This window comes from Mytilus trossulus, unplaced genomic scaffold, assembly GCF_036588685.1.
Source record: "Mytilus trossulus isolate FHL-02 unplaced genomic scaffold, PNRI_Mtr1.1.1.hap1 h1tg000244l__unscaffolded, whole genome shotgun sequence".
NCBI lineage: Eukaryota > Metazoa > Mollusca > Bivalvia > Mytilida > Mytilidae > Mytilus > Mytilus trossulus.
The window spans coordinates 3224347-3288464 of NW_026963317.1; the positions used below are offsets into that span (position 1 = coordinate 3224347).

The window sequence follows — 64118 nt, forward strand, 5'->3', positions numbered from 1 at the left end:
TTTCAATAAACCACATATTGATCTCTGATTTCGTTAAACTACATTTTGATCTTTGATTTCGTTATACTACATATTGATCTCTGATTTCGTTATACTACATTTTGATCTCCGATTTCGTTATATTACATTTTTATCTCCGATTTCGTTATAATACATTTTGATCTCTGAGGTTGTTATACTACATATTGATCTCTGATTTCGTTATATACTACATTTTGATCTCTTTGATCTCTGATTTCGTTATACTACATATTTTAATATCTTTCACGGATCTCTGATTTTAGTATACTACATATTAATCTCTGATTTCGTTATACTACATTTTGATCTCTGAGTTCTTTATACTACATTTTGATCTCTGATTTTGTTACATCACATATTGATCTCTGATTTCGTTATACTACATATTGATCTCTGATTTCGTTATTCTTCATATTGATCTCTGATTTCAACTGGTTCCCATAGGAATGCATAATGTTTGTACATTAATTTTTTTTTATCAAGCATCTTGATATTGCCCGGGCAGTTTCAGTGGCACTGTGTTGTTTTTTTGAATCAGACCTCGTTTTCTGTTTTCTTACAAAATTATATGATTAATTGTCCGCCTTTAAACAAGATCATTTATATAGTAGTCTCAGTTTATATATATTTCTAGTTTAAGTTCATTTAAGGATGTCAAGCGTGGCGGAATACTAGTAGTTAACTATACCTGAAATCTTTTGTCCATGACGAAACAAAGATTTGATAAACGGAATCTTAATTCCCGGAAATTCATGTTTAGTTGGTTTCATCTAATTCAGTTTATCCTGCTATAATTATTAGGGTCCCATGGAAACATGTGGCTCACTACCATTTATATCATAAATAAGATCAATATTATTATTTGAGGTCCGTCGTGTGCCGAATTTTGTCTGTCCTTGCATCGGTATTATACTTTTTGGTAGAGATGTTCCGAATAAATTTGGCGCGTTTTCCCGATGGGACAATTTTCAAAAATGTCAAACAAGAAACTGCGAAGAGCTGGGTTATCAAAGGATATAACAGAAAGATTAGCTGTCAACAACGTGTTCACGTGCAAGGTTTTAAAATCATATAGTTCAACTATCTAGAATTGCTGAAACTGTTCTAGTCCCCCTTTTACTGTTTTACCACTGGCACTTATTTCTATCCATTGGAATAGAACAAAAATATACGTTGATAGTGGGTCTTCCAATGGATAGAAACAAGTGCCTTTGTGTTTTACGTATGATTTGCTGTATTTTTCCTTGTTCCTCATCTTTTAGTCCAATATAATTACTTTGGTGTCCAACGGCTGCTTCTGAAGCAGACTCATGCCACGGCCTTAGAACCATAGAAATCGGGCCTCTATTTATTCATTTATGTCAATGTGAGTTTCATGTACTCGCAATTAATGTACATTTAGGCCTACTACCCTTTATTTTCACCAGAGGCAGAGACATATATAATACAATTACAATTTGTATTATATGTCTCTGTTTTCACACTTCACATGCCAATCAATAGTTTCAAGGGGTCTCACTAATTAGCGACAACAAGCGTCAAGAAGCGACAACAAGCGTCAACAAGCGACAACAAGAATTATTTTAGCGACAACAAGCGACAAGAAGACTATTTAGCGACAAGAAAACATTTTTTTTATTGCATATAAAGAAATTTGTATGTAATTTTTTTTTAAATTTACGAGCAGATATGTCTAATTAAAATGTTTTATTATATAGATAGACGAAGAAATGAAACATTTGTGAGGAAGAAAGAGATTGTGAAGTTAATATTAGTATATTGGTAGATGAAGAAATTAAACATTTGTGAAGAAGAAAGAGGTTGAGCTTCTTTTTATTTTTAAATATGAAGAATATGTATAAGATAATGTATGTATCTGTTTTCATCAAAGTCAAAGTATGAATAAACGAATGGAGATATATATGGAGTGGGCATAATGGAATATACCATTTTGAATCATTTGCTTTATACTATGCTCTAAGTGTACTCTTGTTATGTCAATTCGATGCTCTATTTGTAATTAAGCGTAATACTGACTGTTATACATTATAGATGATAAAATGAATATGTGTATAATTTTCATTTTTTTCTATCAATTTTAACTTTCTTGCGCTAAAATTATTTCTTTTGCATATTCTTTTAATATTTATTGCAATTATAAATTTAAATTAAAACAAATATGTTTTCTTGTCGCTAAATAGTTTCTTGTCGCTTGTTGTCGCTAAAATAATTCTTGTTGTCGCTTCTTGTCGCTTGTTGACGCTTGTTGTCTCTAAAATTCTTGTTGTCGCTAATAAGTGAGACCGGTTTCAAGTAATAATACCATGGTCAAATTAGTTTAATAAACATATTATCTGAACATACCTGTCAACCTCTGAAAATGAAAAGTCAGGTCATGACCTGCATTGAGAAAAAAAATCTCAGGTCATAACGCGTACGACATTTTGCGGGCTCAATTTAAGAACAAAAATATGTTTACATATAATTTATATAGTCAATATGTATATAAAACAGTTAGAACATGTATACAAGTTTATTTCAGACTGTTGTTATATTCCATAGTAGCAGACTTGGCATTCTTTAAAAGAACTGCACTTGGTTTCAGTTCATAGCAATGCAAATGTGTATTCATTTTACAAGAAAGAAGAGCACACAGTGTATCCTTATTAAGATCAGCCCTAAACTCTGTAGCTATTTTCTTTACTAAAGAAAATACCCTCTCACTGTCTGCATTGCTGTTTGGCAAAACCAGTAATGTTTTAGCAAGTTTTGACAAAACAAAAAATCTTGGCTTGTTAAGAAAAATGTCATGAAACTTGGACATTTCTCCCCAAAATGTACCAATGTCAGTTTCAGGGGAAGTGCAAAGTGGAAGTTCATCTAATGGGGTCAACTGATAGTCACTGAACTCATCTTTTAGCTTGTTGAAAATATCGTTACGTAGCTCAGGTAAACAAGTCCTACATTTTGACTTTTGGTTACATTGAAAAAGACCGATAAAACCGAAGGTCGTATTACTTCTAAATACCGGAAACAATTCCGGTCGGAAATCCGGGTGAAACGGGTAATGTTAGAAATTCCCGGGACCCGCCGGGTAAAGAAAAACTCCCGGGTGAGAGGTGAAAATAACGGGTGTCACCCGCAAAAAACGGGTGAGTTGACAGGTATGTCTGAACCTTTTCATACTTATTTTTGTAAAAAACAATGAAATCATTTCTACTCTACTTTGATTTGTGCGCTTGACATTAAACTCTGATATGTTGTAAACGGTATGTATTTGTGTGAAAGATAATATGTAAAACAATTCAAATGAGAAAACAATCCGCCTGATTTCCTGACTTCAAATAGGCACCCACGGAATTTGCAGGGGCATGTTTGCTGCAAACTCTTTTCCTAACTTTAGACAGTGGTGTAATATATAGACAATAACTGTTTAATGTCATTAAATATCAGCTGTATTTGTATAAGGCTAAGAAACAGGTGTAATGTGAGCTTTAGCAGGTTATTACTCCTCTTTCCAGCCGAGTACAAATACAGCTGATATTTAAAGACACTAAACAGTTATTGTCTTATCCTGCAATAAATTCTGTATATTGTTTGTGTTTTGAGAGACAAAAAAATTTGAAACCCCTTGAGGCACATGTAGTAATATCTTAATCACACAGTCAACTGAAGGCGAGTATACAGATACAGCATAGCTATATATGTAGGGTTGTATCTGTATAGTAGGACACCCAATTGCAGGATAAATAGAACTACATGCAGTGATATTGTTTGCCTCAAATTACAGCCTAAATTCTGCCTTTTCCCCTAGAGAAAATTCCCAATTACTAAAAAAATGGCTTAAAATTCCTCCCAAAAAGTTTTACATTTTCCCCAAACAGTGATGGCATTGGTATTAATGTTTGTAAATATCGTATTCATGTTATTATTTTGATATTAGAAAGCACTTTTGAGATCTGGTTTTCTGTTCAGAATCATCATGGTGTTTGTAGTTTTCAATGCATTAAGTACCATCATTGCTTCTGTTTCTTTCCCCTCTCCGAAAAGTATCTTTCAGGTTGAAAATGTCTGACAACCAAAATATACATTAAAAAACAGTGCAAAAAGACAGCAAAGGTCAGCTAAAAATCAGAGATGTGTTTAGAATAAAATATACAAATTTCCCAATTTCAATAAAAAATATGCATTTTTCCCAATAAAAAATATGCATTTTTCCCAATAAAAAACGGTAGAGGTAGTTTTGAAAAAAGACAACGTTATCACTGACATGTAAAAGCTATAAAAATCAGTCGAAAAGGGTGCAACTCATCAGATCAACACGAAGCACAAATACAAATATATAGAAAAGATATATGAGAGTAATCACAGTTACTAAAAGCTAATTCAATGGCAATAATAACTTATTAAAAGATTGTGTATCAAACATGTATAAAGTTAAAGTTTGACATGAATATACGACAGGTTTTCCCTGACTGGGACCTCACTCTATTATGCTAAACACATAACATATAAAAGAGTTTATACAAAAAAACCCGGCAGTACTAAATGTTCATTTGATTTCAGGATTTCTTGTCAAAAAACAATTTGGAACTTCTGAAACTACTAGGATTAGGATATTACAGTTTACAAAAGGTGGTGAAGACTTGTTGTAAAGCTTGTGTGCCTGAATCAATCACTGTAAGTATATCATGTATCATGTAAATGAGGATTGGATAGTCAGAGATCCTAGAATCTCCTGTTTAGACAATCCAATCATTATTATTTTCATGGTTTAAAGTTTATGATATACATCGTACATGTATGTGTATTGAAATTTTGACAGTATTTTTTTCAAAATTTTGTATGAAGGCTAAAATATTTATTTGTTTAGGATATTGTCTGACTAACTCTGATCACAAGATCTCATTCTTACCTTTCAGTGAGTTGTGCTTGTCATAATATTTTAACTACTGTGGATTCATTTATTTTCATGGGTACCAATTTTCGTGGATTGAGGAAAACTCACATGTTCGTGGATATTTAATTTCCTGGTTCTATCAAAAAGTCAACATACAAGCCTACGGAAAGTTTGTCATTCAAGGCACATTTAATTTTGTGGTTAACCTGTACCAAAGAAATCCACGAAAATTGGTATCCAACGAATAATAATGAATCTACAGTAAGTTATCAGATATTGTAATTTTTACTAATCTATCATAATACATGTACTTTAAACCAACTTATATTTGTGGATACTTTATTTTGCATTTTACCCTTTTCTAGACCACTTTATGGCTATTTAATGTTGTGATTTTCTGACTTATTTAATGAGGTTTAATTAAGAATTGAATGCTTCTTTTTGTAACTTTATTGGGGTGTAAAAGCGTTGACCAAAGTACATTTTGTATGAAGCGCAGAAACCCTTCATTCTTAAAATGTGCGCATGGTAAACGCTTTTACAACCCTATGAAGTTACAAAAAGGAGCATTCAATACTTATAACTACATTTTTTAGCTAGGATAATGAAAACACGATTTACATCAAGTGTTTATTATAATGAAACACATCTCATGTAATTATTAAGGAATGAACCGCAAGTTTTACATATTCAAGACGATTTATATTCTTGTTATTTTTCTACTCACCAAAGTTGCGAAACATAAATAACTCATGAAAATAAGTTGGTTTACAGTATATAAAACAATTGACCAAACACCATTTAAGGTGGTATGGGAGTATAAAATAAAAATGATAGAATTTGTTCATACTTTGCCAAAACGTAGTATCTATTGATATATGTTGAAAAATGTAATAAAAATGATAGGTCACCGCACATTTTCTCAAGTTACAGGCCGTGACAAAATAACACATTTTGTATGGATTATATAGGAAAAACACAGTTTTCAGATTAAAAACTAAACAAAATGATAGAATTGTTAAACACTTAAGGAAAAGATAGCTTTCAGACAATGCTTTGAGAATATCAAAATAAAAGATAGGGTCACCGTACGTTTTTACCGGCTAAAATACAAAATAGGAATATTCCATGTAGAATCCTTCAGAAAATACACTGTTTTAGAGTTACCTCCCCTTAAAATGCCATTTTAACTTTTTTTTAAAAACAACCAAAAATAATCATCATTTGCAAAAATGTCAATATTTATGAGTTCTATTCTTATAAATTGGTTCTTTTAAATGAAAATTCACATGAAATATCTGTATTCCTGCATCAAATTTTGCTAACTTGATAGAAAATCTGGACCTTTGGTTCTCTGTGTTTTACAATCCAAGATGGAGGAAGACACCCATACCACCGTAATACATTGAAACTTTATACTAATTAATAGATCTTATTGCAAATGACAAATTTCTTGTATACTTAAAGATTTGTATGACATTGGCAACAATTTGGTAAAGATATGACCTTTTCTAGCTTGTTTTAAATTTTCTTACACATTTACAGGCATTAGAGCTTCTAGAGAGAAGAAAGTCAAAGAATTTCTTTGAGACAACTTTACCAGACCTGGACAAAGTTTTACATGGAGGTATTCCTATGGGTACAGTGACTGAGGTTTGTGAACTGTAAATTCAGAAAATCTACATAATAGAAAAACAAGGATATGGAGTATCCATTCATAGCGAAAAAACAGTTAAAGCACACCAACAAAAAAAACCAAAAAAAACCACACACACAAAAAGCAAAGGAACAGTGTTTTTATTGCTGTTCTTCATCAACATACAGTCATGTGAAATTAATCATTGCACTTTAAATTTAAGCTTTTGTCCAGGCACTCCGGCTTCCTCTGCCTATAAAAACTGGCTGCCATGAAATAGCCTAAATGCGGTGCTTAAAAGTGGCGTTAAAAAAACAAAAATCAAAATCAAATTTAATTGTGCTATCAAAATTAAAAATGTGAGTTATTTTTTGTAAAAAGGATATGGACCATAATTTGCTATTGGGCTCGTTTCCTATAACTATAGAAAAGTGATAAAAATGTGTATTACTGTAAGAAAAGTCTTAACTACATCTAAAGAAGCTTTAATTTTTATCAACATACAAGTGTATGCTACTCTTCCCTAGAAAAAAAATTGAAATTAACAAATTTCAAAGATTATACAATCGTATTTTTGTGTCGTTTCTCTCGTTACTTTCCGCTTCCGAAGTGCATAACGCTGACTGATTTATAGATAATCGTCACCGGCAGATTCGTAACTTTTGCTTTCAAATAATAAAGAACATCGACCAATAAGAATAGTCTGAAGAAAATGCCGAGAATTATAAGTATTTCTGTAGCAGGTGTAAGAACAGTTGCGTTACTTTGGAGTCCGATTTCGTAACTCAAATTTTAGATGATGTAATCTGCTTTGTTGTAATAGAATTCTTTATAACAATATGCAAATATGAACTCTTGCGAGATGTTCAAACAGGTAAATCAGAGAGGATTTACATTCTAGTTCTGTTCTTCGTAATAATTAAGTTAGAAAATAACGTTATTGTTATGCGTTACATTTCACACGAAACAGAAGTTCAGTTATTTCCTTTTTTTTAATAAAAATTGTTTGTCTATTCATTTCCGGTCATACGTGAAACATGTGACTAACATGTGATCACGCCATTACGGCCGGATGTACGAAATACATTGTACTAGGTCTAAATATTGTTTTTGTTTCCAACGGGATGTTAGCAAACATGATCTGTAGACTTGTTTCGTCTTGTTTAAAAGAGGAAAATACAATTGTCAAAGAGATTGCGCCGGTGGTCTGTTATTTTTCCTATGTGCATAATGTTACATACGATCCTGTGTGAAAATAAATGCCCAATGACTTGACAAAATCGATTTCAGATTTGACAGACGTTAGAACACACTTCGTTTCCCGATAATGATGTGAAGAGTCCTTGGAAAAATCAATCGAAATTACGTCTCTTATCATTGTACCAATGCTCGTTGGATTGATTTAACTTCAGCAGTAAATATAACTGGATATTTTAGGTGAATAAATATAATTTAATAAAAAATACATGTTAATATACCGTTACACTTGGAATGTACAAAGTTGGCATCTTTGTCACAATTTTTAATTATTATTTTTTATTCATGTTCTGCAAACACTTATCAGAAACGCAATAAACTTGTCAAAGGAGAAGTAAACTTTTACCATGCATGACTTGAAAGGAAGTACTTTATTGATTTTAGCCCACTAAAGTAGGTTAAAATGTGGAAACCATGTATATGGTGTACAGGTCACAAGTATCACATTGTGCCTATTTTAAAGATTTTAATTCCAAGTTAAAAAAGTTTTTTCTTTACTGGATTTAAAGAATGTTACGTATATACATTGCCAATGATTTGGAATAAATTGTATATAACTAGAATTTCAAAACCAAATATAAATACATTTTTTTGGCTTAAACATCAAGATACAACGATTATGGTATCCTGTATCAATGAAGAAAAAATGGAAATTTCTGAATAAATTGTACTAATTGTTTTCAAAACAAGCACATATTTAGGAGTTTTATAATACTGTTACATTAAAGATAGATTTTAAGAAAAAGTATACTGTTCAGATTATTTTAAGCAGATTTTGCAATAAAATAAAACTTAAAAAATGCTTTCGGTTTCTTATGGTTTCCTGTCGTGTTTAAAAAAAACCTTTAATTTAACATTGAAAATAGATTTTAAATATTAACATGAAGCAATAGTGCGGTGACTGAAGATAGATTTTTTTGAATTTAATCTCCCCACCGAACACACACCTATATAATATATCATTGGAAAGAGGAAATCGATTTCTATAATAATATGCCTGTCGTCAGGACTTGGTATGGTCACAATTTTTTTAAATTGAGGTCAAAGGTCATATGTGAAAATCTTTGAAAATTTGGGAGAGTTTCAATTTTGACATTTTTTTCTATTTCTAAACTCTACATAAATACATACGATACTAATTTGGCTTTATTAATGTTTGTTATTATACATAAACCTTAATCATTAAGATTTATTGTATCAAAAAAATCCTTAAACGGCGTTTTATAAACAAAACTTCAAAAATTAAGTTTTCAACCTATAAAATGTTTAGAGCACCTTAACCTTTTGAAAAATTTCAATTTCAGGTAAAAATCAAGTGTCATGCAGGACAATACTTTAAAATTATTTTTTAAACTATCATATTGTGTGAGGTATCAAATCAAAGCAATAGAACACTACAGTGAAATATGACCTCAAATTGAATTGCGGATACTTCAGGTTTTATTATAGACTATTCGTTGCTTTTGGTTTTTTTTCACTATTATTACTGCTTCCATATAGTTTTATCTGTTGTTGCGTATTTTACTCTGGTTAATATCTATTACATTATAAGTTTTGTACCTATATCCCCCCTTTTTTTCCTTGCAACGTACCACAAACTTCAAAAGTATTCCATATAAAAAAAGAAGATGTGACATGATTGCAAATGAGGCATAAATTACCAATACGTCCAGTACGGGCTTCAACAATGAGTAATTTATACTGCATAGTCTTCAATTCACGAAATGAATATTGTAAAAAAAACGAAAAATCTCTCGACCTGATTGATGTACAAAATGAATAGGAAACAAAAAAATATAGTATATAGAAACATACGACAAACACTGCATTACCGTCTCGTGACTTGAAACAGACACAAACAGAATGTGGCGGGGTTTGACTTTTTTAAGGGCATGCCAACACTTCCAAAACCCGGGGGCTGGGACTGTGTGTTTCAGTTCAACAAGCTCTGTACCTAATCAACCGTTATCTCCATCATCTTCATTTTCACCAACCGTCACAAGACATGTTTTTAATATTTCTATACATTTCACTCATGGCCACAGGTATGCACATGAAAGGTTCTGCTCAAAGCAAACACGTTATTTTGAGTTTTTCTTTACAAGTACAGACAAGGTATTGTAGGAAGTCCGAAGACATTTGTTCCCAAAGAAATACCAGCTTCAAACCATCCCTTTCAATTCATCCAACTTTGAAGATTTAACAGAGATCTAAAATGGGGTTAAGATGACATCCATATGCTTGTCTGCAAAGATGATGGGGAAACATTATGCATGAGACATACACACTATCTTGATTTCGCTAAATTTCATGGTTGGCAACACATTAGATGTAGCGTCGCACTCTACTTTAAGAAGCATAAAATCCATTGGCATTCAACATACCTGTCAACCTCTGAAAATGAAAAGTCAGGTCATGACCTGCATTGAGAAAAAAAATCTCAGGTCATAACCCGTACGACATTTTGCGGGCTCAATTGAAGAACAAAAATATGTTTACATATAATTTATATAGTCAATATGTATATGAAACAGTTAGAACATGTATACAAGTTTATTTCAGACTATTGTTATATTCCATAGGCATAGTAGCAGACTTGGCATTCTTTAAAAGAACTGCACTTGGTTTCAGTTCATAGCAATGCAAATGTGTATTCATTTTACAAGAAAGAAGAGCACACAGTGTATCCTTATTAAGATCAGCCCTAAACTCTGTAGCTATTTTCTTTACTAAAGAAAATGCCCTCTCACTGTCTGCATTGCTGTTTGGCAAAACCAGTAATGTTTTAGCAATTTTTGACAAAACAAAAAATCTTGGCTTGTTAAGAAAAAATGTCATGCAACTTGGACATTTCTCCCCAAAATGTACCAATGTCAGTTTCAGGGGAAGTGCAAAGTGGAAGTTCATCTAATGGGGTCAACTGATAGTCACTGAACTCATCTTGTAGCTTGTTGAAAATATCGTTACGTAGCTCAGGTAAACAGTCCTACATTTTGACTATTGGTTACATTGAAAAAGACCGATAAAACCGAAGGTCGTATTACTTCTAAATACCGGAAACAATTCCGGTCAGAAATCAGGGTGAAACGGGTAATGTTAGAAATTCCCGGGACCCGCCGGGTAAAGAAAAACTCCCGGGTGAGAGGTGAAAATAACGGGTGTCACCCGCAAAAAACGGGTGAGTTGACAGGTATGATTCAATATTTCAACAAGGTGTTTCGAACCAAAATCATGGTACAATTGTAAAGCCAATCCTAAATGAAAAGGAGTAAAAAAAAATGGTCACACAAACGGTTGACCCAACAATTGCTTAATCAATTACGCAATTTCTGTGATGCCATTTCCTGAGAATAGTCTTGGCTATGCAGTTTCATCGAGTTACCATAAAATGAATAAAGACGAAGGCATTGATTGAATTGAAGAAGAAAGAGACAATTCATCCGAAGTTGGGTATACTTCTGTAGAGTTTGTAGAGCTGTCTTTTCTATTGTATACTTGCAGTGGAATGACATATCTGTCCGTTATTTGTGTTTATTATACTTCACGTTAAAATGCCATATTTTGATTGGCTAAGACGAGGGTGTCAATTTACTCTATCACATGGCTGAGCGGGTGACAATTTTTTTTAATGTTACCCTCTCGTCTAGACCAATCAGAAATCGATTATTCAAAGAACAATGAAGTTTTTTTTTCTAATACCCGTAACGTTGTTATGAACGTGACGTCATAGAAAATACTTTTAAAATAAAATTAATCTGTAAAAGCCAAAAATTATAGGACATTCAGTATAATAAATTAAATAACACATAGCTGAGAGGGTGATAGAGCAGATTGGAACCCCTTGAAAAGGCATTGTCAACCTTGGCTTCGCCGCGGTTGACAATGTTTTCTCGGGGTACCAATCTGCTCTATCACCCTCTCAGCTATGTGTTATTTATATACTATTACATTTGACATAAAAAAATTCGAGTTCAGTTTTCAATCGACTAACATCTTAAATAGTTATTTTGCTACAAAATATTGTTATATTTGCCTTGAACTTGTTGAAGTTGTTTGACAACTGAATTTCTATAGAAATCAATGAGTTAAGACTGCATTTCGCATGAAACAGTTTGATGTTCACCTCATCTAATCTAATCTTTTATTCAATACAGATACAAAAATCGACTTTCCTATACTGGGAAATTGACTCAAAATTTCAGTCCATTTTTTCTTTTCTTTGCAAATTAAGCACTGCATAAAATTTAACAACTTTTGTCTTTTCTTTCGACTTAATGGAGCAAGTTGAAACATACTTGACATATCACGGAATATTTACTGAAACTATCCGTCAATTATTTTGATTTTACAATTAGACTTTTCTGACAAAGTATATTTAATGTTTTATAACAAAAAAACAGAGATTATAAACACATACAAACAAAGAATGTAGCTTATATCAGTGCAAATATGTGTATATACTAGCGAAGAGGTAGTAAAATCATATATCAGTTGAGAGCAAATTATTGATTAATATACAAAATGTGACGGAAGGCAAGTGATTAAGTTCCGTGTTGAAATTGAAGTTTTTTATTCCATTCTTTTTCCATTGATTTCTTAAGGTTTTTTCATATTTTGGTTCCGAAATTTTTATCACTGATTAGTTTTATGAAATACTATATGCTAAAAATATTATGGAATATTTTTTATTGCTACTATAAAGAAGAAACTAAAGTTTGTGTCTGAATTTGCAATTAAAAATACCTCAATTTTTAACAGTCTTAACTACGCAAATTTTATAGAGTATAAGAAAATGAAATACTAAATAGAATATTTCGATATATGAAAATAGCTTCAGGAAAAACTAATTCAGTTAAATGTAAGTGAACATACACAATTTTTCATTTTGAAAAAGGGGGGTTGAAACTCTCCAATATACTACTAGTCATTAAAACGACTTTTTAGAAAAATGTGACCGTACGAAATTCTGACGACAGGGCAAAAACTTAAGAAGACATATTTGTCTTTAAGTTAAGACCATTTTAAGCCGTGTGTTATTTGGGGAGATTAAACTCGCGATCTAGACGACTTTTTACACTTCTGTCACCGCACTACAAGTAACACCAGTAATGGTGTTCATTAATGTCTTATGCAATATATTGTGCAAAATAAAGAAAATAAAGATTGGTTTCCTGTTTGGTTTCCTGTCACGTAAACGGTAAATCAAAATGTATTAATTTTTTCTGGAAAAACTCAATTGTTCCATTCATACTATTCTAACACCAACACAACCCACAAAATAAAAGTTAAAATTTTAGAACTTATAAAAAAGGATACAAAAAGAAACCAAAGGCCGAATACCAAATTATGGTCCATATTCCAAATGTGCAAAACAAGAGGTTTAAAACAATCTGTAAAATATGAATGATTCGATAGTCCAGGCTTAACACCGGATTTTTTTAAATGTCCAGCTATTTTGTTACAGTTATGACATAAAAATTTGTATGACATTGGCAATTATTATGGTGAAGATATGACCTTTTCTAGCTTGTTTTAAATTTTCTTACACATTTATAGGCATTAGAGCTTCTAGAGAGAAGAAAGTCAAAGAATTTCTTTGAGACAACTTTACCAGACCTGGACAAAGTTTTACATGGCGGTATTCCTATGGGTACAGTGACTGAGGTTTGTAAACTTTAAATTCAGAATATCTACATAATAGAAAAACAAAGGATAAGGAGTATCCATTCATAGCGAAAAAACAGTTAAAGCACACCAACAAAAAAAACCCAAAAAAAACACACACACAAAAAGCAAAGGAACAGTGTTTTTATTGCTGTTCTTCATCAAAGTAGTCATGTGAAATTAATCATTGCACTTTAATTAATGCTTTTTCTCCAGACACCCTGGCCTCCTCAACCTATAAAAACTGGCTCCCATGAAATAGCCTGAATGTGGTGCTTTAAAGTCATGTAAAACAAAAAATAATCAACATCAAATTTAGTTAATGCTAACAAAATTTAAAATGTGAGTTATTTTTGGTAAAAAGTATATAGACTAGTAGATATATAGGGTGAAACTATAAACAGACAAAAAGTATCAGCCATACAAATATCAATTATTTTTTTTTAATAATTAATCAAATTCTTGTCTTACTCTACACTGCACAATAGTTGTTAAAGATGCTTCTAGTTAAATTTTATTGAATAATAATGATTTCTTTGTAGATTGCAGGTCCTTCAGGATGTGGTAAAACCCAGTTCTGTGTGATGTTAAGTGTCGTAGCAACACTGCCTGCTAACATGGGAGGTCTAGATGGCTGTGTTATGTACATAGATACTGAATCAGCATTCTCAGCCGAAAGGTAAACGTTTAGTGCATCTACTTTTTCTGCAGAGAAGTTAAAATAATTAGTGATTGCTAGAGTGTGATGATTTTGACAGATGAAAAACAGCTGCTTTTTTAGCTCGCCTGGCCTGAAGTAAGCTCTTACCGCTTGGTTTCCGTTGTCATTGACATTCTTGTCGGTCGTCGTCTGTTAACTTTTTAAAAAAAAGTTTTCCTCGGAAACTACTGGGCCAAATTTAACCATACTTGGCCACAATCATTATTTGAGTTTCTGGCTTTAAAAAAGTGTCTGATTACCCTGCCCACCAACCAAGATGGCAGACATTGCTAAAAACAGAATATATGGATTAAACACAGTTTTGGGATTATAACTCTGAAACCAAAGCATTTAGAGCAATTCTGACATGTTGGGTTGCTGCATCTGAATTTGTAATTTAAAGAAAACTTTGCAGCTTTTGGATATTATTTTGAATTTTATTATAGATAGAGATAAACTGTAAACAGCAATAATGGTCCGAGTACACAGTTATCGTCCTTTGATTTTCGTTGTCCACAAATATAGTCCTTAATGTGGACAGTGTGTTACTTGCCAATTTTTGTTATACCCCTTCCAAATTTAATTCTCCATGTTTTATGCCTCATATAGCAAGTTGGGGGGTGAAATGACACTAAAAAAATTTGGGTCATAAATATTTAGGTAAAGTAGTGATTAGGTCCAGCTGAAAAAGGTCAAAAATTAGCACTTCGGAAGCTGTCAAAAGATTTCAAGACCCCCTTAACACAAAATTGTCGATATTTTGAGTTAGAGCTGATGAAGTTTTCTATAAATTTTATATAATTTGTCCCAAAAGTAGTACAACATACTGTAAAAATGTTATTGAGAAAGCGCAGGTGGGATTTTTTTTATTTACATTTATTGTCTAAAAGAAATGCACTACGAAATAACTGTGTACTCGGACCTAATGTTCAGCCAAATAAGATCTTAAAATAAGTGAATGGAGTTATTGCCCTTTAAACATTTTTTTTAAAATTTTTACAAAATATTTTCCACTGTAACTACTGGGCCAAGTTCATTATAGATTGAGATAATTGTAAGCAGCAAGAATGTTCAGTAAAGTAATATCTACAAACACATCACCATCACCAAAACACAATTTTGTCAAAAAAACATTTGTGTCCTTAGTTTAATATGCCCATAGACCAAGTTGAGCTACACATGCTCATTAGAGCCTCTAGTTTTTTATGCCCCACCTACAATAGTAGAGGGGTATTATGTTTTCTGGTCTGTGAGTTTGTTCGTCTGTCTGTCCATCTGTCCCGCTTTTTTAGGTTAAAGTTTCTGGTCAAGGTAGTTTTTGATGAAGTTGAAGTCCAATCAACTTCCAGAAACTTCGTACACATGTTCCATATGATCTTTCTGTTTAAATATGTATTTCACTTTCAGACTGGTTCAGGTAGCACAGTGTAAATACCCAGAATACTTCAGACAGGAAGACAGCCTACTACAGCTTACAAGGAGTATATTTGTTGATGTTCAACAGACATGTTCATCCCTTATTAAAAGGTACAAAGATATTGATACAATAGTTTACTATGAATATGAAGCTGTTGTCACATCAACTTGAATATAAGTTCACAAGTTCATTATTGTGTGAACTTTTTGAAATGTATGCTAAATAAGGTTAAGGCCCAATTGTGGGGTTTGTTGCTTTTTGTCATGTCTAAAGACAATATAAACGCTTCATTGATAGCAAAATAAAATTAAATATCTTTTTATGGTGGATTTATATAATTTCATTCTCAACCAATTTTTGTGGATTAAGAAAAACTGTATATCTGATTTCATGGTTTTGCTGAAGACACATACAATCCTATAGATAATTGGTACACCTTCCAGATAAAACCTTTTATTCAAAGAAAAGATCAATTGTAAAATGAAGCTTTTTACTTGGATAAAATTTGAATTTCATAATTGTAAAAATAGAATAACACATTTTATCTTGATATGGAATAAAACAAACGAATACACTGTGCTTGTTCAGTGCAGTAGATTTTCTAGAAAAACAGCTAACACATGTAAGTAACTTAGTTGGTGTTTACATTTTAAATTTGTTTTATATTTAATTTTTGTATTAGACTGACATCATTAGAAGAAGAGATAATATCTAGGAAGATAAAATTGATAGTGGTAGATTCTATTGCATCATTGGTTAGGAAGGAATACAGTGGGAGTGGTGGGAAAAGTTTGATTGACAGAACCAACTTCTTGTCACAGCAGGCAGCCATCTTGAAATATCTGGCAGAAGTATTTTGTATTCCTGTAAGTAGAAGAACAATATATTTGCATTAACTCAAACTTCTTATTGTAGAAAACAAAACAAATCCAAAAAATCTAAACCGAGTTTTAACAATCCTGTGTCTTTAAGATAGGGAGGAACTTAGTATCATACATCATAATATATAAAGTAAAGACACAAAGATAATAAGCTTTATATGATTCCAAATTAATAAAACAATAAAACTCAAGCTTATTGAGCTTTTGTTTGAAAATATAAAAAAATTAACCTAACTAAAAACAGAGGCACATGTGAACAACATATTTTAACTTCCTAAATTGCTTGAGCTTTAATCAGCTTAAGAATAATTTGGCATTAGATGCAAAAATAATAATATTAAGCAACTGCAACACATATGCGTAACTGAAAAATTCAAATATAAGGGGAGATAATATTGCGTAAAAAAATTTCTTTACAGGTTGTGGTGACCAATCAGATTACAACAAGATTTGGACAGAATCCGACACCTTCTGATCTTGAGGAGGGAGGTAACAATATTGGAATTATGATATTAAATCAAGTTGTGATATTTTGCAAATGTGGAAAATATTGCTTATTAAAGGGTTCATAGCAGTATATTGGAAATCATCACAACAATAATATGAGGGTTGTTATATCATAGCTAACTAATGAAAAGTATGTTTCAAAGATTGGTGCAGATATTTAACTGTTTGTCATAGTCTTAATCCAATTCTTTGCTTGTTCCATTCTTTTTACTTGATTTGATAGACCTTATTAGTGCAACTCAGAAATCTGTGTCGGTTGACAAGAGAATCTGCACCAATTGAACTTTTGTTGTCATACAATAATCACTATTCCCTTGTGGCGTCATAACTTGTATTCAAAATTTAAGGGGAACCTTTGTGATGACATTTAGGCAGACAAATAGCAATAAGGTGTATAATTACCAATTGTTTGGAATTGCTTTCATGTATAAGGCTTGTTTTTATTTATGATGTCCCATGAAATTCCTTGTATTTAATGGTGACATATCATTTTGAAATTCTTAAAAGGTTTGTGAAAATCTAGGGAAAATTGCACTCATATCAATGTATACTTTGAATGCACAAGTTTTTATTATTTTCTTGACAGGAGAAATTGTACCAGAATCAGACACTGGGTATGTGACTGCAGCCTTGGGGAATACATGGAGTCATAATGTTAACACAAGGTTAATTCTACAATACCTTGAAGGACAAAAAAGACAGGTAGAGCAGTAATATTTACTTTCCAGAACCAGTTTGCTCTATTATGTACCCTACTCTTGTTATCCTAGCATTTATTTAGTAAATAACTAAAATGTCTACCTACTAGAGTCATATTTTCAATTGAAGATTTATCAGTTCTATAAGGTCACAGATTTATAAATGAAATGTATAAAATTTGGAAAGAATAGGAAAATGATAATCATGAATAATAATAATAGTTTGTTTGCTGAAAAATGAGTTAAGAACTATCCTTCTTAGACTGCAAAAAATATCTCTGTTTGTCTATATACAGTTGTCTCCCTTTCCCCAATACATTATTTATTCTCAAACTTGGAAGACAATAAACTTTTAACAGATGATTTTAAGAATACAACTTTTATAATAATGTACATCAAGGTTTATTATCTTTCACCTTACAATTAAATGCAGTAACTTAAGTTCATTTAAAGTATTGTGTTTGAGAATCTGGTACACAGACTAAAAGTGTACAATTAACAGATACGTATATATGGTGTCAAAATCCAATATTTTCTTTGACATAATTTCTTTTCTCCCAGGTTTTGGTAGCTAAATCACCAGTGGCACCGTTTACATCATTTACGTACACAATACAAGATACAGGTATTGTACAAGAAGGTGAGCAAATGTAAAAGTAAGTAGTTGCACCTTTCACATTGTGAGACAGTGATCTAGATTCTGACAACATTTAAGTTCAGTCTGTAGGTTAAGTTTTTTGAGACATCAATAACTTTGTCAAACACAAATTGAGAATGAAATGGGGAAAAGAGACAACAGCCTGACCAAATAGCAGAAAACAGCTGAAGGTCACCAATGAGTCTCCAACACCAAGAAAAAATCCTGCACCCGGAGATGGGCTTTAGCTTGCCTGTAAAAAAAAATTTGTAAGGGTTCCGCGGAACCCAGTGTCTCGCCTACTTTTGCTGAAATTCACAGGCTTAACAAAATGAGGAAAAAAATCAATAAAAATATCCCTCTTGATACTATCTTTTGATTGTAAGAAGCTTCTGTCCAAGTTTAGTAAAAATCCAGGATAGTTTATGAATCTAATAAATGTTTTAAAACTTTAACTGCAGACTGTATGTAATGTTAACTGGAAGAAAACTTAGTCCATTTATAAGTAAAATCTATACACAGGTACAAAATATTATCAAAATTTCCTTCTAAATACTAGCTCATGATCTCAAACAAGCTTCTGTCTAAGTTTAGTACAAATTAAAAGTAGCAAAAGAATTTTTTTTTTTTTTTTTAAATTTAACCACAGAGTGAACATGTTATTTCCTGGCAGAAAATCTAAGTCCATTTAAAAGTAAAATACGGAAAAAATGGATTTACTTTTTTTTACAAAATTTCCTTATGCATATTATCTTTTGATCATAAACTAGCTTCTGTCTAAGTTTGGTACAAACCCAGGATAGTTTAAGAAAGTTATTAGAATTTTAAAAACTTGAACCACAGAGTGAATGTAATGTTTCCCCGCAGAAAAACTAAGTCCATTTATAAGTAAAATATGGAAAAAATGGAATTTTATTTTTACGAAATTAACATTTGGATACTATTTTATGATGATAAACAAGCTTCTGTCCACGTTTGGAAGTAATCCAGTATAGTTTGAGAAAGTTATTAAAATTTCAAAAACTTTAACCACAGAGTGAATATAATGTTTCCCTGCAGAAAAACTAAGTCCATTTAAGTAAAATACAGAAAAAATGGAATTTTTATTTTTACAAAATTTACTTCTGGATACTATCTTATGATCATAAACAAGCTTCTGTCCATGTTTGGAAGTAATCCAGTATAGTTTAAGAAAGTTATTAAAATTTCAAAAACTTTAACCACAGAGTGAATATTTGTGGACGCAGACGCCGACGACGGAATGTAGGATCGCTTAGTCTCGCTTTTTCGACAAAAGTCGAAGGCTCGACAAAAATGTGTACTAGTTTAGTGAATATGGACATCATACCTAACTGCAAAACACACAAATGAGCTTCTTTGAAAACAGCTGAAGTTTTATCACCAGTATTACAATGTATAATCATTGGCAGATCCAGGGGTTGGACCCCCCTGTGTTTTGGTCGATCAATGCATTTGAATGGGGACATATAGTTGGAACCCCCCCTTTGTCCTGGGTTGAGACCCCCACCCCACCCCACCCTTTTTAAAATGACTGGATCCGCCCCTGATGATATATATATCTTAGCATAGAAAAGTGCCTTTACTGTGGATTCATTTACTAGTGCTTTCTTTGATACCAATTATTGTGGTTTGATGAAAAATTATAATTTGGTTTTATACCCCAGCTTTAAAAAAAAGGGGGGGGGGGTATACTGTTTTACCTCTGTCTGTCAGTCCGTCAGTCAGTCCGTCCGTCCCATGAATATTTTCGTCGCATTTTTCTCAGGAACTACAATTCAAGGATTTCTGAAATTTGGTTTCAGGGTTTATCCAAGTCAGCTATACCGTGTGATGCGTTTTCAGATTGATCACTTGACAACTTCTTGTTTAACAAACACTTGTATGATTTTACACATGATAGCCAAGTTGAAAATTTTCTTCACATTTTTCTCAGGAACTACAATATAAGGATTTCTGAAATTTGGTTTCAGGATTTATATAAGTCAGCTATACCATGTGATGCGTTTTCAGATTCATCACTCGACAACTTCCTGTTTACCGAACACTTGCATATGTTTACACTATTTATATTATCCACTTGCGGCAGGGGTATCATCAGTGAGCAGTAGCTCACAGTTTCACTTGTTTTTCCAAAGGAATATTTAAATTCATAGATAACCTTTACCCGCAAAACCAATGAAAATTAATGTATGGGTCCATGTCTGGTTATACAATATCATATGCTTTAGTAAATTCATTATTTAGATAATTGTAAAAGAATATTATAATTCAACAGTTGATGGAGCTGGTCATTACCATGGAACAGATCCAGGGATACAGAATATCCGTGTCAGATCATCTTTACCTCTAGAGTACGCCACCAAGAAATGATACATACTGTGAGTACATCTTACAACACCATAATAAATACTGTTGATTCATTTATATTTGTGGATATTAATTTTTTGTACATTCTGGAAAATATATATTTTTTTGTTGACATTTGGTTTTGTGGGTTTGACCAAGTCTGCATACAACCCTTTTAGAATACATTTGTGGTTTACCTATGTCCACAAAATCCAGGAAAATAAGAATGATAATGAGTCCACAGTGTTTCATTCTGTATTTAAACACTTGTTATAGCAGTATATTTTATTCAGCACTATTATTTCAGCTGGAGTAAGGTGTTTTGAGTAATATTTTTTCACACAGTTTTTATGAATGCTGAGAACTTTTACCCATTTTAGAAACTTAAGAAAAGATAGGGCTTGCTTAAGTTTTCTACTGTTTCACAGCAAGTATTGCTTGCAAAAGTCCTGAACATGATTTAGTTTACAGTATACATTCCTCTGTAGCTCATCTGGTGTGCCAGTTTGAGCTGATGTCATCACTTGGTTTTGGTTTTTTGTTATTTTTTTCAAATCAAAATTCTGAAACTCCATAGCCAAAATTGACCAAATTTGGCCAGAATCATCATTAGGGTATCTAGTTATAAGACAAACGAGTAAAGTCGGATATAAAGTATGTTTGCTCACATGACCATCTGCAAGAATACCCATTATCCTGTGCACATGCCAGCATGTCTGAAATCTTACTCCTTTTAACTGCATTTTTGGCATAAAAGCAGCAAATACAAATATTGAAAAATAAGTTTGGCAATCAGGATTGAATTTATAACCTCAAGCACTTCTTGAAAGCAAACTGCTTCAAGATCAACATGTAGGGATGTTTCATATACCAGTATCAATTAATCCAAAAATAAATAGCGTAGAAAAAAAATATCATAAGTCTCATTAATTGAAAAAGTTTTAAAAAAAAAATGTCTTTAAAATGTTGTTATTTATTGAAACTTTTGACATCTTAATGTTATTGTTATAAACGCCTTAGGACATCCATAAAATATATGTTTTTGTACAATTATGCATCTGTATGTTTTGGTAACTTTATATGACATGCAAAATTATTACATAATTTCAAAAAGTATAGTGTGTTTTTTTTAATTTTCTACATCATTTGCATTTAAATTAAAAACTGATTAAAATCGAATAAGAATCCGAGCATGATGTACAATTTCACTGATTAATAGATAATTGTCCAGACGATTCCCACACTACCTATAAGGCAGTTGTTTACTGTAATAGGAACGGCAGAATATTAAACCTAAAAATAAAAAATAAAGATGTATTACCGGGTAATAAACCATCTCTTAGATATCAGATAAAGATTTAATTTAGTACATTTTATATTCTGGGCTGTTCTAACTGAAAATATCTCGTTGTATTATGTACATGTACAAGAATATAAGAAAAACAACATATATGTACATCATTTTATAAGTAAAATTTGTGATATGATTCAAATAGAATATGATACAATACTAGAACGGAAAAGACATCGACGCTGTCTATAGCCATTTGTTTTGCAGAAATATTGGTTTTCCAATAATATTAGATTTCGTCTAACTTGTATTATTAGAAACACCTTAAAATTATTTTAAGATCTAAATGACTTTGTCAAACTTTCCTTGAAGGTTAAGAAATTTGGGACAGAGACTTCTTCATAATCAAGAAATAACATCTAAAAAGATATATGAATATAGAAAAGAAGATGTGGTATGATTGCCAATGAGACAGCTGTCCACATCAGATCAAAATGACACATACATTAACAACTATAGGTCACCGTATGACCTTCAACGATGAGCAAAGCCCAAACCGCATAGTCAGCTATAAAAGGTCCTGATAAAAAAATGTAACAATTCAAAAGAGATAACAAACGGCCTCATTTTAAAAAAAAAAATGAATCTCCTTTCAAATTTTCACTGCTTGGCTTCTGGTCTGTTAAGTTACTAAAGATGGTAAATTGATCCTATAAAATCCAGAAAAAGCCATGTTTACCTAAAATAGAACCTGATAGATTTGCAAAAATACCATTTAATACATGTATGTTACATATAAGAATCTTCTTTTGATTGGCTGGCAACTTATGCAAGGGGTTCCAAAATCAAATTAAATTTCTAATAAAAAGCAATACTATAGACCAACAAACTTTCATGACTTTTGAGAATAGAAAATAACGTGAATATGTTAAAAAAAATAATCTTTCCTTATATCTATAATACTAAAATTAAGAGGTCCAATTTGTCAGCCGTCATCACGTAAAAACGACGAATCAAAGAATTCAACTTTATATATAACTAATATAGAACAAAGGTGTAGAAGTTCCGTGTCGAGTCCTATACCAATACCAATAATATATTCACCTGTTACCTATTACCTTATCTTTACGTTCCGCATCTGACAGGCGCACCACCAAACGGTGTATTCAGGACTATGCTATTTACAAGGGTTATAATCACAGGGTTGACACTACTAAATTCCATCAACGATTGTCAAATTGTTACCTATTGTAGTATGTTTAATTTGATCAATAACACTTTCTAAGATAACAATACCAATACTAATCACAGTTCCAGTTCGACGGGTTCAAACAGACAGATTTGAAAGCAGAGAAAACTGTGTATCTTATTATCAGCATGACTTTATCATATGACAATAATAATACTGAAATAAGGCTTGCGCATAGTTATTTACTTTTATTCAGTCACGGACATGCGATATCACGGGTGTGTTCTAGTATAACTAAATTAAACAATTTGAAAATTGCGAAATTAAATTGCCCCGAAAAGTAATTGCTAAATGTGAAATTAAGTATTCGTGAAAATAAGTTGGTTACATTATACATAAATTCATGTGCTGTACAACAATGGTTTTACTCTCTTTATATTTGGGGCCCTTTATAGCTTGCTGTTAGTTGTGAGCCAAGGCTCCGTGTTGAAGACCATACTTAGACTTATAATGGTTTACTTTTACAAATTGTGACTTGGATGGAGAGTTTTCTCATTGGAACTCATCCTACATCTTCTTATATCTTTATAGAGAATCAAAAGAAAAGTTTAATACAACTTATAATTTCATTGTTGTAGCATATAAATGTTATAATAAGAATTGAATGCTCCATTTTCTTGCTGTTGTGAATTTTATAAGTGGTAATTTTGCACACATGTTCAGTATGAAGTGCTACCATGATTCATTAAAATGTACTTTGGTCAATTACCAAAAGAAGCTTTAAATTCTTTTAAATGAAAATGAAGGACTTTGAAATTTCACATTGCAGCTGTAACTATTCCAGAGTTGTCTTTCTTTGAACACTGGTTAGAATATCAACAAATATCCACTATATACAATGTTATGCAAAGTTTTGCTTTTACAGGTTTCACTGTATATGAGTACTTGAACTAATTGTGTAAGGTGAAACCTGATTACAATAATGTCATTAATTACACAAAGATATAATGTTTCAAAGCATAGTTTATTCATATACCTACTTTGAAAGGTTAACTTGGGAAAAAAAATGTTGCTGAAGGTTTTGTATTTCCTAAGGTAATTCCTGTTTCCTCCATCAATTAATTGACCGCTATGAACTTTGAGATATGTACTGAAAATTACATTTATCGCCATTAGAAATTACATGTTAATTCAGATAAAAAATTATGCTTAATTTATAGGATCATTATCAGTTCCGTTGCAACTTTTATTTGTATCGGGATAATATTTATACACCACAAAACAAAGTTCCATAGGTTATGATGTTTTCGCCCCCGGGACAGTGTTAAGGCCTGTTTTTGTAATCACAACTCCTCTGAAACCACACTTAGTATTTCATGAAACTTTGTAGATAATTAACACATACTTTATATGTAGATGTACATATCGACAGGAAATTATTATTCTCCTTTTTTGTCATAGAGTTATTCCCTTTGAAATTAGAGTTTGACCTAAATTTACTACTGCAACAGTTTGTCATTGCAACTTCTTTGAATCCACACAACAGAAATTCATAAAACTTGAAGGACATGATATATGTTGATGTATATATCAAAAGAAATATTTATCAGGTGACTATTTTTAGGAGTTTTATAATAAGTCTTTGAAGAAAGGAATCTGGTGAGACATTTTTGTACAGTGACAATGTGGGGCATGGGGGAAGTCAGCATACTCACAAAGGTTCTTAAATTATACCCTGAAATAATAAAAGTTAATAACAAATAATCCAACAAGAATTTTAGAACAATTATTTTACTAAAGTTTCCAAATTTACCAACAATTGACAGGTAAACTTTTGACTTTTAAAATGTTCCTGGTTCTTATTGCCTCTTCTCCTTAGCTCAGTGTATTTAGGTGTAAAGTTGATAACCAGAAAATATTAAATGAAGTCTTTGACACAAATAATAGATATGAGATAAACATCAACGAGACAGCAACCTAAGAACACAACATAATCAAACAAATACAAAAACAATACAGAGGACAACCTATTTATTGAAAGACAATAGACAGATTTTGAGTTACGTCTAACACCTGAAATGTAAGTCAACTATGTGCGCCTTAATGATGTCATTAACCAGAAACATCCAACACCTGAAAAGTTAGTCAATTATGTGCGCCTAAATGATGTCATTAACCAGAAAGAGGGGTCTCTTCATATCCCTGCACTATTAAAGTTCATTAAGTTTCTAGGTGATCGTAATTATTGTTCTGTAGGTACTTAATCACAATTCCCTAATGAAAGCAGTGCTGATAATTAATTATAAGAATTTAATTAGTCAACCTATTTATACAATTTCGCATCACATTTTTTCAACCCCTCTCTCAATATGGAAAGGAAATGATGATGCCCCTAAATGCAAAAATGATGTTCACTCAAACCAAAGTTTTCTACAGAAATGGCATGAACTCGAATGTGGTCTATTCTTTGATAGACAAGTGTTCATACCATGATATATTACACTTGTAAAATTACATCCACTATATAAATACAGAGTTCAATGTTTTACGAAGATTTTATTATAATGACAAATGATAATGTTGTGAACTAGAGATCAACATATTATAATATGATAAGGTTGGGAATAGTTGTGGGCACCTTTACTGTCAAACTCAATGACAGTCTGAATTAGAGAGGGTCTTCAATTCGGTCTTTTAGAAGAAAAAAAATAGGCCATTTTCCTTTATCCTTTTTTTCCCATCCCAATATGCTGTTTTTTAACACCCCATAATTCTCTTTTCTTTTTGCTTTTTACAGGCCCATTGTTTACTATTCTTGATATTTTTTGTGGCCTATTGATATCTATTCTGCAAACTCGTCCATACCCTCTTCTATTAGTACTATAAGCTCTTAGGTTTTAATTTGAATTAAGATCAGGTAAGTCTCATGTTTTTATGTCATGGCATTGATTGTCTTTTTTGATAAATGAGCTTCAGCGCATGCTTTGAAAAAATATTACTAAATATTTAAGGTGAGCCTCTGGTTTTGTGGTTAAGTACTCTGATACTCTTATGTACATTATAGTGGTTAGCTCGTTCAGACTTTTAACACAAAGGTTCCTGGTTCGATCCCCACTACTGGGAGAGCATTTCAGGGACTGAATTTGCGACTCCTCCTCAACAACATTTGAGAGAATAATGATAGTCCTTTGGAAGGAAATGATAATTGGCTGACCCGTGTTAAGATAGAGCCATATCTCTTGAATGTAAAAGACACTCTTGTAGATTTCAAAAAAGAGTAGGCTTATGCTGCTACAATGCAGTATTGGCACCCGGAAAGTGGAGAGGGATTAATATAAGTTGCAATAACTTATTTCCCAATCCACTATAAATAAATATGTTTAAACTAAAGTACATTTAGATCCAATGAAAAATTTCTTTATAAATGAGTTTCAGCTCATACATTGAAAAAAATATTACTGTAAATTTATGGAGGTGAGCCTCTGGTTTTGCGGTTAAGTACTCGGATACTTTTAAGTACATCTAGATCCAATGAAAAAATTTATTGGCCAGATCTTTGCCAAGTTTTTCTTTAAGCTTACAGTACAGATTTCATACTGATAAATAAATAAAAAAATGCAATTTATTTTTAAAATTGGAGAAAAAAAATTATGTTTAAAAATTGGTGCAGAGAGGGAAGAAAGAGGCCATTGTTTAAAATTTAATGTTACTCCGTTGAAAATAAATTGTTTATTTCTTTTATCAGTGTGATAGGTTTTATATGCAGGAAAATTGTATATATATCTTGTCAAAAGATTGAAACGATTAAAATAAGATATAAGGTGACATTAAAATGATGCCAAAGAACTATAAAACCTATTACATAGCTTTTATTTTCAATGAATTATAAGGTGTTTATTATAGGGTATAGATATAATTAATTCATGATATCAACTTGAATTATACAAGTGTATTATTACGGAATCAATTTCAATACCTGAAACTGATTGTCCTCGTTTTAGTAAGTTAAAGGTGACTTCCTTTTCTAAAGGGTATTTCTTATATACTATTTTGTTGGTGTGAAACTGATTTCCATATGTCCTTATTTAAAGCCATTGTTACAGAAAGGTGCCCCATTTTTCTTCTGTTTTATTTTAATGGCATTTTAAAAATTCTAAAAGAAATTAAGCTAATGGTTGATAAAAAAAGGTTGGTGACTTTTTGAAATACCTTGTTGTGCATTCTATTTTAGTTGTTTTTAAAAAGATATATACTTAAAGTCATGTGTCAATTTTGTGGAGGTTGCCATTCATTGATGGAGAATAGGATATCTTTATATACATAACTGTTTTTTAGTAGAACACTGTAATATTAACTAAAAAAATAGAAAGAAGTAGTTTTCAAGAGGGAAGGGGGGATGAACAAAAACCCTATTTAGTATTAGGGTTGAATTTAGCTTTCAATAATCGAAAACTGGTACTTGTTTTTTGATCGGTCAGTATTATCTTTGGTCTTGGAGATTGCTGATGATGATGGGTTACTGTCTCATTAATCTTTATATATTTAATAAAGAATCTGCCATTTTATTAACAGATTGCTGTTTAGTACATGCAATCATATAATGTTTGTAATTTTGCTATAAAAACAATGTATGTTGACTCCATTATTTCAGTCCATTCAGATATCTTTTTTGTTGCCCTGTATCAAGTTAACCTACTAAAAAAAGAGATTCGACTTTTAACAGGTTTTTTGTGTTACTCCGAGATTATAGATTCAACAGGTTTCTTCTTCTTAAAAATTTTTTTTTTTTCATATAAATCACCGATTTCTGGGTTGGACTGTAACATTCCACTGCACATGTGCATCAATGTTGTAAAAATCATTAAAATTTGACATTAATCTTCTATTGTTTAATCCAAAACTGATCACCGTTTACCAGAAATAGCAGTCGGCTTAAAACTGTACCAACATCAAAGAAACAATGAAGAAGATTTATTAATGAAATTCTGTAATATTAAATTGTTTAAATGTTTCTCTGTGTACAATTATATACTTAAAAATTTGATTAATGTGCATGTAAAACACATGTTAGATGACCTTTGATGACCCTAACGTTTCTGCAGACGTGAAAAGATTTAGAAATTGACTAGGTCTTGCCAACAATCTCTCCTGTATGTAATTTGTTAATTAGATTTATTTTATAGGCATTAATAAACATGGGATTGTTTCCCCTTATCTGTGTATCGGCATAAGGACGTTTGAAATTCCAACGTAAAGATGAAACCAAGTTAGCAGACTATGAAAATACCTACTATACTATACTGTACAGAAATTTACAGTACAAGTGTGAATCATCGACCAATCAAACGACTGGACGGCTGTTGACATTTCATTGTCTGTATATAATCTACTACTTTACCTGCCCAAAAACGTTGTTACTTAAAGAAGAAAAATTATGACAGCTCCTGGAGCGGAGAAGATAACGGTAAAAATTATTAATCAGTGTAAACATTGGTATCAATTATTTGACGGAAACAATAGACTGAGTCATACGATATGTTTGTTTGCATTGTGGGTACCTAAAGATTAAACGATATCTACCAAGCACCCCAGCAAGCTACACTAGCTTTTTTTTTATCAATTTTACGAGGAGTTGATATTCACGATCAGTAAATAAACAGATTATATATGTCAAATCTACTGATTCTTCAAGATTTTCAAGCTGAAATCTTCTTAAACTGAATAAATATTTTATATAGTGTCATTTTTGTCTTTGTTTGATAGAGGATTATATTTTAAAAACAAATTTATAGGAAAGACTTTTTTCGACTTTTTACACCCATTTTGAATTGGGTTTTCGTTGATTATGACGTTTTTGTGTAGGGGTTGCAATAATCTTTTGTTTAGTTGTTTCTCCCCTTTGTAATACTTCAAGTTAAGAAATATTGTTTCAATTTGTACCCACCTAAATGAATTATCCCCTTGAATAAGCGGACAAGAGATGAACTAACATGAAGTTCAATTTGTACGATTTAAAGTTGAAACAGTTTTGATACAAACTATCATTCAAATTTTGTTTAATATTTTTTTGTAAATACAAGGTTAAATCTTTTAAAAGTATACGCGCTGTGGAAAGATATGAATAATTAGAAAATAATTTGAATGATTGGTCTAGGAAAAGTCACTAGATACAAGGATAAGTACATTTATAATTTTTTGACTGTTCACTGATACAGACTTAAAAGTTGTATGCAAAATAAGCACCTTTTTGACATAGTATCTACTCATTGAAATTTAATATATCTATGATAACCTCTACTTAATTTACTGTATATATGTGTGCTTGCCACAAGTGCTAGAGGTCATCAATTTGATTCTGGACAAGTCAAACAAAAAACATGAAATTTTTTTTGCTGCTTCTCAGCTTAGCTTAGATATCATAAACTGTCTACCGATAAGTAGAGTAGCATGTCTCCCTGCTGATTGTTATCTTGTGAACTAGCATGTTACAAAATTTGCTCAGAGTGTTGGTCTAGAATTGAGGAGGGTTCATATTCATATTATATCATTACCTTCTTGTCTTGATCCTGATCGGCCATTTTATCTTTAAACATTATCTTTTAAAACTGCAGGGCCTCAGTTGCTGTTTGGATTAAGTAGGTAAACTACTGTATCACTAGACAGTCAACACTGAGTTTGTGAGTTTGAATCCAGCACAGGGCAGGTTCACTGAACTCCTGTGAGTTTGAATCCAGCACAGGGCAGGTTCACTGAACTCCTGTGAGTTTGAATCCAGCACAGGGCAGGTTCACTGAACTCCTGTAAGTTTGAATCCAGCACAGGGCAGGTTCACTGAACTCCTGTGAGTTTGAATCCAGCACAGGGCAGGTTCACTGAACTCCTGTGAGTTTGAATCCAGCACAGGGCAGGTTCACTGAACTCCTGTGAGTTTGAATCCAGCACAGGGCAGGTTCACTGAACTCCTGTGAGTTTGAATCCAGCACAGGGCAGGTTCACTGAACTCCTGTAAGTTTGAATCCAGCACAGGGCAGGTTCACTGAACTCCTGTGAGTTTGAATCCAGCACAGGGCAGGCTACTGAACTCCTGTGAGTTTGAATCCAGCACAGGGCAGGTTCACTGAACTCCTGTGAGTTTGAATCCAGCACAGGGCAGGTTCACTGAACTCCAATCTTAATTAACTAGGATTGTCAGTTTTTCTGCAGAATATTGGTGGTTCTCTCGACACTAACAAAATGGTGGATATCACCTTAAAGTGCAATTTCACAAGTAAAAGATAATAATTTGCAGCTTGTAAAGGCCTTTCTACCCATTTGCTTGAAAAACTTTGAAAAATGACATTAGGGAATATGTTGTCGGTATCATCTGTTATTGGCCTCATTTCATGGTTCATAGTTCAATGTTTAGTTTTTTGGGGGTCTGGTCTGTTTTTCAATTATCATAAGCAAAAGGATAGATATATTTTTTGTATGAAAAGCTTGTATGGTTTAAATGATTGTCTGACAGCATTTATCTGAGCTGAGTATCTGTGATGCTTTTACATGTATTAATGTACCAAAAACCATTATCTTTAAGACTTGCAACATAAAATCAATGGTCAGGATAGCAGGTGAATATTTCAGAGCATGCACTCTTTGTATTCCAAAGAGATTGGTTCTGGGATATCTATATATCTGTATATATTAGAAAAAATATATAAGGTAAAAGGAGCCAAGGAAAAGAATTTTTAAAGTCTTCTAGTATAAAGTGGCTACTAAAGATGTCTTAATTAAATTGTGTTGAAATGACATTTTATTAATTGTTCGACTCGGGAATCGAAATATTTCATTGGTGGTTACTGTGACAGGGGATGAGTGTCTTTTAAAAATATTAGAATAGACATCTTGCTGAATAGACTGCAAACATATAGGAAATAGAGAAAAAATTGACTAATAATTTTAAAAAATATATAATTGAGTTATCTCCCATAGGCCAATATTTTTACTGTAGTCTTAGACACTTGGTACTATAAATCAAAATTAAGTTCAAACTTGGGTAGGTAAAGAAATAATAATTTTTTTTCTGAAGTATGTTGCTAAGTTCATGAAAGATGCTATTTTCCTATGTAGATAAAAAAAAATCATTTTAATTGAATTCCCTAGATGGATATAATTTCCATTAAATCAGAAAAAAACCTGGTTTACCATACTTTTTTTTATGTCATTAACATGTTTTATAGGCTTACTAGATCTATGCATCCTGAGACTGACCACATAATTGTGGTAGCTTTAAATTTCACAAGTATCTCTGTATATGTAACTTATACCACTCTACCTACACAAATATGTTAATTTTATCATTTATCATATTTTTCTTAGCCGCAATATGGAAATTATCCAAAGTAAGATGTTAATTCCTTTGCTAAAGATAATGACATATCTTTTACGCCCAACAAACCCACAAATGCCATATAATGACATTCAAAACCAAACTCTCTGTCTTCTTTAACTTTTAAAAGCAGTCTCAACCTAATGTATAGCTAAATTTCAATTATTCTTAACCATTACACATACCTAATAACCTGAATAGTAACCCTAACCCTACACCATACCCTAGACTAACCCTACACCATACCATAGACTAACCCTTCACCATACCCTCGACTAACCCTACACTATACCATAGACTATCCCTACACCATACCATAGACTATCCCTACACCATACCCTAGACTGACCCTACACCATACCATAGACTAACCCTTCACCATACCCTAGACTAACCCTACACCATACCATAGACTATCCCTACACCATACCATAGACTATCCCTACACCATACCCTAGACTAACCCTACACCATACCATAGACTAACCCTTCACCATACCCTAGACTAACCCTACACCATACCATAGACTATCCCTACACCATACCATAGACTATCCCTACACCATACCATAGACTATCCCTACACCATACCATAGACTATCCCTACACCATACCATAGACTATCCCTACACCATACCATAGACTATCCCTACACCATACCATAGACTATCCCTACACCATACCATAGACTATCCCTACACCATACCATAGACTATCCCTACACCATACCATAGACTATCCCTACACCATACCATAGACTATCCCTACACCATACCATAGACTAACCCTACACCATACCCTAGACTAACCCTACACCATAAATAAAGCCTTGCCATCAAGTAATGGGACCTCTAAAGTAAGAGAAGGCAAAATAATCTTTTCAAAATGAAAGCAGATACAATCAAACATGTAATTTAGAGGGAACTTTTATTGGATTCAATTTCTTTTTCAAAATTCTGATTGTTTGTCATCAACCAAAGTACTTCAATACGAACTTCAATACTTTCTCCACAATATATTTCCATATTTCTATAGTAATCTTAGGTATGAATTGAAGACCATATAATTTCACCTCGAGATGTTTATTTCAAAAAAGATCCAAAGCAAATACAAAATTAATGCATTGAAGATTTAGAGTGCATTTAAAAAAATATTGAAATTTATGTACATGTATTTTGTGTTATATACATTGTATTTGAATTCATCTGTATAAAAAGATGATAGAATGGTTTTAGTGTAGTGTCTTTTAACATTTGATTTGGTTAAGTCTAAAAGGTGATATATTCTTTAACATAAAGATCTAAGGCCCACAAACATGAAGATTGAAGAGTTTTTTTTTATTATAGTATCAAATAACAATGTGTTTAGATTTTAATTTGTACTTTTGACGTCCACGGTACTTGTTCTTGACTATCCCCGAGTCAGCGTTTCTCTCCCCTGCTGACTTTAATCTACGATTTTAGAACCTGTTATTATAAATTGACATTTGTTTATAAATATTATGCATAAATTAGGACACTTTATATTAAATTGAAAACCAATTTATCAGTATAGTCTTGATATAATTTGGACCAGTGTACTATAAGTACAAGGATTTTTAATATAAAAAATTATTAACATCTCACGATACAAACTTGTAAATTATGAATTATGAAAGTAGATGGATCTTTTCTCGACTTTGTGGTTCAAGATTTTTAGGTACAGATAATTATGAGCATTCTCTATAATCGAGCTATTGTCAAGGTATACCGGTATGTGATCTAGGTGTATAGGCCTGATTTTTAAATTGATTTTATCGAAGATAAAGATTTACTTGAAATCATCCTTTTATCAAAATAGATTTCGTCAATTTGGCACGCATTTTCAATTACCTTGATGTGAATACGAATGATAAGTTAACCTCAAGTGTTTTATCGAGATTTCTTCTTTCACAATACAGCGCTTTGTTCGTAATCCTGTATGATAGGCCTATGAATAGTTTGAGAGTTATGTTTAGATGTATTTGCGGTGCTTGATACAAATGCTGGGTTACTTCACTAGATAACGTTGATTGTCCTAGTATAAAGAATCCACTGTATTAGTTGGAGAATTTTTTGTGAAAGAACTGCAGAATTTATCATGTAGATGTTAAAAGATGTTTGAAAGAAATATATCACCTTTGAAATGGAAGTTAACGAAAAAAACATCAAATGAAATCTCTTTCAAAAAGATGAATGTTTTTTTTTCTTTTATTATGTTTATTGGTTAGGGAATGATAGCAAGTTATACGGTAGAGAGAATAGGTTGCAATGTACTTTATTGTGGAGAAAGTATTGAAAATCACAAGTCCTTCATCACTGGCAAAATGTCAAAACTTATTGAACAAATAAAAAGTCTGTTCCCAACTTACATTGTACTACAGGGAAACATATTTTAGGAATTTTAGATGGGTCAAATCTCCTATTTCTATTAAAGTTATTTGCAATTTTCAATTATGTATTTCCCTTTATAGGCAAAACTAAAAACATGATAAGTTAAAACACTTATAAACTTAAACTTTACATAAAAGTCCAATTCAAGTACTCTCTAATCAAACAGAAAACATCAGTCAGGATCTTTTATATATTCTCTAAACTTCCTTCTTTAGTTACAGTTTAAAAGTTTGAAAGATTATTGAAAAGATACAGAATATTTCAGATCTTTATATACTAGTATATTGTTTTTGTTTGTTTTTATGCCCCACCTACAATAGTAGAGGGGCATTATGTTTTCTGGTCTGTGCCTCCGTTCGTTCATTCGTTCGTCTGTCTGTGCGTCCGTTCGTCCTGCTTCAGGTTAAAGTTTTTGGTCGAGGTAGTTTTTGATGAAGTTGAAGTCCAATCAATTTGAAACTTAGTACACATGTTCCCCATGATATGACCTTTCTAATTGTAATGCCAAATTATAGTTTTGACCCCAATTACATGGTCCACTGAACATAGAAAATGATAGTGCGAAGTTCAGGTTAAAGTTTTTGGTCAAGGTAGTTTTTGATGAAGTTAAAGTTACATCAACTTGAAACTTAGTACACATGTTCCCTATGACATGATTTTTCTTATTTTAATTCCAAATTAAAGTTCTGACCCCAATTTTCACGGTCCACTGAACACAGAAAATGATAGTGCGAGTGGGGCATCCGTGTACTATGGACACATTCTTGTTAATTATTATTTGGATATTTTGGTTTGATCTTTAATAGTTTTTTTTTTACGTAAATGCACAACTGGTACGTTACATCTATCTATAGTATGTTGACCTTTGAGATGTCTTTTAGTTGTGTTTGTCATTGGGTTGCTGTCTTATTTGACATTGACATACACCCCTAATAATAAATCTCCTTTAATTCAAACAAATATCATTTATTAATATCTATATAATTAATGGGCAGGAATTATTAAATTAATTACAAGTACTTGATTGAACAAATCATCATATTTCTGATAATTCACAAATTATTGATGCAGGGCTGATAATGGACAGAAAATCTATAATTAGACCATAATAATCCCGAGGCCGTAATGAGGGTCATTCATCATTTAATGCCTTGCGTCATTTTGTCAAATACCGAATGTAAAAAATGAACAATTTGGTTAAATTTGATGTCGTAATTCATCAACATTAACATGTGATTAGTTAATTTTTGTTGTTCTACAGTAAAGGTTGTTGAACTTTTGTTTATTCAAAAAGTGTCTTGACACTCAGCATGCTTAATCTTGTGGAAGAACAAGGAAACATCATTTAACAGTTGGCTTTCCTGATTGATGTAGGTCACGGTGACCTTATTACAATTCTTGACATTGTTTGAAATCATTAGTAAATAATTGTCAGATTTCTTTCCTGTTCTTGATGAGAAAATAATTAGAAAATTGTAGTATTTAACAATATTTAATTGCAATATGAAAATTTGACAGTTAATAAGTTTCGTCATAAGCTAGGTCATATGTGTGTTGTGTCTACCAGCTGGCCACAGGCACTTGTCTCAGAAAAAAAATTCCTATATACCTTTACAGGAACTTTTTTTCTGAGACAAGTGCTTGTGCAGCTGGCGGCAGCAAGCAATTATTTTTCATATTTTCTCACTAATAAATGGACTATTTTTAATTGCATACCTACCTACCTACCTACCGACTTTTTATTTGTCAGGAGGTATGAAACATGTGTATTTATATAATTTTGTTTGTTCTCACCAACTTTTTCTTTGTAATTATTGTGTCCTAGAATCATATAATCATGACTGTTCGATAGTGGGTAGAAATGTTGGGTAGCTGTCTTAATCTCGTTGACAAGCCCGCATCAATGTATGGTTTAAATTTTTTCTTCTTTTACAATAACTTTTTAAATGTAAATTTGAAATAGCAATTTCAAAAGTACAAGTATTTTATACTTAAAATATAACACACATTTTTACTAATTTACAAAGCATGATCAGTAAATGCATATAGCATTATATAAGTACAATATTGGTTAAAGTTATACAATGCTACCCTTTAAAGTGTCAATCTGATGGTTAAATATGATATTATTTTACATAAAAAAATCTCTCCTTGAACCTTGACCTTTGATTGACTGCCACCCACGTCTGAAGTTTAAAAAAAGGATATTATAATGTTGTATATTTCAGTTGTTTGAATTCTACCATTGGCAAGTTTTCATCTAACTAATCACAAAGTTTTATCTTGGTGTATCTGTGATCTTTTGTTTTGACGAGGGTACAATGTTTATCCCAATGTTTTCAAGAGTTGTGTCAGTTTTACTGATATGAGAAGTACTGCTTCCTAAACTTACAGTTAAACTTGATTTCTCATAGTATGTTGAATGAGTGTTTTCCTCTCCATAAAATATGTCTGATTCATGATATTTAAACATAGGGCTTGAAGTAAGAGATTTTAATTAATTTAAATGATTTTATCAATGCAAGGATCGCATATCTCTGGTAAAAACATGCTAACACTTTCAAGAACTCTCAGATTCCCCCGGCAGGATCTGGAAATTAACAAATTTGTGTTTATAGTACAGTTTTTTGGCTAAATTTCATATAATGATTCACATAAATTCATGTAAGAATGTTAAAACTCTAGTTATGCTTCAATTTTAGTACATTCAATAAAAATGAAGCGTTAATGTACCATATTAAAATCGTAGGTGTTTGTGTGTGGCTGATTAGTACTTAAAATAAAGTTTTCCTGTTGATTTATTTGGCTCAAGGTCATATCTCTGAGAGCAGACGTTAGAAAGGAAATGACAGTACATGTTTAGCCCAACCAAAGAAGCAAACAGATTTTGAAGAAAGGAACCAGTTTTTGAGGTTTGGTGCAACCTGTTGCCGTTTTTCCCCCTGTTCATTGAGAAATTTGTGCCTAATCCCACCTTTATGATACCAGGGATCCTTGTCTGGTTCCTGATAGCATTATACCGTACTCCTGCATATATATATATTGATTCATAAAAAAGAACATATGTAATGAAACACATTTAGTTTTTATCAATGATTAACAGGACCTACTGCTATGAAAATACATCGAGCTGCCTTGAACTCTTTTGTAATGTTATAGAAGAAACAAATTACCAGTATGAAGCTGCATTGCAAATTTTAACAGTTAAATAAAATTGCTAAATAAATATCCCTCAGCTAAAACTTAATTTCTTAGGAAGATTGAAAAATAGGAAAAAGAAAAACATGTAAATAAGTGGACTAGTTTTAAAACAAGAAGTTGGAAAGTTAGCTTTAGTTGAATTCTATCTTAAAGTAGTCTACTGAATTAAAAAAAGGAGCTGTGACAGTGGTCTTTTTTACTTACATTCTTTTTCTATAAAACTCATCTAGCCTTTAAAAAATGTGGCAGTTTGTTACAATGTTCTGTGTATTATTTAACCATTTGTTTAATTAATTTACATTTTGGAATGATAATTTCTATTCGTAAGGTCGTTTTCCGTAAGGTCATTTTCCATCATATTAAGGTTGTCTAATGTCTGGTTGTTGTAGTAGCAGAAACTTCTATTGTATAAATCTATATAATTGTTTCATGTTGTCATTGCGTGGCTATGTGTGTTTATACATTATACATTTATCAAATTTGGTATTTAGTAGATGACTATCTATATTATGATAACTTGTGACTGATCCTATGAATTACACATAGTAGCAAATACGATCCACTTATATGAAATGAAAACTTTTAAAAAATTAGAAAAACTATATACCGTAATAACAAGAGAAATGTTATTGTCCTAAAGCATAAATATGCAACTAACCATGATGATAAATATTTTAAACAAGTTTATTAACCCTTAACTAAGTACAGACCATTTTCCGTGATTTATTTGCTTATTTCAGGGAACATGTACTTACAAACCATTTGTTTAGGTGTGAATGTTAGATTTAATGTAACATGCATTGTCATTACCTGCATGCGTTCGTTAACGTTAATTAATTGTTAATCACATTCGCGTTACACATGTACAACTTTTACCAATTAGTGACATACATATTATTAACCTTTTCAAACTATTAATTAATTCAGTAATTAAAGCGTGCTAAAATGTTCCTTAAATCTATGTGGTTTGGTCGCTGTTGGATATGGTGGTTTTATTAGCAATCATACCACATCTTCTCATTTTTATGACTGTCAGGATGGGTGGTCTATTATTTCTTATATCTTTATTTTTTGGAACCATTTTTCATTATTTTTTATATTTTGCACTTTTATGATATTGTTCCCTATTCTATAATCCAAATTCAGACGTTTTTAGATCACAGTGCAAAGTTTGTCAAGATTTAATTTAAGTTGAAGGTTTAGTCGATTTATCCCTAGCTAAGGAAATATACTTAAACTAGTCGATTGTTTTTTGCATTTTATAGTCACTAATATAACACACCTGTACACAGAAGCACAAGAAGTAGAATTACACTAACAAGCAAACGGCGATTAATGTGTACAACCAGAAATTAACAACAATTTAGTAATTCACAGTAATTTTGGTAATTTTAGACCTGTTTTTCATTTCATTGATTAAATACATTATAAAATTTTAAAAAATATAAACTGACGACAAACAGCGAAATTAATGTCAGCTTAAATGGATATTTAATGACTGATTGATATGTTTGTATTTGTTCTACACCCTAGAACACATTGTTTAAATTTTATTTGTAAAACATATACAGCGTTACACAGGGTGACATGGGGTATTTACTTTCTGTCCAGTAGTCGATAGGTCGTTACTTATTGAATTCTAAATTGACAGTTTTGTCATCCTTGCCACGAAAGGTTACTTCATTATAGCGATCTAAAAATGTTGTTGATTTTCAGTTAGATGAATTTTAGTCGTAGTCGTCATTAAATCTCGTCCTTTTATGGCGAAAGCTCGTAACCGCTTTGTTCGCTATGATAACAAGGATGGTCCGTATTTGTTCAGGGTTTTTATTAATATCTGTATTATGATTTGGGAAGGCATGAAAAAATACTAAATCAATCATAATTAAGTCCATGTCGTGATAAAAGTCTTATTACCTCGAGTGATAAAGTATTTAACACCATTTAATGAAATCTTGGTTACTAAGATTAAGTCAGATTTAAGTTATAGAGTTATCTCCCATTGAATGTTGTTTGTATGAATTTGTTGTTGACTAAATCTATGGTCTCAGGGTAATTTTATAAGACAGATGGGTGTCAGTTTTGTGGTTTTAAAAAAATTAGTTGTAGAAATAAAAAAAAATGATAATTTTGTGGTTTTATTGATAAATTGAATTGACATAAACATTAAAATGAGAATTATTATGAATTGTGATCTGAATGAATGTGACGTAAAACTGAAAACAATTTTTGATAAAAATTAGAAAAAAAATAATTCTGTTATTACAAATTGATTGATTGATGACTCCTTATCTCCCAGTAGTAAATATTACATATTCAGGACACTATCGTGTTTACATGAAAATGAGATATACTACTGTAAATTCAGAAATTGATGCGAGGTTTTTATTATTGCGAAAAAATGCGACCGAGTTGTAAACACAATAATTTAAACTCACATTTTGAAATATTTCATATGAATTAAACATGATTTTTCTCAAAATAGTAAAAATTAGAATTGCATTTAAGTCTTGAATGACAAAATCCCAATAATAAATGCACGCAATAATTTCTGAATTTACAGTATTTTGTATTGACTAGTCAGATTTGTATGTGTTGGCTCACTTGAAGAATGGGGAAGGCACTAACGAGGGATTCTACTACAACAAGATTTACATCAGTGTGGCAGCAACCCAACCACTTTTATACCCATAGCCAAGGGGGGGGGGGGGTAGAGGGGTTCAGACAAAGCCCCCTTGAAACCAAATAAGCACTGTTAAAGTCAACGTTCTGTTCAAATTGTGACTGTTAAAGTCGAGTTCATGAGTCCAAATAGCCCCCCCTTGGAAATACGTGGCTAAGGGCCTGACTATTATAGTTATTTGCTATTTGTTATGCATTGTTAATCCTGAATAAAACATTGTTTTTGGTCTACAATAAGATGTTAGGTTTACTTACATTGGTGCAATTGCAAGCAATGACAGTGTATACTAGTTGTTGCAATCATAATCTTTGGTTCTGGCACACCAATACTAAGCATCTCGGGTAGTACATAAGAAGCCTGCTGTTTCACAATTTTTTGCCAATATTCACAATTTTGTAAAGTATGGAGTTTTAGTAAAACTGGCACATCTCATTTCAATATTGATTATTTTACCATGCCCCTTTCAGGTCATGGTCTACTGACTTTGAATACTTAGTTTTCATTTTAAGGTGGTACCTAACACTACAGGGAGATAACTCTGTAAAGTCAGCTAAACGTTTTAATTACGTTGTGTTGTAAAAGGAATATTAAGCTTCTCAATGATCAAAATTGGTGTTTTAAAACTGCTATAAAACCAGTGTAATTTTTCTGACAAAACGTTTGGTTCAAAATTTTTGAAATTTTTATATTTTCGTTAAGGGTCGAAGTAAAATACAAAATTTTATGAAAATTAAACGAGCCAAATAAATTTGAGTGAAAGTGTTGGGTACCACCTTTAAGTACATGTATTGCAATCTTAATTTTAAATCATAATGTTTCACACAGGAAAGACATATCTCTGTGTCAACAATTTCTTAGTACATTTGTACATTTGTACATTAGTACATTAGTACATTAGTGCAATAGTACATTTGTTATCTTCTATTTTTGCATCTTATGCCATGACATCCGGTTCAATATCACATTTTCACATTCTCAGTAGTGAAACTATTTTTTGCGGTTAAAATTTTGTCATAAAATTGACCCTGAACGGTTGCAGATGAAATAATTTCAAAAGTACATACAATAATAAATTGGATATGTTTTATAATAAAAGTGAATAAACCACAAAAAATTGTATTCTTTCATTTGTAAAAATATGTAGCTGCACCTTAAAATACTTGTATAACTAGGCAGATCTGAAATCTTATGATTTTTATCAGTTTTTCTTTCTTATTTCATGATTTGAAACAATGGCCTGCTTCTGATGACTACTGATAAAAAATTACAGAATGTTGAGAAAATATTTCTACACCCTTATATTGTATTGTAGCCAAGAATTTGTGGAAATGACGAAACCGAAACTCACAGCATGTATATATTGTCTTTATATAGACATAACATGTAGATAAATAGTTTGAGGTCCAAAAAAGGTATGATTTTTTTCTTTCAAAAAGTCGAAATCGTTTTGATTTAATCACTTTATGAAAGTTGCGTCAGATAATGTTTTGAAATAGTCGATAAGTATGACAACTAATATATTATTTTGTATAGAATCAATTTAATGTCCCTCCCTCAATAGGTACATAAAACCTCCCCCCTAAACCACAACTATGTATATCAATGAAGAACATGAAATCAATCACTCTTACATGCGACATTTATACCTTTTGTGTGAAAACCCATGTTATGACAGATAATACACATTAACTGTCGGACAATATGGATAGAGATGAAAAGTTGTTTCATGACAAGTCTTTAATAACCGAACTCTTTTCTAAGGAGGATGACGTGCTTTCGGGATGTTGGGATATGGGGGTATTCAAAAGTAAAAAGTGGGGATTTTTTTTTAGAAAAGTTTAATACTGAAAATAAGCACCCCCATGTTTTCTGGAACCAAAAACTTTTACATCACAATTTAGTGTATTAAAAATGAAGCTAGCATGCAAGCTCCCCTGGAGTAACAACAGATCGAAAATAATCATTTTTCAAATTAATGTATATCTTCCCATTACACCATCACACCTTTACTCCCTTAATTTTGAATAATAATGTGTCCCTTGTTATAGAACTAATAAAATTTTGATGTTTTCATTAATTGAGATATGCTCCAAGCAAGAAGCTAACAATTACATTTTAGGATAAAGTTTTGATATTTTTTAAGTAATACTTTACTCCTTTCCCTATATATTTGCATTACAATTAGGGAATTTAATTCCTATTTTGATTGTTTCTGGCCTGCACATCTGTAAGTCTGTCAGTTTAACTTCACTAAGCTATTAGGATGCTAGGAATGTAAGGCCCCCCCCCCCCAAAAAAAAAAGTAAGCAATAGGAATTTTTCTAAATTGTTATTTAAATGTGCTGCCAAGTTGACATATATTTCACTATCTCCTTTAAAAAAAATGAAAATATGGGGGTGGGGGAGAGGCTGTTTATAAAAAAAATAGAGGAAACACTTTCAAGATCTGTAGATTAGAGACTCATTGTATGGCAAACATTAACAAACTTAATTATTATTTTGGCCTCATAGAACTTTTCAAATGGCTTTATCTATGCATTGTGTATTTTCTTACCAAGCATGGAACATAAATAGCTTGAGTGACTTATAGCCCATAAAAGTCATGTCACTGTTATGATAGGACAGGAGACACCGCTTATCATCTTGGACTGAATACTACCAATGTTTTGACAATCTATATATACCGGTCAACACATAATAGCGGTCAGTATCTGTGTAAATAGACATAAACCATGATGGGTCAGTGGACTGTGGTCAGTTAACATTGATATGTCAGTACAGTTTATGGCCTACTAGGGAACATTAACCAAAGTATTATTTTTGTCTTATAGGTGTATTGGGAAGCTATTAACTAGAGATAAAAATTTTGATGGGTCTTTGAAGATTGGCTAATGTGTTTTGTCATGGTCTGACCACCTGGGCGTAGGAATTGATACAGAGGCTTGTCATCAGGAGGCTGGCTACTGATGATCTGTTATGTTGATACAGAAGTTTATCATAAGAAATTGACCACTGGTCAGTTAGGTGATTGACCACCCATAGTTTGTACTGTTACTGTATGTGTATCAATCTATCTCCTGTTTAAATATTTTGTGGATATTTGAACCTTGGAAAAAAATTAAGATTTAGTATTTTATGAAAATTACCTATTTTAAAATATAGTTTGATAAATATCCTTGATTTTCCTAAAAATGCAAATAACCAGTTAAATTCAACAAAAGATTTGTGGTTGATATTTCATTTCAAATTTCCAATATTTTATTTAAGAAATTCTAGCAATGAAATCAACACAATATCTGTCTGACTAGCTAGCATTCAGTATACGAATCTGAAAATTAGCCTTTGTTATAACCTTCAAAAATACAAAAGAAAATTAAAATCTTAAACAAAATATTTTCTTTACATGTTCAATGCATTGGATTTTTTTAATAAAACCAACCCTCAATATGGAAATTTACTCATGAAAATTTGTTATTTTTTTGGGAACTCGGGATTATTTCCTTGAATCGGACATTTCCAAGAATCGCTTTGGATTTTGCATGTAAACAAAACAAATGCAGGTGTCTTTCTAATAACACACAATTGACCATTTATATACCTGTATATAAAATTGAAAATCCTTAAAAGAAGCCGGAAGTTAAAAAAGTAATTCGAGGAGTTTAAAATTTAAAGCATATCTCCCATTTCTACTACTGGGTTTTTCCCAATTATCCATTCATCTCGTAGGAGTACAAGGAGACCCTGATTATTAACAAACATCAGGATTTAAGCTTCAGTACACCCATTTTTCCTTGGCCAAAGTAGTTTTTAATTAGTATGCATTCTGGACAATACTTAACTGACCATTAAAATCATCCAGTTGTAAACTGACCAATAAAACTGGCCATCCACTTATCTTTTTATGAGATGGAACCTGAGATTAGTTGAATTCTCAATATGACCATTAATTTCTCGTGAGTCATATCTCGTTAATGGACTTAAATTTAACATCATTTGGTACATCAGTATGCTTAAAGATAAGTTTAATCTGCTTATTATAGGACTTAATATTTATATTTAAATTAGACATGCTTTGAAGTGTTAAAATAAAAAGTTTCTATGTGAATTCTCATCACTAATTAAGTAAGACAGTGCTTTAGAAAAAATATAGTCTTGGCTCGGTCGTTCAGTACCTTATTAGAATAGGTTTTAAAGAAGTTGATGAAAATTTAAATTGTGGTTAGATCAGATAAAGTGATAAATCTGCACACAAATTGTCAATTAAACATTTGATTGGTCTGAAATTCCAACAATGGGACCCTATTAATACAATCAATTAGAACTGACACCAAAAAAATCAATTGACAATAATATTAATAAATAACTGCATATTAAACCATACTGAAATATTTTGTTCTTTTCTGCATACCATCTTACCAATACATTACAAAGCATTAGACTATATTCTGCCCCATATAGTTTGTACAAACAGTATTAAAGAAATGAAATGGAACAAGATAAAATGAGGTTTAAAGAGATAAATGATTATTCTGTACATTGAAATATATTTACACTCAATTGCACCTCAGCTGTTTGATAGTAAAATATCATAATAAAGTATATATCTATTGTGGAGAGTTGTCTCATTGGCAATCATACCACATCATCTTTTTATATAAATTTTATTTTGATATTAGTGTATTTATAACATTTAGTTTTTGTTGTTTGATCATTAACCAGTATATGACCACCAATGAAAAGAAATGTGTGCCCTTGGATTACTTAATTAAGAAGCCATATATTCTACAATTTGAGTCAAATCCATCAACATTTTTTTTTTATCTTGAGACCCCACCTTGGTATTGACCATGAACCCCCCCCCCCCCCCTCCCCTCATTTCCCTATTTCCCCTTACATTGGGATTAAGTGCTGTGATGGAGGTGCAGAATCTTGTAATTGATCAATGGATCAAATGTCGATTCAATTTTTGTGTCAGGATTAAGTTATAAAAGAAACGATCCATTTGATCCATTTTTTGACGCAAGATTTTTTGTGAAGTCAGAGCCCCAGATTCTGTGAACTTCTCTTGGGAACTCAAGCTGTCTTTAAGAAACCGTCTGTCATATTAATAAAAAGAAAGAGTTGTTATTGCATTTCTTTATGGGGGTTAATTTCATACAAACCATCTGATCTTACACAATTAACATTTCCAAATTATTAATGATGGCTGTTTGAACTACCATTATCAAAAATTAATTGTTAAAATAAAAAATTACACCAATTTTTAATATGGAGACCCATTGTTAGCAAGAAAAACTGATGTTAATTAACAAATATTTGACCTTATGGAATAAGGCGATATCATGCATATTTATGTGCCGTAATGACGATTCTTGTTGACTAATCGTGTGTAGGAATGTGATATTCATGAGAAATAGAAAGTTGTCACCTGACACATATATTTAATCACATGACCACTCAGGTGGAAGATACAAGATCATTATCTTAATGAACTTTTCTTTTCGGTGTCTTCAACCTATGCCAACATTTGATAAAAATATATTCAACCTATGCCTAGACACAAAATACAATAGGTGTTGTTATAACAATTATTAATTAATTAAAGGTAAAATACAGTCAGTATATTTAAGCATTTAATATAACTCTTTTAACATTCAGAAACAAAAATGAAGTATTTTTAAAATTATGTTGTAGTAAAAATGGAATTATACAAAAATATCTAAAATAACACAATTGTAAAATAGAACCTATTTGTTAAATCAAACACTTAAATATAACAATACTAGTAAAAAAATAAGTAAAAAGATAACATTTGTGCATATTTTTTGTCGAGCCTTCGACTTTAGTCGAAAAAGCGAGACTAAGCGATCCTACATTCCGTCGTCGTCGGTGTCGTCGGCGGCGTCAACAAATATTCACTCTGTGGTTAAAGTTTTTGAAATTTTAATAACTTTCTTAAACTATACTGGATTTCTACCAAACTTGGACAGAAGCTTGTTTATGATCATAAGATAGTATCCAGAAGTAAATTTTGTAAAAAAGAAATTCCATTTTTTCCGTATTTTACTTATAAATAGACTTAGTTTTTTCTGCGGGGAAACATAACATTCACTTGGTGGTTAAAGTTTTTAGAGTTTTAATAACTTTCTTAAACTACCCTGGGTTTGTACCAAACTTGGACAGAAGCTTGTTTATGATCATAAGATAGTATCCAGAAGTAAATTTTGTAAAAATATAAATCCATTTTTTCCGTATTTTACTTTAAAATGGACTTAGTTTTTCTGCGGGGAAACATTACATTCACTCTGTGGTTAAAGTTTTTTAAATTTTAATAACTTTCTTAAACTATCCTGGGTGTGTACCAAACTTGGACAGAAGCTTATTTATGATCATAAAATAGTATCAAGAAGTAAATTTTGTAAAAAGATAACTCTATTTTTTCTGTATTTTATTTTTAAATGGACTTAGATTTTCTTTAAAGTTAACATTACATACATGTACAGTTTGCAGTTAAAGTTTTCAAAACATTCATTAGATTTATTAACTATCCTAGATTTTTACCAAACCTAGACAGAAGCTTCTTACAATCATAAGATGGTATTAAGAGGAAAATTTTATTGATTTTTTTCCTCATTTTTGTTGAGCCCGCGATTTACAGCAAAAGTAGGCGAGACACTGGGTTCCGCGGAACCCTTTCAATTTTTTTTATAATTTGTGTTCATAATTTTGTTGTATTTATTATGAAACATACTTCGCGATCAACAAGCAACAAAATATACAAATATACTTTACTTCAACGGGAACTTTCTTAAATCACTTTAATTTTGCAATATGAAATTTAAGATAAATATCAAATAGAATGATTTTTAGTTCATTTATAGGGAGTGACTTTCCATTGGGACAGTGCACCCTTTATTTACTTTATTTTTGAAAAGTATTCCGAATTTTTTTATTCATTATATTGGGTTGTGAGAATTATAGACATTTTGTGCCTCTAACTTGGAACTCTAACATCCGAATGGATAATTAGATACATGTAATAATAAGATAATTTGAAAAAGGTATATAAAAGATGAGTGTAATTTATATAAACACATTTGTGACTATCCTAAGAATCCTCTTGTGTAGTCCTTACCTTGTGAACCACTTAAAGATTTCCAAATTTAGGACCACTTTGTGAAACCCTCTAAGGCATAGAATATAATACCGTAAAACCACCCTAAGACATGTCTTACTCCTGAGATAGTTTTGTGAAACTTGCCCCAGAGACTAGAGAAAAACAAAACGACATCAGTTGATTGAACAGATGCAGGCTACCATCATATCTTATACCAGAGACATATACTAAAATAATTGTATTATATGTCTCTGCTTATACTATGACTTTTGAAACAATCATCTAAGTGAAATTTATCTTATGCTCTGTATGTGTAGGAATTAATAGTGAACATTTATGATAGATATCTTCTATGAGTCAGTATTTATGAAATACACGAGTTTCAATAATGTTGTATGTCATTGTATTTGAAAGAACGTATTTTTAATAAAATCTAATATTTTTATTATTTATGTTTTATTTTATTCATGAGAATGACACTCATAAACCTTTAATATGACTAGATTATTGTTCCTTTAAAAAAATCATATAAAATCTTTTTCTTTATCCATTAATTTATTATATTGATTTTAAACTAATTCCTATATGAAATAGAGATCCTCAACACACACACACAATAACTTACATTTTCACTAGCTATAGTACTTGTAAAAGGAATGGTATAATTGAGTATACTTTAACGCTAGATTTAAACTTGTTGTAGATTGATTAGCCCCTAATTAATTTATGTTTTTATAACACTTAATCTGTGAAAAATTGTTCAACCTATGCCAACAATTTTTCATACAATTTCATACCTAAATTTCAAAATGTTGGCATAGGTTGAATGAACCTTCTTTTCATACTAATTAAACTAATCTGATTTTGTCTTCACAACAAGGGAGAGGATTGTCACCCTATGAATGGAAATGACATTTTCAGAATTGATTATTTGAAATTTTGACATCATTCATTCATAACAATTTACAATTTTAAATGTCAAAATATCAGTTTTGGTTTTCACATGATGAGTGAGTTGTTATTTCTATCATTATATTCCATACAGTGGTATTTGGTACAAAAGTAAATTATTATAATTACAAGTCCCCCTAGATTTAATAATGACGGGAGATTTGTGTACACTTTTTCGCTGAATGAAATTTTGTTAATGTACTGCGATAATAGTTTGTTAGGTACATTTATCCTACCACCAGTCAAAACCACTAATAGTAGCTTACAATAAATACAAGTCTGTCCATAAAGTAGGATTGTGAAGCCGAACAAATGTCAGACAAAATCTGAGACTACTATAACATGTAGTAGTCTCAAAGGAAGGAAGTGTAGGAATAAAAACGAACAAAACAGGATAGAAAAAAACAAATGATAGAGCACTAACTAAAATAAAAACTTGTCTATACTGCTTTACTCTAGAAAGATAATCCTGAATCCAGTGGCAAGTATTTCATGCATTTTCAGGACGATCCATGACCATTACTTTATAAAATACTTTGTTTTACTTAACTTTCACTATTAGAATCCAAACTCTGATTAAATTTTCTTTCTAGTTGTCAGATTTTTTTTGGTGTTTTATTGGGAGCTTTTCTTCAGGGGTTAGGTGGAGATTTGAACTGGTACAGAGCATAGATTCCTTTTCTAAAACAGTTGATGGAACTGGGACTAGAGACTCTTGATAAACTAATTGTAAATCTTGTTCAAATGTTTTATGTAACTTGTATTTTGTTTGTCACAGACTGTATTTAACTTTATTTCAATTTTGATTGAAAGTTATTTCTGAAAAGTAATAAAGTGAAAGGAAAAAAACAGATCTATATTGTAGTAGAGTACTTATATAAAGAATTTCATTTTTGATTGACTTTAAACTTCCATTGTACTTATGTCATGTTTTGGGATTTTTTAGGACCTAAAGACAGGGATTCCAACAGAGTATTAAACGTGAGGAGAAGATTTAATTAAGTAACGTACGTTACATCTAAGTCGCAGAAATAATCGACAGAGTCGTAACTTTAGGGATACCTGCTGTAATGGGACAAAGAACAAGACTTAATCCAAACTATGGATCAGATTAATTGATGTGGGTTAAGTATAGTAGAAGTCTCGAGGCATCGTAAATATTTGATCGTAATATGTTTGTTGACAATTTTTCTACGTATTATGAAATCTTACTACAATGAAATACGACAGAAAGAGTCAAGATCTTTGTTTAAGAGGAGGATTAATGTTTTAATCTCCAGTCTATGTGTATTCTAATGTTAAGAAATCATGAGATTAGAGACGGACTTAAAAGTTAAATGACACTATGCCTTTGTTATTAATAAACGAATAACCTTTCCATCTATTATTTTTGTTTTGCCTTTAGCATTAGTATACTACTATTATTTTGTCTGACAGATTTTTAGGTTAATAGCTCATAGTTTGTTTACTATTATGGGACCATGTTGTACAAGTCTATATAGAAATGATAGTCTATTAACTGTTCAATTAGGCCACATCAGTGGAATATCTCTTTTTAGATCTTTGAATTTTAAGGAAAGAAAAACATAGAGGTGCATGAACCAAAATTTTCTTTAGTTTTTTTCATTCGAAGGAAATCTTATTTGGCATTATTGAGTTTTGGATGCTGTCTTATTGTCGCATTTTTACCTTCTATTTTTGTGTGTTTTTGATGAAAACTATAGCAATTAGATTTGAGAAAGTCAAATGAAGGATCAGCAAACATTATCAGCAAGATGAATTGTACAAATAAGTGTTTAAACAAGACAGAAATTGGACATCTACTCTTGATGGGAGTTATTGCCCTTGAATGACAATGTTCAACCTTTTTTGTTGGTTTTTTTTTTAGCTTTTCCTTGGAATCTGCATATTAGGGAGAGAAAAAAAACTTGTTTAAGGCATAAATGATCATTTAAATAAGATATAAAAATAAATCAACATAACTGAAATTGACATAAGACTCTATATTGATGTTAAAACACATGTTCTTTATTATTATAATTTTGGTGTCGTTGACCTAATTTATGCATACATGTTATAAATAAAGACTCCATATGTAGATATAGTAGGATAATATTACAATACACAAACCAATTAAGTTGATGTGGTTTTATGTCTGGAAATTTTATCTGATAGACAATAGTGCAATGATGATCTAGTTCTATTTATAGCTGTGGAATAAACAGCTGTTACAAGATATATGTCTATATTTACCATATATAGTGTTTGTTGGTTTTTTAACAAAAGAATATATAAATAAATCTCATTTATTTTTTATATAAATTAGACCATTTCATTAAAAACAGATATTTAATCCTATTTTATTACAACTACTGTTGAGATAGCGAAAAAAGATGAAAAATTTATCATCAATTTCATCGCTACATCAAAGAGGTTGATCTCAGATTTCTATTTTAAATCCTTGTAGGATTATAACCATATTGTTATTGCATAAATTTATTACGAAAGTTTATCATAAAATTCTGTCCCATTACCCAGCGTAATAAGACGATTAATCACAAATTCCAAGTTTTTTTGTACTTTCCCAAATGGACAATACACGAAAATCGTCAATAAACTTGCAAATTGAAGTCATTACCTTCGATTCTATAAAAATGAAAAACGACGTCATGGAATGTAGAATATGTAAATTTGCATGAAATAATCTGCGACAGTCGAATTATAAATTGTGGTATTTATATTGGGTCTGTTGACAGTAAATAACGTCTAGATAAGATAGCTATATTGAGGACAATAGTATTAACGTGATTTATTCCATTTGTGTTGTAATTTATGCGTAATGATGTTCAGTTTTACTTGTCTCTAGGTAGTTCATACACCTGTTTGTTTACCTGTATGTATCAAAAATGGTGATTTATTTTCTTCATAATTTAGGATCAAGTGGTCTGTTATGATTGTAATTTTGGTACGGAGATTTTTCCCACACAATGGACCGGAGATAAGTCCGTTGTTGAATGATATAAGATTTGGACAGTTATCGAGACTGATCCGAGTATCCTGGAGATGGAATATTAGATCTAGTATTACACTTCACATCAAAGTTTGTCTAAATCATCGCTATCATATATGTTTATATTGACTCCTTATTATAAAACAAGTTTATCAAAGGAGTTTATGTTTTTAAGCTTCATATTTGAACATTATTATAGTAACCTTTTAGCCTGTGGTCACTGAGAAAAATTCACAGTTTTACATCCGTTTCATATACCGGTACACATTGCTAATTGTACTTTTACAGAACCCTAAACATCGATCTTCTCAAATCATTGGTACATCAGGACTAGAAATAGTTTTGGATTAAATTAGATCAATTTTTATATGATAAGCCCATGATAGAAGAGGAACATAAGGTTTTCTGTCCATAAATTTGTCATGTTTCGTATTAAATTTTTTATTCCAAAAGTGAACCAGATTAAAAAGCCTGAACATAAAAACATGAATGTGTGACACATATTATTGGTTTGGATTGAAAGGTTGAAGGAAATATATTGTAAAACAGACATTTTGTTTAGACACTTATTTATAGCTAGCCACATAATATAAAACTTTATCATTGACAACAGTGTGTTAATGTATTGTTAGGTTCCTGTCTTGTAGAAGTTTATGCTACATCCTTTTGATTCAACAATAGTTATCATTCTTATACCAGGCTTTGATTGTTTTATAACATTTTTAAGAAGGCTGGCTTTTAAAATCTTGATAGAAATTGAGATAACCTCAATGAACATGATGCAACACACCATCATAAATGGAGTAAAAACATAGGCTCTACATTTCCTTAGGAGCCTTGATTCATTTCAACATACCTATAAGACTTATCATTGGAGTATGGAGTCCTATAAGTGTAGGCCGATGCCCTATCAGTGTAGTTCAAAGCCCCAAAACATTGATCAAAGGAACTCAAAATGTGAAGCCCATCAATAAAATAAGGATGGAGCCCAGAGCCCGTGTTATACCCCAAACTTAATCTTAATCTGATCAACATTAAATATGCTCTTATTTTTCTGGGTAGTTTTTTGCCAAGTTATTCAGAGGCATATTTGAGGTAGGAGGTGGTGCCAGCGGCCTCCTCTTATAAAAAAAATCTCGATTCACCACTGTTAACAGGGATTTTTCCTCAGTAATTGACAACAGTGTGTTTCATATGCCACATTGAAAATTCTAGGACTGTAGACATATAATATTCAATGTTCATAACTTCTGCCAAGGATTTGTATAGTTATCCTTGCTTCTGCGTATTAGACCTTGAATTTCAAGTCCGTATCTGGGAATATTTGTCTTACTGGTACTTCTCTCCGATACTTATGAAATGGTGTGTATGTAGACAATTGAGATTGTATCAATGGAAAGTTGGCTATCTATACAATACAATTTCCTCAACCAATACATCTGAATTGCCTAGTTTGTAGAGTGTTCAGATCATATCTATATTTAAGGCTTCAAATTTCTGAGGATACTCTCACAAGTACATTTGACCTGGATTGTCCGGATCCGGTTGTGTGGTTAGATATAGTACCTTGTTTAGTGGACTTCGTTAAAAATTAATTTTAAGAATTAGGCTAAGTGTGAATTTGATCACTTGTACGACAAGTATTTCAAGTAGTAGGTATAGATTTACTTATAATTACTACAATAATAACTTAAAATTAGTCAGAAGGACAGCTTAGTATCAGTTTTCAGAGAAAAAAAATTATAAGTTTTCGCAGTAATGTTCATTTTGTTAACCTTGATCAGCCATTTAAGGAAATGTATAGCTAGACCTATGGTTAATTTAGTAGGAAATGGCTACAAGCTACCAATTAACTGATTTCCTAAGGCCAAATTGTCTATAAAAGAGTGAGTTATGATGAACCATCCATAAGCGCATGTTTTGCAATAACTCAAGTCTTGTGTTCACCACTTATGTACCATGGGTTCAAGACCCAATACTTACAGCATTGTTATGACTTTATGATAAAGAATGGAACCATTACTTATTTGATCTATCAAACAGAACAAAATGATTGGCATTTTTTGGTTCTTTGATTTTGCAATTTTTTACTGCATGTTTGTTACTTTATATCCTCAAGTTCTATTGATTTATAAGCAATGAGTTTCATTCTTTATTTTTTACAAATAGACAATTAAGTGATTCCATTCTTATACAATCCCCTTGCTAAGAACTAGAACAAACAAAAACAATGAGAATGTGTTCTTTTTAATGAGTAGTATTCTCTCAAATAAGTTATCCTATCAAACAAGACAGAAAGCTAACAATTTTGAGTTAAAAGTTTCAAGTTAACAATTTGATTAAGTCATAGGAAGATAGAAATACTGCATGAACGAAAAGATAAAAGGTTGACAAACGACATTTTCTTATAAAAGATGAACAAACAATACTATGAGACGATGAACAAACAACACTGCCAAAAGATGAATAAACAAAAACTGACAAAAGATGAAAAAACAACACTAAGATAAAAGATGAACAAACTACATTATGACAAAAGATGAACAAACAACACTTAGATAAAAGCTAAACTAAGAACACTATGACAAACGATGAACAAACAACACGATACAAGATGATCCAACAACACGATAAAAGAGGAACAAACAACACTAAGATAAAAGATGAACAAACAACACAAAGATAAAAGATGACAAAACAACACTATGACTCAAGATAAATAAACAAAACTTAGATAAAAGCTAAACTAAGAACACTATGACAAACCATGAACAAACAACACGATACAAGATGATCCAACAACACGATGAAAGATGATCCAACAACACGATACAAGATGATCCAACAACACGATAAAAGATGATCCAACAACACGATACAAGATGATCCAACAACACGATAAAAGATGAACAAACAACACTAAGATAAAAGATGAACAAACAACACTAAGATAAAAGATGAACAAACAACACAAAGATAAAAGATGAACAAACAACACTAAGATAAAAGATAAACAAACAACACTAAGATAAAAGACGAACAAACAACACTAAGATAAAAGACGAACAAACAACACTAAGATAAAAGATAAACAAACAACACTAAGATAAAAGATAAACAAACAACACTAAGATAAAAGATAAACAAACAACACAAAGATAAAAGACGAACAAACAACATTATGACAAAAGATTAACAAACAACACTAAGATAAAAGATAAACAAACAACACTAAGATAAAAGACGAACAAACAACATTATGACAAAAGATTAACAAACAACACTAAGATAAAAGACGAACAAACAACACTAAGATAAAAGATAAACAAACAACACTAAGATAAAAGACGAACAAACAACATTATGACAAAAGATTAACAAACAACACTAAGATAAAAGATGAACAAACTACACTAAGATAAAAGATAAACAAAAACACGTTATAGATGAGCAAACAACACTAAGATAAAAGATGAACTAACAACACTAAGAATAATGATGAACAAACAACATTTAGATAAAAGATGAACAGACAACACATGTCAAAAAGAGAAAAATAGTTAACAGACAACATTTTGGTAAAAAGAAAAATATGAAGACTATCAACACCATGGTCAAGAGACAAAGTGAACAGAAAAATAACACTGACCAAAAGAGGAAAAAGATAGAGAGAAAACCTCCATAAGCACATGTACAAAAAAATGAACAAACAGTTCTTCGAAAAAAACTGAAGCTCTTTAAGGGTAAGCAATTACTGCTTAACAACTCACACTCATCTTTTTGATTTCACCAAAAAGACCATCACTTTTATCTGAAAATTTAATCTTCATTTTTGTAAATGAATGAATATGAATTTGCTAAATTTTTCATTAGATATAAATATTTTCATTCATTTTGAAATTTTCAGTTCATGAGAACAAGGATGTTTGTACTTTTTTGTAAGATATCAGATAAATTGTTTGCATATATTTATTTTGAATGAAAATATGAGTAATTATGTTTGTTTGCGACTGTCAGTATAAAAAAAGGGAGAACCAATATCACAAAAGATAAAAATTCTTCAATGTGTTGAAGGCATGAAATAACTTGCAATGTCAAAAGTTCACAGCAATTATAGAAATTACTATTGAAATGAAAACGTTTTTGAAGAAAAAAGTAAATATTTTTTACTTATATATATTGATATTTTTTTTTAATAATTAAGAATTAACAAGAAAATACTTGTAAACCAGTGCCAAAAGTTCACCAATTAGTCATCAAGAAAAAGTAAATATTTATCAGGAAAAAACCAAATATATTCTATTCTCCATAACAATAATTATAGTGTCAAATAGCAATTACAGGATACCGACAAAAAATATACGAACAATTGAATCCTTGTCATAAGCATATTGTTTTACACAATGACCGATGGTCAAAGGGTTTACTTCAACGCCAATGTATTGAATATTATCTTTTTACAATTGTTGATAGGTGACGTCCCCCATGGTCTGTTAACAATCGGAATAAAGGGTTCACCAAGAGGGCATGAAGACCTTGAAATGTTTTTTAATATAATTATAATAGTAACCTTATTGATTGAGGCCTTATTAAGACATATTTACCGCTGGTTGAGAGTATAATATCAATAATGAATTGATATTTTGTACTTTTTATCGTCATTGAAATGTCATATTAAAGTAATTGCCATAGTTTATTCCATGTTGCGGCTTGTATTCGACGACATGCTATGGTATCTAATTGTTAGACCATTAACTTAATGAATTAAGTGGACAAGATATTTCTAAATTTTCTTTTTATTGCTGCCAATTTTAGAATCAATGAAATCTCTGTAATAAAATGCTAGTATTATGATAGCAGGTCATACAGTTATTTTGATGTTGATTAATATTTTATGCCATCATAATATTTGATGATGTTTATGATAGTTTACCGTATAAAATCATGCAATATAAATTTTTGAACAAATTCCTGTTTTGTTGTTTGTTTACAAGTAGATATCCGTATTTATAAATTTCCACTTTTTCAAGAACAAAAAAGCATAAATACAACTTACAGCTGCTTGATATAATATTCGCAGTGTGCACGAATCAAATAAGGTTTAAGTATTGACCGAAGGAGCACACTATTTTTTGTCCTAAAATTATATAGCAACGTAGTTATTGTTTGTTGCTGTTTACAATATACGAGTAAGAAGATGCAGAATGCTATTGATTGCCAACGAGACTACTTTCCACCGAAGACCAAATGACACAAAAGTCGGCAAATATATTTGTTTTTCCATGGAACTACATTTACTTCCATGTTTTTTCATTGATTGTTGTTGTTTAAACCAGGCTGTTGTTTTTCTTTTTCTTTTTTGATCTTCCGCATTTTGTCATACTGGCTATGAGTTATGTTTTTTTTTTCAATGTTTATTGATGACTTTGGGTGGGACCTGTAATTATTCACACCTTTTGTCTTTTGGTGGTATGAATAATTGTCTCATTGACAATAACACCGCATCTGCATATTTTAATACCAATTTACACTACTGATTGGGTGGTATACCGCTATCACCTTGTCCATCCGTTTGTCCATAAAAGATAGGTGAAATATTGACCAAAGGAATATTTAAACTCAAAAGTCGGTGACAAAGTGACAAGGAATGGCGAATTATGAAAAACGACCTACAGACAAACAACAGTAAACAAAACACAAAAAAAAACTAACACAAAACCCACCATAAACCGGAAGTGATCTCAGATTCCTAAGAAGGCTATAAACATATTATCCCGCTGCACATGAAGTATTATTTTTACATATTACTAAGCTTCTGTTTTGAGGGATTTAAAAAAAATACCAATCATGAAAATGGTTTATAAAAATTGTCTGTTTTTGATTACGAAAAGTACTAGATTTAGACAGACATAATACAAAATCTCTTGTACTATATGTCTCTGATTTAGATAAATACTAACCATTATACATTTCGGATATAGCAAATAATTATCATTAGAAATTGGGCCTTTTCAGGTTTACCGTAGATATAATAGCCGTATCTATGTGTTTACAAAAAGGTTCAGATTCGTGAAAAATATCTTGCCCATCACGTATAGCAATTTATAGTTATGTTATGTACAAAATCAGCAAGCCTGAAAATGTATTAAGAAAAAGAATTTTAGACCAGGCATAATAAGCCATATCGCCATATTAGTAATTGTATTTGTGCTCATATTTGAAAAACATTACCCTATTTAAAAAAATATTAATCACAGATGTTAGAAAAATACCATTGTTAGAAAAAATAATGATCAAATTTGCGATCTGTATCTATCCATCAAAATTATGTTTCAAAATAAATAAATATTCATATAATTATGACTATTATTACTATATCATAACAGTTTATTGTGATTGTACAGTCGTTGTACTTTTACTACTGTAACATGATAGAATGATACTATTAAAGGTGATATATCGTAGAATCAGTCCATGACTGGACGATCAAAAGACTAACCTATTATTCACAGTCACACTAACTAAATCCACTTACATTTTAAGTAGATCAAACCAGAGTCATTGATGTTATCATGTATTTATTCATTTATGTGGGCCGGATCCGGAAATTCCAAGCAGCTCTTGTGTTTTAAGTAAATGATAATTATCTATACATTTAGACCTTGGTTTATTAATTGCGTTCTTTCTTTTTTCACAAACATCTTAATTTATCCATACACGCAAGATATGTGTATAAATAGAATGAAAGGTTGTCTATATAGGGATGGATAAGTTGCAGATAGTTATTTCTACTTTTATGAAGATTACTTCTTTTTACATGTGCAAGTCATTTTTGCGTCTTTACTATAAGATAGACGTTACAATGTACAAGAAAAGATAATCTGACAAACTTTGATATATTAAATATTTAAATATGCTTAACAGATTTCTTATGCTATTCATATCACATAAGCATGCTCTCGTCTGATTTGCGTGTAATTGTTTACACTGGACATTAAACCGCAATTCAACATCATCATTATATTCAACATTCTGCAGTAACGGTCTGGTGGTCCGACTTATTAACTTTGCTTGGTTATTTTTTCACTTATTGGTGTTACAGTCCAGAAATTCTCTAAATAAAACATGTTGATGGCAAACATTCCATTAAGTGTTCTTTTTCGTGGTTTTATTGTGGTCATATGATTGGACACGCGTGCGTGTAGGTCTTTTCTCATCTCTTGGTAGTAATTTCCATTGTTTTGGTATAGTTGACACAATTTAACACTTTTGGTTCTTTGTTTTGAAACAGAAAAAGTCGAGTGAGTTAGTATACACATATACATATGAACATAGCAACATGCTTTTTACTGATGTTTCTTCTAAAGCAATGAGACATTCTATGTACGCTTACTTCCAGGAAGACATACGTTTATTTTCTGACGAAATACGGACATTTTACCAACCTTCAAAACATACTTTTTACTTATATTTAACAGTAAAAAATGTGTTTAACATAGGTTCAAGTGGGTGTTTGACGAACATAAAGTTAGATGACGATAAACATACATTTTGTTTAGAGAAAATCATTAATGTAAAATGGACGTCCAATGACATTCTTGCTCAGCAAAACCACGATATCCTATTGAAAACGACTTGTGAGTGTAATACGTACGTTGAACACGTTTCACGCATGTTTACGATGTTTATAACATACGTTTTACGTTTGTTTTATTACATAGTACGTGAAACAGGCGTTGTTATTTTACCTGTGTAATCTGTATGAGACTCAGAATGGAAGGCCTTCATATATTTCTGCATTTTTGTCCCAGTGATCTTAGAAGTTGAACTACTGTAACACTGAGTTTTTAAGTTCGAGTCTTAATTGATTAGGAATGGCAGTTTTCTCACCGAAGGTCAATTGCATGCGCTCTCAAGGCACTCCAGCTCACATTACAAATAAAAGCTGACCTTCATGAAATGGTCAAGAGTACTGAAAGTGGCGTTAACACCAATCAATCCATCTTACCTCTTTTTGTCCCATTATATTCTATTCTGCAAAGGTCTTTAAACCCCATCGGATCCAGCTTACCTTCTTGTATATATAACGAAGATATTTAGATAGTTTATTTCTGATATTCTCTAATTTAATTATTGATTGATTTTAATCATATATCGGTAGGATTTTGACTCTGACATTTCACAGATCTGTTGCGTTACAAGGTTGTAATGTTCTAATTTTAAATATCTAGTTTAATTCCAAGGTGGTAACATGTTTGCCTAGTACTTCACATTTGTAAATAAACATTCTATTTATTTTTTGCATCTAATCTGTGCATATGCAGTACGATAATATAGACACCTGTATCATTGTTAGTAAACCCCTTCATCCTTAGCAACCATTTATAATGCCAACGTTTCCTGTCTATAGTATTTACTAACGTATTGATAAAAGATGTACCTGTTTGATAAATGTATTTTTGATAACACAAATTGATTTGCTTGTCTTGTCAGTGAACCACTACAAATTGTTTGATTTTCATTCTAAATTCGTTTCCTATCAATTTTAAGCAAGTTCAACGTTTCTGATATGAAGACGGACAGCTTAAATTCGTTTCCCTATCAATTTTTTACAACGTTTCTGAAGACAGACAGCTTCATTGTTTCGTTCTTTGACGTTCAAGGCCTGTTGATAAACGATTGAATGAAGTTTGTTGCAGTTTTTGACTACTATTGGCAAGAAATACGTCCACTTAATTGCTGTTGTTTTAAGTGATTGACAATGCACTTTATATGATTTATAATGGCTGCGTTTTTAAGATTTTGCCCTTGTGTTTTTTGCTAGCTTCTGGTGTAATGTGAAGCTTCATTGATAAGAAATTGCTTTTCTAGCATTCTTCGTTATTTTTGTTCGGTATAATGTCATGTTTGTATGTGTTTCACCATGAACTAGGAGAACAACAATGTCAAGCACACTTGTGGTATCTAAAAGTACTACTTTTCTTTTTATCTTAAGGCTAACTCCTTTGTTAATGAATTATCCGATAATGTCACCATAGCTGATCGTCAAACTTCCTGTGGTTACAGATTAAGCTCGCCTAGATGTCAGTCCTACGATTTTCTCCGTCGTAATGTAGGATAACATATGCAATGCTTGCATTATAAGACAATGTAACACGTTCGTTGTTGAACATAGGCTAATTAATCCAAGGATTACTCCTGTTCTGAATACAAAACACACGAAATTAGCAGACGTATGACAAATACGTTTTCCCCGACATTATGATATAAAAAAAAATCCTTTCAAAATTACGTGCTTTTTTATTGTCAGGAACTTCTAGTTTTCGGCACTTACCTAGGCACTTGTTATTCATATGTCTGTTTTTATGGGAGTAAAGTTTGTATGATTTGTTCAAAACCATGCTTGTGGGCTGTTGACATGTTACCCCCATTATTTTAATACCTACAAATGTATAACCTCCTTCCAAAAATGTTATTGAAACCTTCGTGTGTTCAACATTTAAGCACTTAAGCTTGTGTTTTGAGGGTGAATATATTTATTCCACTGTTAATAAGACACATGATGACGATGGTTTTTCAAAATGATGTACTGTTTTTGGTCTGGTAAGGGAACAACTACTTAAGGAAACAGGCTTTTTAATCGTTATCAAAGGTACCAGGATTATAATGTCTATAATGTAATATCATCAGTGACGCTCAGACCAAAACAGTTAAAAAGCCAAACAAATACAAAGTTGAAGAGCATTGAGGACCCAAAATTCAAAAAAAGTTGTGCCAAATACGGCTAAGGTAATCATCTCCTGGGGGTAAGACAATCCTTAGTTTTTCGAAAAATTCAAACTTTTTTACAACGTTTCTGAAGACAGACAGCTACATTGTTTCGTTCTTTGACGTTCAAGGCCCGTTGACTGATAAACGATTGAATGAAGTTTGTTGCAGTTTTTGACTACTATTGGCAAGAAATACGTCCACTTAATTGCTGTAATCAGTTAATTTTAATGCCTGTACCAAGTCAGGAATATGACAGTTCTTGTCTATTCGTTTTTGATGCGTTTTGTTAATTGATTTTGCCATGTGATTATGGACTTTCCGTATTGATTTTCCTCTGAGTTCAGTATTTTTGTGATTTTACTTTTTACATTCATTTTGAAGAGAAAAAAATAATTGACTTAAAAGATGCCAACAAAAAAATTATGATTTGGTAATACTTCGACTTATTTCCCATCAAAGGTAAATAAAAAATGCTAAATTGACTTTGTATAGAATGAACACAATATATTCATAATTATTTTTATTGTTAAAGGATTTGGTAACTTTAAACATTATTCTCGTAGTTCAATGTAAGCTTCCACAGTCTAACAGTCTGCATGGTACTTTATTATTTGTCTGGAATTTGGTCTGGTCTTCAACACAACATTCTTTCCTAACACGAATATTCATCTATAATGCTTTGTAAAACGATTTGTAGTCAGATGGATTTCTTCACTATCTCACCTGGGAACGTTATCACTTTGCACGTTATCTAAGGTAGAAAAACATAATTGAGACGATATTACTGATGAAGTCCAGAACACCTTTGTCCAGGTACGTTGCAGACTACCTGCCAATTTTTTACCCAAGGATGCATATCTTCTACATGTCTTTTATAGCGCAATACACATCAAGAATAAAAACTTCAGTCAAGGGTCGGTACAAAGGTCAAATTGAAGGTTATCGGACTCGGTTTGAATTATTAGTAAATAGCCTGATTCTGCAAATGATACCCGTCATTATCCAGTCTATATACACGTGCTCGAGAAAAAATAACTCATCATTTGGTCATTTGCCATGTTTTAATGTAACCATTTATCACGGGCATTGTAATCTAATTAAGTTTATTAAGATGAATGTATAGATGTTGAAATCTTTCTTTTTTTTCAACAAATCAGATGGATGAAAATAACTTTTCATTCAAGTTTTTTGTTCAAGTTCAACGATTCTTCTTTTCGTCAGAGAATCGTCTTTGCATGTTTAATTGTGTTTCAAATCAACAGATGGTTTCACTGGGGATGCAAACGTGTCAGTCATGCATCTGGAATACTACTAAGTACCTGATCGAAGTTTTCAATTTTTTAAAGAACCGATTGTCTATTTATAGAGACTTCGTGAATGAATTTTCATCTCTTGCAATTGTCTTTTTTTTTTGGTTAATCGTGAACATACTATAAATGTCTTCACCTTTCTTAATAACTTTATTGTATATAAAAAGGAGAATATTATTCATTGCATGATGATGTTAGGATTTCTAAAATTGTTGATTGAATATTCTCACCTAAACAAAAGCGAAACAAAATGACATCATAAACCTGCTAAAACTTGAGATAACTAAAGACCATTTATATATTAGTCTTCCAAAATATTGGTTTGAGTGTTATTGGTGAGGGGTAACCAAGATTAATACATGACATATATCACTACAAAGTTGTAGCCCCGTCCTGGTAAATTACAATGCAGTCATTCCATGCAGAAAAAGTCAGCTTGGCAGTTTTGACAACAATTAAGCGAAACTCTCCCTCTGCTGATATTAACATATCGAACTTCAATTTCCCTTAAATTGTTGATACCAACGTATTATTATTTTGCAGTAATTAAACCTCACTGTAGACCTTACCATTACATTTATTTTTTATCATTTGTATATTAGGTATTATGCAAGTATTAATTTGAAAACCTATGATCTACTGACATTTCTAGACTGTATTTATCTTTAAATATATCTCCCTCGTTAAAGCCTCGGCAATTATAAACATCATCTGTTTAGAATATCGATAGTTTTCTCATGTCCTATGCACCATATGATGTAATATTTTACATTATTATCAAACATTCGACGACAAACTTGAGAAGTTCTATAGTGCCGAGGTCAAATAAATGTTATCTGTTATGTTAAGTAAATCTTGGTTATATTTAAATTTCAATGAGAGTTTCTGTTTTATCTTCTTCCTGCATATTGTGCATTTTGTTAAATTGCCAACACTAATTAAATTTGAAATAATAATGTACAAAATATGATCTAATTGCACGGGGAAGTATGTTTATTATTTCACAACCAAAATTAATTTGTTAGTCATGTATATTAGACAAGAAGAAAATGACTGCATTGTTACAGTTTTTTAGGGTCCTATTTACGATGTAATATGTAAAAAAGTAAAAATGAACAAGAAACGTATGTAAATGTTGAGATCTCCGTAGGTCTGCACTTTTCGTTCTATTACATCATTATGATTTTCAATGATACTTGTAGCCACTTTGGATGCATTATTTTCGTCTGTAATAACATATTGGTGCATTCTCATTCAAATGGAAAGTAGAAACATTACAAAATATTAACAATATAATCGAAGAGAGATGGACAACGTGGCATGACCCAAAATTATCTTGAGAAAATGAGACAAGCCCACAATGAAACTTAAGAAATAGGAGCAATAACCGCATCAGAACACTGGTGAGGAAATCCTCTGCTCCGGAAGGGATAAGAGTTCCTTATCCACTTTTATCATCAAATATATACTTACCATAATACTTAATTTTAATGCGATACTCGTTTTCTTTTATAATTATTTATATTTAGAAAGTAATTTCGATTAAATGTGATCTACTTAATAAAACAAATCAGTGGTCTGATTTTGGCATCGGATGAGCAACGGTTTCATTGTGCGTGTTAAGATTCTTGTAGTCAACACAAAGCCATCTATATATATTGCCTGGGATCTATATTCAGTATAGTACAAATAAAACCAAATACATGTAGTTATTTAAACGATATCGCAAAATTAACCTTAAAAGAATTTGACTAATTTTAGATCCTTTTTGTAATTTTTCTTCTTATATTTGATGTATTTTATACATGCAGCCGGCCTATCTTGCCAGCGTTTCGGATGCATGAACTTTATGAAAGATACCAGAGGGACATTCAAAATCATAGGTAGAAACTAAACTGACAACGCTTGAACGCCATGGATACAAAAAAGACAAACAAAAGTATACAAAACACATCATAGAACACTAAAGACTACTGAACAACACAAACCCCGTCCAAAACTAAGGATGATTTTAAGGGGTACAGAAGAGTAAGCCGATCCTGCTCCAAATGTGGTACTCGTCGTCTTGCTCAATATTAACTTATTTTCCTTCACTTAAGTCTTAAAATCTGCAGTATTAATAAACCATTGAAAA

At 31.5% G+C, this 64118-nt stretch overlaps 1 protein-coding gene and 1 long non-coding RNA gene across 3 annotated transcripts; both read left to right on the plus strand.

Annotated features, from left to right (window-relative positions):
• Positions 1-954: 954 nt before the first annotated feature.
• LOC134701426 (DNA repair protein RAD51 homolog 2-like) lies at positions 955-20718 on the plus strand. Of its 2 annotated transcripts, XM_063562576.1 has the most exons (10): positions 955-1079; positions 4588-4701; positions 6467-6574; positions 14021-14157; positions 15586-15705; positions 16278-16461; positions 16896-16965; positions 17570-17685; positions 18243-18321; positions 20615-20718. In XM_063562576.1, exons 1-10 carry the CDS (start codon positions 978-980, stop codon positions 20707-20709), a joined length of 1125 nt encoding a protein of 374 aa, XP_063418646.1. In that variant the 5' UTR covers positions 955-977; the 3' UTR covers positions 20710-20718. The 2 variants fall into 2 exon arrangements, with proteins under 2 accessions (XP_063418646.1, XP_063418647.1); XM_063562577.1 differs by lacking the exons at positions 955-1079; positions 4588-4701; positions 6467-6574 and adding an exon at positions 13376-13478.
• A 7676-nt stretch (positions 20719-28394) lies between these two features.
• Positions 28395-49273, plus strand: LOC134701427 (uncharacterized). Its single transcript, XR_010104117.1, has 2 exons — positions 28395-28629; positions 48840-49273. It is a non-coding gene; the product is annotated as an uncharacterized LOC134701427 (long non-coding RNA).
• Positions 49274-64118: the final 14845 nt, after the last annotated feature.

What these genes read in the sequence shown, in the direction of transcription:
- LOC134701426 (XM_063562576.1), top strand. Translation starts at nt 978, where the DNA reads ATGGGACAATTTTCAAAAATGTCAAACAAGAAACTGCGAAGAGCTGGG. An exon ending in GTGTGCCTGAATCAATCACT is followed by an intron (nt 4,702 to 6,466) that starts GTAAGTATATCA and finishes ACACATTTACAG; the next exon opens with GCATTAGAGCTTCTAGAGAG. An exon ending in TTGAAGGACAAAAAAGACAG is followed by an intron (nt 17,686 to 18,242) that starts GTAGAGCAGTAA and finishes CTTTTCTCCCAG; the next exon opens with GTTTTGGTAGCTAAATCACC.